Source organism: Manacus vitellinus, unplaced genomic scaffold (genome assembly GCF_001715985.3).
Source record: "Manacus vitellinus isolate BGI_N305 unplaced genomic scaffold, ASM171598v3 scaffold_16_pilon, whole genome shotgun sequence".
In the NCBI taxonomy this organism is placed as follows: Eukaryota; Metazoa; Chordata; class Aves; order Passeriformes; family Pipridae; genus Manacus; species Manacus vitellinus.
This window is the reverse complement of record NW_021939189.1, coordinates 13594709-13665115: the sequence shown is the minus strand read 5'-3', so window position 1 is coordinate 13665115 and position 70407 is coordinate 13594709. Positions and strand designations below refer to the sequence as shown.

General features: G+C 39.2%; 2 protein-coding genes across 4 annotated transcripts in view; both read left to right on the top strand.

The window, feature by feature from the left end:
- Positions 1 to 10044: 10044 nt before the first annotated feature.
- On the top strand, positions 10045 to 52132 carry NEDD4 (NEDD4 E3 ubiquitin protein ligase). 3 transcript variants are annotated; one of them, XM_018069782.2, is made up of 28 exons: positions 10045 to 10114; positions 11727 to 11805; positions 12958 to 12996; positions 13443 to 13496; positions 30701 to 30751; positions 31592 to 31653; positions 33463 to 33565; positions 34262 to 34431; positions 34956 to 35073; positions 35209 to 35376; positions 37187 to 37252; positions 37849 to 37968; positions 38412 to 38618; positions 39563 to 39640; positions 39869 to 39923; positions 40019 to 40077; positions 40965 to 41030; positions 42304 to 42533; positions 43104 to 43225; positions 43325 to 43395; positions 44947 to 45042; positions 46080 to 46153; positions 46272 to 46332; positions 46921 to 46980; positions 47077 to 47184; positions 47773 to 47869; positions 50129 to 50201; positions 50279 to 52132. In XM_018069782.2, the coding sequence occupies exons 6-28, from the start codon at positions 31607 to 31609 to the stop codon at positions 50379 to 50381; spliced, it is 2352 nt and encodes a 783-aa protein (XP_017925271.1). In that variant the 5' UTR covers positions 10045 to 10114; positions 11727 to 11805; positions 12958 to 12996; positions 13443 to 13496; positions 30701 to 30751; positions 31592 to 31606; the 3' UTR covers positions 50382 to 52132. The 3 variants fall into 3 exon arrangements, with proteins under 3 accessions (XP_017925271.1, XP_017925269.1, XP_017925268.1); XM_018069780.2 differs by lacking the exons at positions 10045 to 10114; positions 11727 to 11805 and adding an exon at positions 16683 to 18532 and having other exon boundaries at positions 12974 to 12996; XM_018069779.2 differs by lacking the exons at positions 10045 to 10114; positions 11727 to 11805; positions 12958 to 12996; positions 13443 to 13496 and adding an exon at positions 16586 to 18532.
- An 11541-nt stretch (positions 52133 to 63673) lies between these two features.
- PRTG (protogenin) overlaps positions 63674 to 70407 on the top strand; it is a gene marked incomplete at its 5' end in the record, with an annotated part of 76199 nt that continues 69465 nt past the window's right edge. Inside the window, 2 exons of the mRNA XM_018069501.2 lie at positions 63674 to 63740; positions 64351 to 64653. Coding sequence (XP_017924990.2) covers positions 63674 to 63740; positions 64351 to 64653 — 370 coding nt within the window. The remainder of the gene's footprint in view (positions 63741 to 64350; positions 64654 to 70407) is intronic.

The following is a 70407-nucleotide window of genomic DNA, read 5'->3' as shown; positions in this document are numbered from 1 at the left end:
ATTTCTTGTCCCCCCCGCGCCCTCCCCGGCACCGAAGAATCGAGGCTTTGTTCGAGGTTTTGTGGCAGGGGGTGTCACAGGAGCGGTGCGTGCATTGGAGCGGTACAAAATGTAGCCGGGTGCCCGAGCGATGGGGCTCATCCCGGCATTGCCGCGAGCGGCAGGGGGAAATCCTGGGTGCGGTTCAGAGTTTTTGGCAACAAACCCGTGGGTGACTGGAAGTGACTCCTGCGGCGGCCTCTGTCCTGAGGTCGTAGGTCCTGAGCGTGTGGATCTTTATTAGGTGGCTGAGGCTGAGGTACCTGTTACTGGGTGTACGTTGTAGACAGGTGATGTGGATTTCGCATCCTAACTGTGCATAGGGCAGGATGTTATGGAATGGTTAACTTAATCAAGAAGAAAGAAACCCACTTTTTTAATTGCAGGTGAAGGAAGACTGAAATCTGTATCTGTCTGAAAGGTGTTTGGTGACCTGTGTGAAATGTCAGTAATATTGTCTTTGAGCCAACAGGGTATTTTACCAAGACTGTCTTTGATCAGCTCTTTTTTGTGTTCAGGCAGTGATTATCTCTGTGTCAATGCACACTTGTTGCCTTTACAGGAATTCAGTTTGTTAAAGCTCTGAAATGGTATTCCTGGTCTGTTAGCATGGCTTTTTTTCTCAAATTGTGCTTCACTTCTGGAGAATTAACTAAAAAACTCTTAAATTAATTTTTTCTTCATCCTAATACTTGAGTTACATAGGATTTCTAGTAGAAAATAAGCACTGAATGCTTCAAGGGTTGCATAACACTTCCTATTGCAAGATCCTGTTTTCATTTGCTAGTAACTTTTTGAGACTGTGTAGTTGGACTAAAACATTCCATGCCTTAGGCTCTCTATTTTAACTTTATTAAGCTTTGTTCAGTTTAGCTGCTTCTTAGTCTCTCTTGCTATAGGGAAAATATTCTGAAATCTGCTTAAAATGGAACAATTCTGATATTCCCTCTATCCTTTTGAGCATAAATACGTTCGTTTGGAACAGCTAGGGGAAGGGAGAGGAAGTTTGAGCATGTAATAAATCTATCACATCCAACTTTTTCTGTAATTCAAAAGCTTAGCCAAACCTTTTCAAGTTACAAATGTGAAAAAATGCAGTTTGTTTATGATCAGAGACTTTAATATTCAGTGGTACTTACTGATGAAGAGCTTGCTTAGTTTTCTTCATAGTTTTCATGTGAGATTCTACATGCACAAATGGCAAAACAAATGATCTTAGGGTTATAGGAGAATTGCTCTGCCAACTGCTTTTGCCTTAGGGTACTAGAATTTAAAACAAGAGTTCTCCCTCCCTGGATGGTCTTTTTCTGCCTTCTGAGAGTTTAAATCTGGAAGATCATGTTGGTTGTGATTGTGTGTTTGCACAGTCAGAACCCCAAGTCATACTGAGAGTATCACCAAGGAGTTCTCCGTCCCCCGCCTTGTTTTGCAGACTTGTTATAGTTTATGTCTGCACACTGCTGCTTCCCAGGGCTGCTCCGGGGCTCTTCTCCAAGATGGATTTACTTGGGGTATGAATTAAAATTGTCTGGTTAAACAAGAGCCATGTTATCTGCAGAACCGTTTCACTTGTTGCAGCTTTTGGGTATGATCATGTGGTAAATATAATAATTATAAATAAATGGTTAATAAAATAAGGCGGGTGAGGAGCAGTTGGTGTAATTGTTGGGACAGTCGAATGCAGTATTAGAGTGTGGATTCCCCCACCACCATGAGAGTTAGGCATTTATGACAGATGACTTGGTTAATGGTGTATTAATCACTTGGACTTAATGAAGGATTGCTAATATGATGTTTCTGATACAAAGAAAAAGAAGCTGGCATAAAAAGGAACCCGTAATTGAGGTTCTTCTGTATACAGTGGATCATTGTGTGTGCTGTGTGTAGGTATCTGAGTTGCAGTGCCTGAATCAAGCAGATGCAGTTGTCCTTAATTTCTCTTGTTCAGTTTTTCTTCTGTAAAAGTATCCTTGTGTCACCCATAGGACTTTTTATGGCTTAGGTGAGTATTGAAATCATGAGCACTAGTAAGGTCAATGGGGAAAAAACTGATAGTTCTGTATTCAGAGCAGGGTCTTAGCTATAGAAAAATGAAAATTTCTAATAATATGCAAAACAAGTTACTTTTTATCCTCTTATAAACTTCTATTAGAGTGGAAAGAAGTGCCATAAAGTGTTCTTCCCACCTCCAGGTCAGACTTCTCTCACAGTGCTCTTTGCTGGTGCTTTTAGATGTCCCTGCTGAGATGGAGTGTGTGTACCTACAGGGTTTTGTTGAAGGGCTTCCTCATACAAAACTTTCGGGTTGTTAAGACTTGGATTTCTGTAGATTAAACACTTCAGTCAAGCATTTCCTAATGAAGTATTCACTTCCACTTACTGTGTTTCTCTGACTGTTGACTGCAGTACTAAATGCAGCATTTTCCAACAGTAATTGTGGAATGATCTTTCAAAGACTGAAGGAAGAGTTGTTGATATCTCAGCTAATGCACAATTATTTCCTTGGTTACAGAAGGAATTATGTTTTTTGAGTGGTTTGCCATGTTAAAAATATAATTGCTAAAGAGTTGTTCAGTGTTTATTTCTGTTTTCTATTAGAATACCTGTTTGCACTGTGGAATGGCATTCAGTAAAATGACACTGCTTTACATGTGTATTTGATAATCGGTTTGATTAAAAAATTTCTATATGTCAGAGTTCTTACACTCCCAGCCTGAATTAAGAACTTCTTATTTTGCTTAGCTCTTTTAATGTTGCCTAAATAACATTCCAAATTAGATAGCTTTTCAGACCTGTTGTGTCTGTTATGTTTAATCGGTTTCAGGGATCAAATCAGAAATGGAAACTTCTCACAGGCGAAAGTACACTTCCCACTTGAATACATTTTCCACTTCAGCTTTCTCAGTCACTTGAGAGCTGTCCTGTGTAGAACAAGTGTTTTTGTTTGCAACAGGTCGCATAAGATTTCTCATAAACATATGGTATTTCATTCTGAAAAGCTTTAGGTGTATTTTCATATTCCTTTAGGATCTACTACTGGAGTAGGCTGTTTATGGTTATTTAGCTTTTAGCTGGTTAATTGAATGTCTGGGATATATGGTTTGTCTTCTCTACCTCTGCACACATTACCCCCCAGCCCTTCTCATGATGCTGTCTTGGAGGTGATGCTGACGATCAGAAATCTTTCAAACATTACTTCAGAGACTGGCATGGGCTAGTCTTGCTCTGGTTTGCTTCTGACAAAAACAGTAGTTTTGTTTGCCTTGTTTGTGCCTGACCTTGAGGCAGCCCAGTGCTTCTGTTCTGTTCAAAGCCCAGGGTGTCCCCAGTGCCTCTGCATGAGGTGTCTGTTCCCTGTGACTGTTCTTGTACAGGCACTCAAACTGACAACCACAGACATGCACAACTCTGTGCTTCAGAAATGCTCTCCATTTTTTCTAGGCTGTGAAGGACTTCACCATTGCAAGGCATGTTCTGGAATCCAGCGTGTCTTGATTAGTGAAGACACTTGTAGAAATAGTGGTGCTTGCTGGCTTGAAGTCTTGAGAGGTTTTCTGGGTTTGTTTTGGGTTTGGTTGGTGTGTGGTTGGGTTTTTTTGAACAGCAATATAATTTGTGTAGATCTGGTGGTTTCCAGAAGCTGTTTTATGTACCTAGGTATGCTTTGTGTTGTTTTTTTAAAGCCTTTCTTTCATGCTTAACTAACAAACACTAAGTGGGAGTGTTATGGATATTGGGTTGCACATGTTGAAAAATTGCTTGGTGGTTGGTTGGGGGTTTATTTGTTGTGTTGCTTTTTGTTGTTTGTGTTTTTTTAATTCTGTTGACAAATGGGTAACTGCATTAGTGAACTTTTGTCTTCTTGAATCTTTTCCTTAATTTGCAATCAAATGCAGGTGTTAAATACAACCTGTAGTAACAGCCAGAATTTCTTGAAGGATGAGACTTTCTTATTTATGGACACAAAACTGTAGAGGGAAGAGAGTGCTTACTGGGTTGTGAAGCAGTGGTCAAGACAGCAAAGTCTCCTTCCTGTTTTCCATCTCCTGGTAAACTGAATTGATGATGCTGAAAAAGATTTATTATCATTTAGATGTACCCTAACATATATGTCTGCCTCACTTGCAAGGTCTTACTTGCAGGAATTACTTTTCTCCAGCTAAGGCTTCACATTCTGTGGGAAATACTTTCTTTCAAATGAGAACTATATGCAGACATGATATGAAGCTTAAGAAAGCCTTAAAATATGGTTCCTGATGCTGCCTGAATCTTAAAAGGTGATGCTGCTGTACTGTTTTATCGTTGTAATAAGCTTTGATGCTTTTTTCTTGACTTTAGTGGTACTTGATTCTTGACCTGTCTAACTGGAACAAAAGAATAACAGGATGTTATTGCCTAGAGGAGTTGTTTACAACCGAGTGTTCTCTGTTAGAGTACTCAGTCATTTTTATATTGGCTTCCTCAAAAAAAAGCTCTCTAGTAGTCCAGGAGATACTGCCATTTTGTGTTTTACATTAGATTAACCATCCTGGTCTTTGTGTTTCCTTACATCCTGTGTGAGTCGTTTCAAAAAATGAAATCGAAAAACTGAAGCCAAAACTAGAACCAAATATTAAAATAAGAAAGCCAATAAAATTAATTTTTCAGTACTAATCAAATCTGTACTCTGAATAACCCTTCCACTAAATAAAAGCTTTCTCTTTTATTACTAGCAATTATTTTACTTTATCTGACTTTTGTATGTGTCTTACACATGTTAAGCTGCTTTTTCTGTTTGGTAGTTGTTCATCTGACCCTAATCAGTCGCCTGCTGCTGGCTGAGGTGTGTCAAGAATCATAGTTCAACCTCAGAAATGGATTGCAGCTTGCTGGAAACTCCTGTAAAGGTGTTTGGACTTGAAGTGTCTACAGTAACATCAGAGAGAGCCTTTCTAGCCACCAAGTTAGATCATAGTATGTTATGTGTTTTGCCTTACTGCTTAAAGTGAAGGAGAAGAGCTGGAAGTGCAGTATGTTCCTACTTGAATTATTGGATGTTGCAGATAGGAACTGCTGGCAAAGGTAAATGCCTCCTGCTGATGTAAAATTGTAGCATTGTGATGCACAACATGAAAAACGTCAGGCTTTTCTCACCCTCCCCTGACTCAGGTGTAGGCATCAGCTTAAACATGTTGTAATCTTGTTGTGAATCTTATCACATTTAGTTTGTATAGGAAATATTTTGTCATTTGCATCAGTTCCAGGTTGCACATACAGGTGTCTGTACCTACCTGTACACCCTCACAGACCAGAGCCTGCCTTTGGGAGTGCAGAGGAGGATCACACTTGCTTGTCCAGTGTCTTGTGCTATGGTCATCAACATGTCACCATTTCTTAATTTGTGCCTTCTTTCTCACCCTTTTTTCCTGCTTATGCCTTTTCTTCTGTCTTCTGCTCTGTCTTGGACGTCTATCACTAAAGCAGGAGTTTTTCTCCCAGTTGTCATTAGTGTTATTTTCCTGCCATGTGAGTTTGGAAGGAATGGGGGTGAGAATGGACAGTGTTAATAGTTGTCCTTCCAACAGTAATTATTGACTGCAAATGGTTTAGCCCAGGCAAGATCTAAGTTGTGAGGAAGTTTTAAACTCCTTATAAGCTTGAAATTTCTTTCCAAGTGCTGTTTTCTTGCCCAAAATGAACAGGTCAAGAACTTCTAACCTTAATATATATTCATTGAATATAGGTAGATTCATAGTGACTTTTGTGGAAATGAAACACTATCCACTTCTGGAAGTGCCACTTTATTAGTTTGACGCTTGCTTTGCTGTTCTGAGAACGTTTTAAACTATTTTAATAAGCATACATAAAAAGGATTTCTGTTTTATGATCAGTTCACAGAATCACAAACTGGCAAGCATTGCCTTTACAGCTTTAAGTTATTGATTGTCTACATACTGGTTCAGAAACCTATTTCATCATCTTGTGACATGGTATCTGTTAGTAAATAAATTAGTAGAGATTATGAAAATGGCATGTTTTAGCAGTCCCAGCTATTTTGACCAGTTCATCTTGAATGTGTACTGTTAGAATATACTAATATAATTAACAATAGAATAACGATAAAACCTGGAAGTTGATAATGAGATAACTATCTTGCTGACTCAGCTCTGTAAAGGATGTTTTGTCTGACTTAATTAGACCAAGAAGGTTTAGATAGTTCAGTCTCTGTAACACGTCACAGCCTTATTCCCCCACCCGTTAGCTTTAAAACATTACATAATCCCTACAAACAATTGAAGCTCAAATTTATTGGGAGCAGACTAACTGATATAAACATTGTGTGCAGCCGCTCCCTGGCAGATTCAGCAGTTTTAAGAAATATTTCTTTTTTGCACACAGTTTTTACCTGGTTTATGTTGGGTTGCTTGTATTCTCGGAGGGAGCAGCTTAACAGCTCAGTTGTAACATTATTGTGTTCTTTTGTTTGTTTGTTTTTGCTTCCAGCCTCCGGAGTGGCTGGCAGTCAGAAGTTGTCAAAAGAAGCTGAATGTCTTTGTTCCATCTATAAAAACAATCCCAGAACAATTCTGTGCCCAGAGCTGCTGCCTTTGATGGGCTGTGTGTGCCCGTCTGTGTCACAGGGCAGCTGGGCACCGGGGCACTAAGCCTGGGAGACTCCCCGTGTATGCAGGGCAGCAGGGAAATGCTTCATCTCCTTGCCTGTACAGATGGAATTAATTCAAACTGACCCCTTCAACTTAATGTCAGGACTGCAAAAGCGTGGGTAGACATTTATATCCAGGAAGAGACTCTTGGGGAGATAAACTGGGCTGAGAGAGCAGTTTCTTAGAAAAGCTGCAGTGCTGCTGGACATAGATAGTGTGCTTTTGGTTACTGGCTAGGTGCCTGTCCCCTCCTATGTCACCAGAACCACTGGGAGCACAGCAGTGGTGTAAAGGAGTAGCAAGAGGAGCTGGAGGATGTCTACAGTCAATATGGAAGAGTAGAAGAGGTACAGGCTGCAGCCTGTGTATTTTTTTGACCACAGAACCACTCGTGTTGCAGCTGCCTGTGGATCTACAGGAGTTACTGATCCAGAATTTATTGTATGTGTGGCTACGAAGGAGGCAAATAAGGATCTCCTAAGCAGGGTGATTGAAGAGGAAAAGGTTAAAAATTGCCTTTGAAACAATAAATTTTTCATTTTGAATCTATTCCCTATGGGTACCAGAATCAAGTACCTGATGCTTTATCTCCATGTGGAGTTTGCATCACCTGCTTTGTGTCTGCATGTAAAGAGCTTCAAACAGTCCTGGAGCTCTTTGGCTGTTCGTTTCTTTTCTGAGATCAGTGTGTTTGGGGCAGCTTTGTTGAGCTGTGGCAGCAGTTGCTCAGCAATCCTGCCTGTCATCAGTGAGTGGGGAGGAGAGGTCAGCTGGTCACAGCACAGCCCGGTATCCTGTCGGCAGGACTCTGCCTCTTCAGGATGTGCGAGGTCACAGCACTGTGGGTCCTTCCACTGTCAGGCACTTCTGCGTTTGGATCGAACTGTCTGAATTTATCCTGATGTGCCTTGGACACTGCTGGGACCAGAGAATGGGGAACCTCATCTCTTGGGATTATGTGTTGCCCTTTCACTTAGCGTGGGTTTTTTTTCTGAAGGTTCTGGTCTCCATAGCTTAGAAAAGGAAGAAGTGGATCCCTCAGTATCATCTATCAGTTTGAAAAATACAAAAAGGTGTGAGGTGGCTTTTGACAGTGAGAGCAGTTAGTCAGAAAAGTGAAAGTGAAAACAGGATTGCTGTAGGAACGATTGTTGTGAACAATTCAGGAATTTTTTTTAAACTGTTTTTGTTAATCTAGAAGGGTATTTCTACAAGGCAGCTCATATGTGGATGTTGGCTTGCTTAGTTGTTCTGCTGGGCTAACTAAAATCCTGTAGCTGTCCTAGTTTGGCACTGACCCCAAATAAATAACAGCCTTGCTTTCAGTAAGGCGTGTTTAAATCAACCTTCAGCATGCCAGCACTGGGTTTTTGGCTTCTGGTTTCCTGAGGCAATGTACAGAGCAATTTGTCTTTTTATAAAATAGCTTTCATATCTCTAACGTGATACAAGTAAATAAACCATGTGATTAAGCCAACTTTAAAATCTCAGGAGTGTGGAATTTTGAAAGCTTAGGCCATGTATTAGTGGTCAGTGCTGGGTGAGGTTGGTTGTTAGGTCTTTCTTTTCTGAAACATTACATTTTCTAGTAGGAGACAACGTTCTTCGAGGTGAAGGGAGAAGATAGACTTGTGATTTGGCTGGAATTGTCTTGGACAATTGACTGTTTTGTCAGTAAGTGGACATTGTAGATGTTCATCTCAGTTTCCAGGCAATCACCTCCATCTAAAGAGTGTGGGAGAAACTTGCTTACTTTTTTATTATTTTATTTTAATTTAGTGGTGTGCTTTCAGTTTTATGTTGTTACCCAGTAGTTTTTGCCTCAGGATTAGCATGCAGTTCCCTCCATTAGTTTAAGAACCACTCCACTTGGGATTGGTTAGGGAATCCAGCCTTGTGGTTGAATAGGAGACCAGAGATAAAGCATCCTTAGTGCTTCCTAGGAGTCTACTTTAGAAAGGGCTTTCAGTAGTGTGGGGAATTCAGGAAGGCCCCAGGGGCAACATCTGCTGCTTCAGCCATTGCTCTTGGTATCTGTTTAACTCCTTAACCACCCAGACTGGATCAGCTTTCCTCACAAGTGCCTCTGGCTCTCCATGGCCTACAAACAGCCCTTCATCTGGGAAGCTTTTTGCTTTTCAGAGAAACAGTGCTCATTTGTCTTCTTCCTTTGACATGGTCACAGCTGTTGGGATTCCCTCCCCCTCCCCCCGAATTCAGTATCTTATCAGATGAGCCATGGAGGACTGTACAGCTGTATTAATTAACAGGAGGAGTGCAATCACTTATCTCACTCCTGTGAGGCTAATTTCTATGATGTGTAATTGAAATACTCTTTGGTGCCTTAAAAATCTCATACCCTACTGACAGGTCATATTAGAAATCCTGATATTTTGAGTGTGACCTCTCTGTGGTGTTAAAGAAAAATAGATGCAAGAATTCTTTATTCATGCCTTTTTTTTCTGCCAGAGATCTTTATTTCTTTATTAATCTATTCTGATAAATTCAATACCCTTTTCATTCTGCCCAGGAAATAAATATAGTCAGAATCTATTTCCCACTCTCTGATGGATGCCAAGGTACCATTAGTTGCAAACTTGCCTGGGCCCTGTGCATTTGTGTGAGTGTTCAGTGCCACTGGCGTGACTGGCCGGTGGGGTGTAAATGGCAGCCTGTTCCTTGCAGTCCCATAGGTCATGCCCCAAAAGCTGTTACACTGTTCAGAGTGTGTTCTCACAAAGGTCTTTGCTTGCTCTGTAGGAAGGACAGGTAGGAATTGCCAGCTGAGAAACATGGGAGCTGCTCATTGTTCCCAAGTGATCGCGTTCCTGGTGGCACCTGGAGCAGTGGAAGTTGCTGGGCTCTCTGGCTTTGGCAACAGCAGCTTGTCCTTACCAATGCCCTGGGTGTGCCCTGCAGTGTGTGAATTCTGCAGCCAGTGCAGGGCTCCCTGGGGAAAGGAATGGCTGCCACTGCTGGAGCAATTGGGAGTTTGGGAAAGAAGGCTGGCAGGAACAGCTGTTTGCTAGGTCAGCTGTCCTGTGGGATTTTAACTCAAAACAAAAACCCACTCCTATAGAGTGCCAAGAAGCTAAATTATTTAAAAAACCCAAAACCCTACTGTATTGACATTTTTTTGAATTCTGTGTCTACTATCAGGTGTGGATATGATGGTGATCAGACTAAATTTGCTACTGATAAAGCTGTTTCTATCAGACAAAGTAACTGCATTACTTAGTCTATAGTTTTCAGTGCAAATTCAAAATTATACCAATAATTGCTTTTAGCTTTATAAATTAAAAATAGATCTGAAAAATAAATCTGAATGCAACTTGAATATGTTACTTTGTGTTTAAGGAGAACGCACGAATCGTCAGAGTGAAGGTTATAGCTGGCATTGGCCTGGCCAAGAAGGATCTCTTAGGAGCCAGGTAAGAAAATCTTGTTAATGTATTAAGGGACAGCTGCTTCTTTCTTTTCTTTCTACTGCTTTTTAGTTCTTAGTAAATCCTGCTGTGCCTCTTAAAAAAAAATCAGAACTGTTTTAACTGGTAACTTTATAAAATTATTGGAGATTATATAAACATGAAGATACCAATTTTCTTGTCCAAGAGTCGTTTGGACAGATCTTATGCTTTGGCAAAACAAAGTGTGGGAATGTTTCATTCTCTGCATGGTAAAACAGTTTTGCCATGGAGGATGGATCCATGTATGTATTTTACTTCATGTGGACTACAGCTAAAATAACAGGAGTTTATAGTCAAAATTTTCTCAGCTGTGTTTTAAAGACTTGGAATGAGCACAACACTAAACACTGGCAGCAACAGGACTATTTCAACTCAATTTGTGTGCAGAGGAACAGCATCCACCAATTCTAGAGATGAGGTAGACTCAGGACTGACTGCAGGTTCTGGATATGCACTGATTAAAAAGTTAATCCATGTAAGAAAAGAAATAAAGTGGGTTAACATTTAGCAAAGGAAAGATCAGGCTTCTGAACTGGAAGCTGAAATGCTTGATCTTTTAGAGTTGGCAAGTGGGAAAATGCAGTTTGTACTAAAGCCACTTTTGCTTCTGGCCCCTGTACAGAGGGTCTGGAGAAGTACTGATGGGTTTAGTGCTAGTTCTGTCCCTGCTTTGGCCTATGTGCAGGAATGTTGTTATTTTAGCACTTACAAAATTACTACGTGTGACATCAGTTTAGCATTAGAAAAAAGTCTCTTCTGATATTCATATTTTCCTCAAAGCCAGACAGTCTCTCTCCAATTTTTTTTGTTCATGTGCAATTTCTCTTTTTTTTTTTTCTTTTTTTTTTTTTACTTCAAACAAAAATAGGTCAGGTCTTCTCATCATAACTTCAATCTGTGAAAACCATACAGCTCTTTTGCTGTATGGCAGACAGTTTGGTCACCTTTTGTTACTAGTCTGTTTGAGCAATTATGCCTTAACTCTGTTTATGAAAAGTAGATATTCATATAATCTATTGGTTTTTTTGTACCACAGGAAGGGAAAAGGCAGTACGACATTTAAGCAATCATATTAGGACATCTTCAGTAACAGAAAAGCTCTGTGAAACTGATAGAACATTTAGTAAAAATATTACATGTTCAAGGAAGTACCTCAAATTCCAGGTGTTCTAAAGTGTTAAAAACAAGATATTTAATACTTCAAGCTTTTTCAATCACAACTGATTTTTTTCATGCATGTCTTGTTGAAATGCGAAAAAATTTATTAAATCTGTTCTCCTGAAATAACTGTGAAAGAGGACAGAGAATCAAATTGTAGTGATATATAGAATATGAAATGGCATAGCTGGTATAGTTATAAGCAGTAACAGTGTTTAGATTAGTTTTATCTCTAAAACTGTTTGGGAAATAATTGTAATTACAAATGCATATGGTGTTCATAAAGTAATTGTAGCTTCATAGCTACAGTTTCATAGCTTCTATTAATTTAAGCCTTTTAAAACTTGACTGCTAATAATGCTGACCTAAAAGGACATACAGCACCATGCTTATCTTTTTTCTTTCCCCCCCTTCCCAGTGACCCATATGTGAAGGTGACAGCCTATGAACCAGGGAATGGAGTCCTTACCAGTGTTCAGACAAAAACAATCAGAAAGGTTAGTTATTTTTGTGGGTGTGGTGGGTTTGGGGTTTGTGATATTGTGTTGTTGTTTTTTTTTTTAAATCACTCTCTAAAGGAGAAGTTAACACTACAGGAGATATGAGAATTAATATGTCATTCGAGGGAATGGACATAGGGAAAGAAATGTTCCATGACCTACTCTGTTTCTCTGTTCATGGCATTGTTGTGGTATTTTCTCTTTAATAAATTTGTTGAAAGGTAGAGGAAAAACTAAGGAATATAACGTGAGTAGTGATTCAAAGCTACATGGTTAATGGAAATACTGGATTGTTCTGATTTTCCGAGATTTTAATGATATAAAAATCTCTTTTTCTTGCTGTACAACTTTTATCTTTTTTTTATGTTAAAAGCACAAACACAGTTTGTTTTATTTACGTATCAAATTGCACCATTCACCTGAATCATGATAGTACTTGTTTTCTGCTGGAAAAAGGTCAGTCTTAGTACTACTAATTTATCTTAGATTAACTAAAAATGAAAATCTGTATACATGAGGGGGAAAGCACTCTTCCAAATTGTTGCTTTAGTATAGTGTCTGTGATTTATGTAATGAGATCACTCATGCATTTTTCCCTTCATGTTGACAATGGTTACATTAAACTCTCATCATAGCTAAACTAGCTCTAGTATTTTTAAAAATAATCACAATTGAAAGATGTGTTTAGTTGAGCAGATTCTGATGTTTTTGACCTGCCTGTGCCTGGTCTGTCTAGATTATATTGGGTAGAGATTTGGCATTTGCTAAGAGTTCATAATCTGAGGATTAACGTATGTTTGCATGTAAGTAGTGTGGGTATTGGACTGAGAAGAAGGCAGTGATTATTACTGAAGGGACATACCATAAATTAACTTTTTTTCGACTGTCTCATGCGCCTTCTGTGCATCCATGGCATAGGAAAAATCTGAGAATACTTGCATAAAGTGGCTCCATTCTGCACTGTATTAAACAGCACAAGACTCCTCTGACTTTTACCTGCAATATCAAAGTTAAAGCTTTTGTATTTTCTTCTAAACTGGATTGTTACATGGGATAAAATGTGTAAAATATCAAAACAGGCAGCAATATGGAATTGTCAGTGAAACTAATGCTCTCTTCCTTTTTTCTTTTTTCTTCCTTCCTGCATAGTCCATAAATCCAAAGTGGAATGAAGAACTCTTATTTAGAGTAAGTGATTTTGTTTACAGACTTTTTACCTGTTGGATATTATAATAATACATTGAGAAAAAACTACTAACTACTCTCCCTACTTCAGAACACCTTCCCTAATTCAGAAATAAGTCTGTAATTAATGTTCTAAAAGGCTCACAAACTACTTTTCTTAGGAATAAAGTTGTTAACTCTTGCACTAATAAAAATGTTACATTTTCAGTCCTAATGTTGTGTTCTTCCTGAACATGGAATGTTGAAAGAGTTTGGGATAACACCAGTCATGGTTTATTGGTTCTGATATAGAAATGTGTTGCCCAGTAAAATGGCAGCAAGGTGTAGATTTGCTGTTTAATATTGGTCTTAGGTGTTTCTTTCCTCCTGCATAAACACGGAGATTTTACTGAAGAAAAATGCTGGAATTCAGTGTATATATTGACTGTTACTGTACTTCTGTTTCCTAGGTTAATCCTCAGAAACACAGACTCCTTTTTGAAGTATTTGATGAAAACCGTTTGGTAGGTCTTTTCATGTTAATATTGCCATGTATTAAAGACTTGAATGAAAGTAAGTTCACCAGGCTTTGACATGGATAAAAAACGCACACCAAACAGCCTTTATAGTGAAACCTAATGCTGAAGGCAGACCTGGTTCATTGACTTATCTGATGTTACCACACTTTGTGCAGTTCTGAAGCAGTTACATTATTACTCTAAACTTCTAATGTGTTTTAATTCATGAGAGCATCATTCTTTTATAGTTATGGTGTGTTGTAGTTCACTTGGCATGGCCAAATTCGTTGGTGATATTGAAAGCTCCGCTTTAGATGTTTATTTTTTCCCCACAAACAAAACAGTATTGGTAATGTAGGTATCTCTGCATGGTGTGAGAAGCTTCTTCAGTGTGTGAGGAGTAGCACAAGAGAAAACATGTCTGTATTTTCTTTGGAATACTCAAGAAGTGGATTGTAATCCTGTGAATAGGTGTCTCTGAATGGCAGGATGTTGGTGAGGCAGGAATAGCTTGGGCATTTATCTCAGCAAAATCCAAATTCCTCCTCTGAGCAAGCTCTCATTTTCTCTGTGAAGGTGTCTACTTACCTGTCCTTCTATCTGTGTGTTTTATTGCTAATGACTAAACTTGTAGCAGTACAATCATGACACTTGTATCCATTTCACAGGCATTGCTTCTCACTGGAATATATTCCTTTTCCTTCTGCAGTAGTTTGAAACTTATAGGAGGGATTGAGTGCTCTTGCACTCCTAACACAGTTTCGTTCTGAATAACTGTTATAAAGGGTCTCTTTGTGCTTTGTGCTTGAGTAGTGTGTTGGCCATGAAAAACATTATTTTTTTCCCTAAAGCTTTCTGCATATGTTCAGTAATCCATTGTATCTTTTGTGGAGGTGCTGCTCTGCTAAAATTGGGAAGAGTGAAAATGTATGTAAACATAAGTACAAACTGTCTAGAATTATTAGATTCAAGAAAGAGGAGGCTTGTTTCTCGTTCATAGGCATTACACAGTCCCCGAACTCTTTTGCTTCTTAGCTGGTGGTATTACCTGTCCCACATATTTCAAATATGGTGTCTCTTTGGTTTATTTAAAAGCAATGTTAAAAGGAATCACCAGCATTTGTGGCTTACACAGATGATTAAATATGATTTGTCAGGATGCTCAGATTTTCATCTCGACGTTATGGGGTGCAGTGTGTCCCTCAGGAGGTCCAAGTGCTTTGTCCTTTGGGACACCTCTCTGGAACGTTACTACCACTGCCTGGAAGCCACAAGGCATGATTAGAAAGCCAGATTCCTCATTTTTTTTGGAAGAAGGGCACTATTTACTTTGTGGTTTCCACCAGGAGAACTCCTTTGCATTCTTCCTCTAATCTGGAGTAGATAAGCTGTTTGACTGTTTTCCTTATGGGAGAAGAAGCAACTAAACATTTTTTTGGCATCAGCTAGGAAATGGTGCTTTGTTTCCCATGTATGATTGTATTTAGAGGTCAAAGCATCATGACCTCATCAGTCACTGTATAATTCTACAGTAAAATGCCCTCACATATCTTAGGGTGGCTTCTTGCTGTTTTTTGTGGTTTTTTTTTGTTTGTTTGTTTAAATATATTGCTTGAGGTAAAAATGTAACTTTTTGAAACTGATCAAAAGAATCTTTTATGGATTTTTCCTTTCCTCTTCTCTCCCCATCCCAGTCCGCCACCAAACTATATTAGAAGTAGTCCTGTTGGTTAAGCATAATGAAATAAATGAAGTGTTGTATTTGTTGGCTTTTTATGAATAAGCCAGTATTCATTTATTACTGCATTCTAATAATGGAATTCAGGTAACGGAGGTTAAGTAAGCCCTGGGGTATAATTAGAAAACAAATTTGTTGCTTGCAAACAAGGTACTGTGAATTTGATTCTTGGCTCTTTCTTGAGAAGGAGGTATAAATGTTAATTTTACTGCCTTCTAGCTTAAAATACAGTAAAGGTTAAATAAATATGAAGCAGAAAAAACTCCAAGTAGTATGACCTATAAAAGTATAAATGGCCTACTGTTCTCTTCTGTTTGTACTTTTTCAGCAGCACTAAGTAATTTCATGTCAGTGCAGTCATGTTCAGTGCTGCATCATATGTGGCTTATGGATTCAAAAGTACATTCATAGCCAAATGTTTGTGTTTTTTAAAATAAAACCCACAACAAAAAATCCCACTCAACAATAAGATTCGAGATTTGTCTTTTTTCAAAAGTCCCACTAGGTGCCAGCAAAGGACCTTTTCAGTTATGTGAGCCAGTGAAACATTTTGTAGGAATTCTCAATCCCATTACTTCTGTGAGAGTTGACAGTACATATTAACTTCTTGACATGCTGATCGTTTTATTTAAAAAATAAAAATTAAAAAATACTAATTAGCTATGAATGTTTGAGACAGTTTGTGTATAATTATACAGAATAACTTTCTTCTGTAATAGTGTTTGGTAATGCTATTTATCTCTGTGCATACTTAGCTCAGTGTTCTAAAGTTTGTGTAGCTGGTCATATATCTGCAAACCATACTGAACTCTAATGAATGTCTCCTTATTGTGGGCTTCCAGCAAACAGGATGAGGTAGTTCACTTTGTAGGAGTAACTGGGTTTTTTCTGCCTTTAACAGCTGTAGTTTGAAAAGGTCAAAATAGAAAGAGAAGGTTAACATGGTTGGCTGAAAATAAATGCCAAATTATTAACCAAAATAACTTTTTGTTGCTCCAGTTCAGTTGCACCTCATTGAAAATTATGAGTTAATAGACAGGAGAGGGTTCTGCTATGTGCAAATCTGTAGAAAGTGCGATTGCTTAGCAGCATGTGGATTGTGAGATAATGCCAGATTCCTTTCGAGTTTTATTTAAAGAGTGCAGAAAAACTTTTTCTTAAGGGGAGGAGGAGGAGGCTTATTTTGCTGGTTTATGCATAATTCAGACTTCAGCAGTTTGCTAGCATGGTTACTATTTGGAAATTCAATCCTGGACTTGATACTCAATTATATGGGACTTCATTCCTACCAACTTCCTGTAATTCTAAACCTATGGGTAAAAATATTAGTAGTCATACGCTGCTAGGAAAGTACGGACACATTGACTCAGCTCATGCAGCCGCAGCAGGCGTTGCTGTTTTAAACTTGGAAGTTCTGGAAGCTTATTATTTGTGTTCCTTTATGCAAATTACAGAAGGTATAGTTGAAAGAAGGTCGGTGGTGTTTGTCAGTGTGTCCCAGCTGGGGTCGTTGGAACGTAAGTGCTTTTTAAATGAGTGCTCTCTGACTGCCAGCAATCAACGACAGTCCAGAAACTGCAGTTCAAGGAATGGCTGACATTTCAAGAGGTACTTTTTTTTTTTTTTTTTTTTAAATGCTAGTATCTTGTAGAAATTAGGACAAAGACTGCAACTTTTATGGGCTTTTACTGTTGGGATGTACTAGTTCTGGGTTCCGTGCAGCTGGCTGTAGCCTTTCTGCTGAAGGATCTTTGTGGTTTTCGTTTGCTAACATGCGTGGAAATAAGAACAAATGGCACGGCGGTTAAGATTGCATTTTGCTACCCAAAGAAGCAACACAGATCCATTATCAGAAACCTCTGAAGATGTTTTGGACAGTAATAGTTGTATATACTTCAAAAAATCGCAGAATTCTGCACCTAATGTTACCCAAGTGAAGCTGACTCCCAGGCGAGTTGCTTATGCACCTGTAGTGCAACAAGTCATTAATCAGGAGAAAAAACCAACTGTTTCTTCATTGCAAATAAAAAAGAGCAGTTCACTGCACATTTCCCTGCAGTCTAGAAAGCACAGTGGATGTTCTCAGTTTGGTGATGCCTTAGCTGCTGGAGAAGACACTCCATTCATTGGAATTGATAATGAAGGGAATTGTGCTCGGATCGTGGTCGATCACCGATCTAATGACAGCCTCCTGAGCAGTGCTGCTCTGGGCAAAGGCAGCCTCAGCAGTATTGCAGCAAGTGACAGCGGATCCTTCAGCAGTGCTGGCAGTGACTATGGATCATGTGCAAGTACCACAAGTGATGGAGGTTCCTATAGTAACAGTGTCATCAGTGACAGTGGCAGTGGCACCCTTTGGACAAGTGACAGCACGTTCTGTAGTGGTGTTGTACATGGTGATTCTTCATATAGAAGCACTGCAAACAAATGTAACCCCTACAGGAGTACCTCATCTCAGGAAACTCTGTGTAGAAGTAGCACTACTTTTGACCAAGATGCTTTGTCAGTGAGGAAGAAATCTAAAATTCCATTGCGGCGTTGTTCATCACTGGTTATTTTCCCCAGGAGTCCTTCCAGCACTCCTCCAGCTTCTCCAGTAAGCTCAGGTCAGCTACCACATAGAGGCATGTATCAAACATCTCATAGACTGATTATTTCTCCCAGTGAGCTGGCACAAAAAGAAGATCCAGCCACTTCCAAGGGATTCCTTTCAACAGCAGTCAATGGACTTAAACTGTCTAAAACAGTTTGCTCTTCTGGCGAAGTCAGAGACATCCGACCACTTTATTTGAATCCGTCATTACAGGACAAAAGTCAAACTCTGAGTGGTTCTGAGCAGACAGCTTGTGAGGAGGTGTCTGATGGCTTCTCATGCACTTCAGTTCATCTCAATCAAAGGCCATTTGCATCGAGCAGTGAAATGGTTAATGGCTGTTGCAGTCCAGAGTTAAATCTGAACTCCGGTGCAAAATACCCTCATTTAAAACTGGAACGTAGCACATCTGCATGTCTGCCCTCAAAAATAGATTCAGACTATCAGATTAGTATAAATGAACTAGAAAGACCGAACGTTCAGATGAGCAAAGCTCACCATGTTTTGCAAAGAAGTGTTTCCTTGGAAGGATCACGTCAAAAAGTTTCTTGCTGCTTAACCAGCCTTAAATACAAGTGTCACAGTGCAAGGACGTCTCAGTTGCACATACAGTTCAAACCTGGGAATGAAGGAAAAACAACTGGTGTTAGGAAAAGATATGGAACCTCTAAGAAGGAAATGTCTAGCACTTCTTTGTGGAGGCCCCTTAAGGTGAGTGTTCTGGTTTATAGGAAACTGTGACACAATTTTACAGCTGAAATTTAGCTGGAAAATAATAAAAGTTGGCAATTGAGACTCAAATGCAATGATTTTAGAATTTCCTATCGGTGTCAAATTGTCACCATTATGAAGCTAATTTTCATATTATCTGTAAAAATTGGGGTTTAGATTTGTTTCTTAGAATATGATACATACAGTAGCATAGGTGATTAGGTCTTACAGTGAAATACCTGTATTTAATACATGATAAACAATAATTTCCTGTTTACTTGAACTCAAAGGGATTTCTTTTCTGGTTACCTAGATGTGGGAGTTACTGAAACTTGAAATTAAGTTTTGTAGGTTTAAACACATAACTTCTCAGTAAATGAATAGTAATTACTAAAGTTTGCATATAAAATGAGTGGATTACTGTAGTGTTTTAGATTTATTTCATATAGGCTTTACTTTACAGAACAGTTTGCTGTATGTAGAATTAAAGATAAGTAATATTTCAGCAGAGAAACTGTAAATACCATTTGTTTCTGTATACACCCTGAACCACAGGAATTTTCAGAGTTTCCTCTCTTTTTTTTTTTTTTCCCTCCTTCCAACCACTAGCCCAGCCTGAGCAGTACACTGTAACTTAATACCTCTCCCAACAACATTGCTGTTCAAATTGTAGTACTTGGGTCTAGAAGGCTTGTATTAAATACATATTTTTTTGTAATGAAATTCATATCCAGCTACATGACAGAAGTGTTTGCTCTTATTAACTCTTAAGGCAATTTATTTTGTTAGTAAAGCATAAGCCACATGAAAGGTGGATTTTAAGACTCGTTTAAATAACACTGTGAAGACTTAAATAATCTGAATATTATATTAGTTTTAATTATGAATGCTGATAAAAGTGCAGCAATTGATGGTTACTAAATGTATTTGATGATCTCATTCTCTATGATTTGGCACTACTACTACCATTTAGCTAACCTGCTTGTTTAAGCAAAAGGCTTTATGACAAAGATCTATAGTTATGACAGTCCTCTTCTAAACTAGTAAGACTATTTTTAAAGTATATTGTTGGAAAAAAATATTGAGTCATGCACTTCAAGTACATTTCTCATTAACTTGCACTGCCTCTATGTTTAATGGCAGTTGATATAAAAGATATTCTATATTTTAGTACTGGGTGAATTTTAATAAATTCTGTTCAGATAGAATTCAAGTTCAGGATTAGACACCTTAGCTGACATTTCCAGAAAATCTCCCAGGACACTGAGTTGATAATAGTTTGTTTTGGTTCCCAGGAGTGATGTTTGCAATGGATTGACACAAAATCTTAGACTTGTCTTTTTAAAACACTTGATAGCATGTGGCACTTTTACTGTGTTATTGTGGCAGCGTATTTTAAGCCTCCTGAATTCTTTAAGATTTCATCTTTTGACTAGAAGATGAGAGAGACAATTTTAAAAATAAAAAACAGGAAAAAAAAAAAGAGTCTGAATCCAAAATTGTTGTAGTTATCTTGTACTTCTCATGTATTTGTAAGTATTTAGATTTATGCCATGTCTACATACAAATAAAAAAGATCTCTGACCTCAGGAAACTGGGCACTAAAGGTTTTACGGCAGTAGAGTTGTTTGAGATTCTTTTATGCAACAACAGGTACAGGAGCCTTTCAGTCCTCAAATGGCCTTTTTCAGTTTTTTTAATATCCTATGAAATATGTTATAAAAAATGTAAAAGCTTCCCCCACCAAACTAAGCAAAAACCATAGTTGACCTTATAGCAGTTCAGCAATTCCCTGGAATAAAACAGAGAAATACCATTGTATTTCCTATTAGTCTTTGTGACCAACATAACAGATTCTATGGCAGTCATTTAATTGCATAGTGCAGTTAATTATCATGGTGTATTGTGACTCATTTAAAAATAAACAACTCCCAAAATATTTCCCTTGACTCCAGTTAGTCTGGCCTAGTATATTGATATGCTGAGTCTGGGTTCAAATTTAACAAGCTGATACTGGAGTAGCATTTAGTAATGTCAGCTATCTGTGCAGAGCAGGCATGAAATCAAATCAGTGCTGTGGTCAGGGCCTCCAGAGGCTGAAGCAGCCAAAAGGTCTATGCATTCTTTTCTTACGTGCCTTGCTACCAGCCTTCAGCCACCTCGGGTCACATTTCCTGCTTTCCATAATCAACAGCTTGTTAAAGGCTGACTTAAAAAAAAAATCATAACACCATTTCTATGACAACTGGCCTTGGATTATTTTTAATTAAGTTGAAAAATGGGGAATGGTGATGGCCCATGTACTGCTCCTGGTCTTCATTGGAAACTTGTTGAATAGGTTCTGCAGCAGAGAGTGGAATTTCATTTATGTGAAGCAGGAGGAAGAGGTAGTCCATGGTTGCAGCACTGAAGGTTGTCCTTGACTTTGTATTTCTGTTTTTAATGTGTTTTGTTGGTTTTTTTAAATGCATCTCTCTCTTGCTTAGGGTAGAAATAAATCTGCAACTAAAGCACTTTGACAATCCCAGGAGGGTAGGAGCGGGTAAGAGAACAGGTTACTTGTCATTGTACATCTGTAAATGTACCTCTGTGAGGTCCAGAGAAAGGCAGAAACAGTGACTACAGTTCCAGTTCTTGTAGACCGTAAACAACCTTCTAAAAAATAAAGCTGTGTTAATGTCTGCCACAAGTACAATATCATGCTGACATCTATGGTGACATCAGCTATTCCTTCCTCTACAGTATCACTCCTGATTGGATAATGTGAGTATTGTAAATGCATATGCAAATCTGTTTCAGCAGCTGTGTGGCTTTACAATAATTTCTTATACAATTAAGGGAATCAGTTTTGTTCTTGTCCTTCTGTTGACAAGTAATTTTACTCAAATTTTGTCTCTAGTTATTGAAATACACATTTTGAAGCAACAAAACTTTCAGAGGTGGTATAAAACAACCCAATGCTTTTCTACTGTCAGATCCACAGTAAGGAAACCCTTAGTTGGAACTCTTGAGCTTTTTTCACCAGATTCTGGAACTTTGCCTTTTATATTCATAAAAGGAAGTGCTATTTGAACCTTGCTGTACTAAATTTAAATTTAGTAAAACAGTAATTTGAGGGGGCTTTGTGCAAAGATTTCTCTCTTGACTGACTGACTTCCCAGCTGATGTGAACATGCTGAGGGGACCAGAAGCTGTGTCTGGAAGATTGTGACTCCCTTGATAAATGCTGCACCACAAGCTAGCACTGAGTAGCCTGAGGTTGTCTTCTCTCTTGCACCTTCTGAGAGCTTCCTTCCTAGCAAAACTCCTTCATGGAAAATAGTGATCTGAGCAGGGAGAAGTGCCAAGAGAAGGGAAGGACAGCTGTGGCTTATCTCCATCTTTGCATATTGAGCAAAGGGGCTGCATGTGTATCAGTGTCCCAAATCTGTGCGGGGAAGTGAGGTGGAAAAGGGGCTGGTAAAGCAAAAGATTATGGAGTCAATACAAGGCAAAGCCCAAACTGACACTGCTTTATGCTGCTGTGCTGTAATAACCTCACCATTTATAACTCTCATATTGTTCAGCGTTGCATATCTTAAAGGATCTTGTTACAGGACTGTGTCTCTGGCACATTGCTGTGTCATGCTCTGTCAGTTCACTCAGGGAGACTTGGGGTTGAAAAGAAGGTGGGATCTTCCTGAGGAATCGTGGTGACAACTATGTTAGACTTCAGTCACGTAAGAGTATATATGTTGTGTCTCAGACAAATTTTACAAGTTGCAATATCCATCAAAGCATTTAAGGGAAGACAGTGTTAATCACAATAATAAACAACTTATAGGTAGTTGTAGGTGCTTTCCTACTTTCATCCTTTCTGTAACAATCACCTGTAGTGCTTTAATAGTTTGTAGTAATTTCTTATATTTTTCATCTTGCTTAAATGCAGAGTTTCTGTTACACCTTCCTCTCTAGTTTTTTTCATGCTTTAGCTTTTGATCTTATTCAGGGAATAAAAAGATTGCACACAAAGGATGTGATAAATTCTACAACCTCATCTGTGAATGGTTGGATTAGCAAAGTAAGCAATCAAGTAATATTATTTGGTAATAGTTTCGTCCCTAAAATTTTTCATTGTCAGTTTTAGCAAGTTGTATTTAACAATAGTTAACCATAAGTAACTTTCAGAATATGATCATGCTCTAAGGAACAGTGTCTGGACTGCAGCAGATAATTGAATAAGCCAGCTTATCCAAGCTCTAGCACTTTGCAGTCCCCAGGAAACGCTGCATGTACATAATAAGGAGAAGTTTTGTTTGATTGTGCTCTGTACAAATTATGATGAGCCTCATTCTGTTTATAGTGTGCAGCTGAACTAAGCCTGGGTACGTTTCTCATGCCAGCAAATGGGGAAACTAAAACTGCAAAACCATGCAGAGCAAACCTCCTGAAACAGCTTATGTAAATATGTAATTATCCAGCCTTCAGGCTGATTCATGTCTTTTTAATCTACCACGAGAGAGTGGGAAGCATTGATGCTGTGGCTTCTTTAATGGAGCCACAGGCTATAGTTATTCTGTCTCTTAAGACTTAGTATAGATATAAGAATGTGTTCAAGTAAAACTTTTTCACAAGCCAGGCTAGAGACATTTTTCCTTTACTCCTGACTAGCCAAAGGACTTGCAGGCTTTCAGATATGAGACTATGATGGTTTTTCTTTGTATGGTACATTCTTTTTGCTTCCTGTGAGAAATTAGATCAACACTTTAGGTTAAACAAAACATTTCTTGGAAAATGTTATGGCGATGTAGAAATTGTAGTCTTTGTAGGCATTATAGCATAAAACAGAAGCCCTTAACAAAACTAATTGTACCTGCAGGCATTCTCCCAATAATTGTTGCAAAGCTCAGCTATAAAATGTTTGAAATACTAACTACAAGAAATAATCTTTTAATCTATTAGATTCTCTTACTGAAGGAAGATTGTAAGTGTTATGGCAATATTTCAAAATGACCAAAAGGAGAACTACAGGCTACTGCAACAGGCTGGTATGGAAGAAAGAGTACATGGAATAGATCTAGTAGGTAAATGACAGGGAGGAGACTGAGCACTACTTTTATAAAAGGAAATTTTGTCTTACAAATCAAACTAAGCAATGACATGTGAAGATAGGTGAGCTGATTAATGCAGGACACTTAACTTTTAAAATTATTTTACAAGAACCCTTAGCAGAAGTACTGAAAAACACTCATAAGTGCAGAAAAAGGCTTCCTCATTGGTGGCAACTAAACTATAAGAAACACAAGTGAGGATTAAATTGTCACCTCAAAAGTTGCACAAAATCTCATGCTAGTGAGTGACTAAACAGTAGGAAATTTGAAAATCACTGTTGAAAAATGCCAAGCATTACACACAGGAAAAACAGCTGATGATGCTTGTGTGGTGATGGTCTCTTAAACTGGTCAGGAAATAGTTTGTGTCGTGGGGAGAGACTCGCTGAAAATGTCAGCTCAGATCTTGTTGACAGTTGAAAGGCAAATAAAAGGTTAGGATTTATTAGTGAAGAAATAAACTAAGAAATTTAAAACCACCGTTATGGAATTGTACAAACCCACAGAGGTGCATGGCATGCATATTTCTGGTCATCCTTTTTCAGGAAGCATGTATAACAGAACTCAAAAAATACCAATAAGGGTCACAAGATTGGGATAAGTTTTATGTGAGGAGAGACACTAAGTAGATCAGGTGCTTTTCAGCTTTGAAAAAAAAATGGTGTAAAGGGAGTTTATAAAACTATAGTTCAGGGGAGGTGAATTTGAACAGAGATTTCACTCCACTCTTAAAAAACAAGTATGCTCTTAGGTGTTGCTCAGCTCACTGTCTCAAGATGTGTGTACCAAAAGAAGAAATGGATTTTAAGAAGAGCTTAGATAAGTTGAAGGTCTGTCAAAGAGTATTACATTCTCAGTATATATTTTAACATCAGGATCAAAAGGTCCATGACCACTTATTCATTAGAAACTGGGGGTTATTTCTGTTAAGTGTCTTCTGTTTCAAGTGAACTTTTTTCCTCACTCTCTGTGACAAACAGAACATGCCGATTTGGGAATGCAGCCAGCAAAATATTTGTAGCTCATTTCAGTGTTAGTTTATGGGTGTATAGTCATCTCTGTTTCAAGAGAATGCATAATTCTTTTTTTCTTGTCATGATAGTTTACAACAAATTGAAAAGTCTACAGATAGATGCAATTATTGTTTGAGACCTTGGGCTGCTTTCAGCTGTATCAACTGTAACATAAGCAAACAGAATTTAGAGAAGGACATCGGCAAGTTCCTGGCTGAAATTACATACAAACAGTCATTGAAGTTAGGGCATATTAAAATGCAAATGGCACATTCCAGCTACTCAGTAAGAGGAATGTGGATTCTTTTAGACCTAGATGATTTCCCTGGCAATCAGTGATTTTCTGAGATAAGGGAGAAGGCCCTGTTCAGTAGTGTGAAAGCACAAGGGCTTTTTGAAGGAAAAGGGTTTCCAGAATTTATTATGATTGTTACTTATTTTTTAATAGAGTTTCTACCTTAGGCAGTTATTGTACTAATCATTGTTTTTAGTAAGCTCAATTTGGGACACATATTTAGTTTATAAATGAGAAAACTAAAGTGGCTAACATTTGGCAGATTATAGGCCAGTAAAACCATGTCTAATGTGGGAAGTGTAATGTAAGTTTAGTAATGTCATTGAGCATGTCTGAAATAAATTGTAATACAGTTTTGTTGGAAAAGTAATTGTGGTTGGATGATTTGTGTTGTAGTTGCCTTGTGCCATTAGAGGTTGAGCTTCCAAGGTCAGTTCACGCAGACTGGTTTTGGACAGGTAGGATTTATAACTTGGGCATAGCAGAGCTTAAGACAAACCAAACCACTAAGTTCTGCTCTAGCCAGGTCATGTGTCTACATTTAGGCTTGGCAGCAGCAGGTTTAGGCTTGGAGCTGGGAGAGGTCAATAGGTAGGACTTGAGGCTCCTGTTCCAATCAGTGATGGCTGAGGACTATTGCAGAGTGTGGAAAACTGCAGCGTGGCTGGCAGTGGCCACGGCGTGTGTGATGCTGCAAGGGTACAGGGAAGTCCTGAGTTGGTGTTGATGTTGAATTTGGATCAACAGTAGACTTAAGAATGTTTTTAAAACCAGATGGACTAACTTTGGCCGACTGATTTGAGTTAGGGCTGGAAAGGAGCTTCCAAGCTCAACCTTTGTGCCTTTGGGTGGCAATGTACCGGATCGAACTAACGTCACAGGAATGAGACCATGATGCAGAGATGCTGCAATTGTCTGTCTGCCTTTTGGGGACAAGTAGTTTGTTGGATTTTTTAATTCTGTTTGTTCCCTCTTGCTCTGAAAAGCAAAACACTGACTGACTGTATCAAGTCCTTCAGCTGAGTGTATTAATTAGCCAGTGTGGTTTACCAGTTGTTTTTTCAGGGAAGCAAATTACACATGCAGTTTTAACATTCAATAGGGTTTTACATTTTTTTTTGAGTGTATTAAGCCTTACAGTGTTCAGTGGTGAAGGTAAAAGTGCACCTGGAATTGTTACTTACAAGAATTTGTTTCTCAAACTTTATTTGAAGTCTTAAGATTTGGTACAAAAACTTTCACAAGTAAATGCAACTACTGTGAAGATAACTGACTTGATGTCAGGAATGACTTGTTGAAATAGTACTTAATTAAATATTTGGTACTGTTTTCTGAATTTTTTGTGGTGAGTATTGGCAGATTTAACACAAGACAAGTCTGGGTTGACTCCTGACTTTTCATAAAATTTTATATTTCTGCTTTTTATATGGTAACTTATTTGGCACATCTGTACATAAACCAAAGGAACTCAAATTCCTGATGAATAAAACCAATGCATTATTAACTTTTGACATGTTCTTTGTTAATATGCTGAAGTATGCTTTGGTTATGTTAGACAACTTTTTGCCTTCCTGTGGCCTATGTGAAAATGAATTCTTGTATAAAAAAAAGCTGTCTTAAATTGCTTTGTTAATGAACTTTTATGCACAAGTTCTCAAAGTAGCACACATTGAGCAGACTAATTTATGAATGTTTGAATGTTGTTATAAAACTACTGTAGACTAAATATGAATTTTTAAGAAAGCTGTAAGATTCTTGTTCTGTGTAAAATGTGTAAGCCATAAATGGAGAAACAGGTGACGCTTTTGCTCTGATCTTTAGATAAGCAGTTCTCTGAAAATATCTTTGGAAATGAGGGAGAATTAGTGAAAATAACTTCAGTGTGATTTCTAAATTCTCTCTGTTAAGCAGATGGTAAAAATGCTGAGGCATGTTGTGCTGATACCTTGCTGTTGAAACAGCCAGAAGGGCTGAAGGTCCTGCAGAAACACATGTTGTATAATAACCCTTGATCTAACAGTATGTATTTTCTCTATTTTGAAAATGCTGGGGGTCTTATATCTCGTTGTCATAGATGCCAACTCAGAAGAAATGCCTACGTGTAATATAAAAAAAATAAATCTCCTCACCATGTACTTCTCCCCCTTAAAAATACCAGAGACTAGGACTGTGATGGATTGCATGCAACCAAGTATTTATTGCTTTGCAAGATAGAAAAAACATTACTTTTGGAATCTCCGAATTTGGTACAATCTTAACGTGATAATTGAATTTTGCTTTTTTGAAACTGTTGCTTTCCCATGATGAATAGCATATGCTGGCAGTATTTTCTGGAAGGAAAAAAAGCTCACTTCTCTCGATTTAGAGTTCAAGAGAACCAAATAATATACTCAGAGCAACATGAAAAGAAAAATACTTGAAGTTGCTAGTCTAGCTCAGGCAAGTTTTTTTCATTCTCATCAAGCTTGTAACTAATGTTGATGTTTGGGTGTTTAAGCAAGAAGAATGTTGGTCTTATAAGGGATCTATTGAGCTCTTGTTTTCTTAAGCAGCAATAGTCCAGATCACTGTTTGTTTTTTCAGTTTGAATTGATACTTATATTCCCTCCAATAAAAGCTGTGTGCTTTCACATTTTGCAGTACAGCTGTAGATTTCTGTGCAAAGACCAACATATGCACAACTAGCTGCCTGTTTAGTCAGAAAAAGGCTGGGAATATACTTGAATTCTAATACATGCACTAATACCACATAACGTGTGTCACTAAAGTTGGTAGGGAAAATACCTGTTATTTCAACGCCCTGGTCTTGTGCAGGAACTGTTTCAAAAGGCTGTGTGGTGAATCCAGCAATTAAGAAAGGCATTAAATTCAGTTAACTGTCTTCAAAGCTGATAAATTATGGGTAGTGTTCTCAGTACTGCTCTTAAGCATCTGGCCCAGATAAGTGTGTCTGTTTAAAATCTGCTTCTATCCAATTTCTGGTGGGAATTGCAGGAAAAAAAGTCCAAAATCTTAACTGTTAAAGCTTATTAAGTCTATTTTAATAAAATAAATGAAAATGGGGTTTGGACTTGGTTATTTTCTTTTGGTGCTTTTCTCTGAATGCTCGCTTTGGCATTGCACTGGAGTTCTTTAAATGTATTGTGTCCAGCGGCTGTCTGTCCTCACATGTTTTTAATTACTTTCTATAGGCTAAACCAGTGAATCAGTAAAATACAAGGCCTCTCTGTTAGTGTACTGTATCATTAATTGAGGTTTATGCACTTATGGTTTGGCAAGCAGAAGTTTGAGTTCTGCGGCTGTTAAGAAATCAGAAGTTGACAAGAACAACTGACCCACTTGTCTGTCTTGCCTGCTCTCATGAAACAGAGATCCAAAGAGTTTCAGCTCCACTGGCATTTAGTTGTTCATGTGTGCCATGTCTGTTTTGAAACTTCTTTGGCACTTCTTTGAAGGCAGATTCTCAGCTTGTCATAGTGGGGCACATTGCTGGAGATCGTTCCTGCTCTCTGATTTATCTGTTAGTTGTTCAGAGGTCAGCAGAAATCTCCACTGGAGAATTTTCCTCTCTAGCTGGAGGAGAAAGTAGTGTTAAAGGGTTGGTTATCGAGGCTAGCTCTGCTAAAAATAGCAGGAAAGACAGCAGAATAATAAAGTGAATAACAGGAACCTGTACTCGAATTATGCTGGTAACAAACACAGTGTTCTGAGGTTTTCTAAAATAGAGAAAACTTTTGTCCCACATTCCAATAATTTATTTGGAAGGCATGTTCCACTTGAGGATTGCCAAGAACTTTACAAATACTAAGCCTTTTAGCATGTCTAAGGTATGTGCTGTGCCATTTTAAAAAGAACCTCATAGGCAAAAATGATAGCTATTTTTTTCCAGAAACCCGTGGTCTATAATAGCACAGAAAGCTTTGCTTCAGTAGTGCAGGGAAGTCTCAGACTCTTCAGGTATGAAAACCTGTTGTAACTTTCTATCTCAAAGAAGTTTGTGAAGCAAAAAGTTGGGTGTTTTGTATTTAATTTTGCTTTCCTCCCCTTCAAATCTGAACATAAGACATACCTGCAGCAAATTGAATTTGAAGTTATGTATCTCTAAATTTCTAGCATGATATCACCTATGACAAGTCTGCAGCTCTAGTTGTGCTTTTTGGAGATGTAAAAATTAGAGGCAAATATGAGGCACTGATTCTCCATATACATGTGTCATTTGAAGATGAAATGGTCAAACTTAGGGCAACAGAGCTAAAGAACAAAGGTACCAGAATCATTAAAGGAGAAAGAACTGCTTCAGGAAATACCTATAGCCTTTAATGTCAGGGCTGTTTGAATGGAGAATGCTGTCAATGGGACCAAAAAATGGATAGAATTGGACTGGAGTTGTTAATACCGTAAAACACTGGCATTGAAAATTAAAATATAGTTGTGCTAGAAGGAAGGTGAAACACGGTTTTGTCCTGAGGTGAAGGGAATAGATATTGGCAAAATGCAGAGCCTTGTGGTGGGAAAGTTTTGTGAACGAGCACCATCACCTGGGGTGATGAGTTTGAATAAAAGCTTGTGGTACAGCAACACATTTAGGACAGAATAGGCACCAAATCTTTTGTTAGCTAGAAAAATCAGGAAGCCTAAAATTCCAGAGGCTGCACAGGCCATACTGTGGAAGGCTCTCACAGCTCCTTACTCAGTCAATGCAAAAAAAGTGTAGTCTTGTTACAGGGAGGTTTTTTTAAAACTGTAGGTTTATATATACCTTCAAAAAATTGTGTGCTGTCCTGATTTTAGCACACAGGCAGGGATTTGTCTTCATGTTAAATGACCCATATAATACATTTTCCTGCTTTTGTGGAGGTTTGCAAAGGTTTTCAAATCACGAATGGATTTGAAGCAACTCAGCACATGCTCCAGTAATCCTGCAAGAAGTCAAGTCAAGTACTTTGTTGATGGTGGTTATTGCTGAATACTGAAATTACCTACGTGGATTACTGAAGTCTTAATTTCTTTGGCAAGCAGGAATCAATGATCAGAAGTAAACTGTACAGTGACAAGTGTGTATTGTCAGTCCCTGCCCTGCTCCAGCAGCACAGGCTGGAGGGAATCAAGCTGTGAAGCTGCTGCATTCATACTCTGGTTGGAGTCAGACAGTCCAGATGTCTAAGTCAGGGCAGAATCTTTCAGATAGTACTTGTTAAAACTAAACTCTGCCATGTGTGTAGACAAGAGGTAATTTTTCATAGTTATAACAGATTTTGATGCCAAACTTGAAGCTCCCGTGCTGGGCTTGGGACCACCAGAATTTCTGGAACTTCCAAAGCACTTATCACAGATTAAACTTATTTTTGCTTCTTGTTATCTTTGACAGTAGCTGTATTATTTGGAAAAGAAAAAACATGTTTATACATGCCTGTTTTGAACAGCTGCCTGGGCTAATAGACATTGTCAGGTGCTCTTAGGTGGAGGGTCCTTTAGGATGATCTTTCTGCTGGAGATGCTGAACAACTCTCCTCATTTTTCTTAACATTAGTCTGTCTTATTTAATAAACAATCTAAATCTCCACCCCCAACTCCCTCAAAATTCATTTTGAAGAAGGCAGAACTGTCCAAGGCTTTGAGTGTTGGGTCAATCAGAAGTTGTTCTGTACAGAACAACTTTTATTGCCTAGAATTTCAAGGTGCCTTCAGGTCGGGGTGTTGGGACATGGTTTTTAAAACACTTTGCAGCTTTCAGCTTCCTGTGGTTTTTGTTTGTTTTTATTTTCTGTAGACTCGAGATGACTTTCTTGGACAAGTGGATATTCCTCTTTATCAGCTACCGGTTTGTATTTTTGTTTGCTTGTGTTTTACGACTATGACAGGGAATAAATATTTCTGTATGCACTGTGTTAGTCATCTAAGGAGGTTAACTGTACTGATAATACACGTGATTAGGTTCTCCTGCTCTGTGGGTTCTTAGTTTTATTTTGTGGATTTGTTAGGGGTTTTTCAGTGCTGATATTTATTTTAAAATGGAGGTTACCTTGGGTTTAGATATTGGTTTCTGCTGCTACAAGAGTTAAAAGTGCTTTTAGCTTTCTCATAGATTAACAGTTTTAAAGATAAGAAGAGATTGTAATTATTGTAATTTCTTAAAATATTTTCTTCAAAGTCTGTAAATTTACTTTTAATGTTTCTTATTCATATAACCAGATACAAAAAAAGGTAAGTGGGAAATAGAGCTAGTGTTGCTTTGGATATGTTTTTTTTTTCTGTTTTTTTATATTCCTTTTGCAAAGCACGTGATTAGTTTTTTTAAAAAAAATCACCAAGAACATTGAAACAAATAAGCTTTTTTTCATTATCCTCTGAGGTTTCAAAACATTAGTAGATACTAAGAGGTTTATCAGCAAGTGTTTTAAAGACAGAATAGTAATCATGGCAAAACCTTTCCAAGAGCAGTTGTTGTTTTGTTCTCTAGACACTGAGAAGTAACTTTTTTTCTTAAACCAGAGCGTTAGGCTTATTACTAAGATTAAAACTGGTATTGCTGTTACTGTACCTGAACCTGTAATTTAAATTTTAAAATGTTATAAAGAAATTAATTGTAAGTTTATGATAGTTGTCTTTAACTTCAAGTGCTTGATAAAGATTTGTGTTGAAAAAACTTGTCTTATTCCAGACAGAAAATCCGAGTATGGAGAGACCATATACATTTAAGGATTTTGTTCTTCATCCAAGAAGGTTAGTAAATAGCACATGGAAATTCTAACTTTCATATCTAAACAGTGTTGTTGTGTAATTAGTTGTATATATGTAAATATTGTCTAAATTTGTCTCTTTTCATCAAAGAAATTTGAGTGTCCATTTGTAAGATATTGTGGTTCTACTAAAAAGTCAGAATTTGTTTAAATACTTCTAGATTGTTTGGTAAAAATAAATCATTTTTCTTCAGACCACGATATAATTTGCATTGTAACTTCATCTGCCCAATTTACTGTTTCACTTAACAGTGAAAACGGAGGCCAATATTGTGCATTAACTCATTTATCCCTTTTCAACTTAAAATTGTTTCCTGCCTTCCTGTCTCTTTTGTTTATCTGTTTCATGTGAACAGTTTCATGTGATCTTTATAATAAACCTATAAAAAATTACACTGAAAAGCAACTAAACATTTAGGAAGGCCTATGTTAAAAAAGACAAGGAATTTCTAAATTATGGGTAACATTCGGACACTGATATTAATGTTAAGCATTTCATGTTTGTTTTTAAAAGGCAGCTTCTTAACCTAAATCTGAGCAATTTTTAGCAATTTAGAAATAAAATACATGAAATGCACATCAATATTTTTCAGTTAGTAGGTTCCAATTTAGAAATAACAGCAGAATAGGTGGGATCTATAGATCTTCCTCAGCCAGAGGTATTTTTAAAGTATTTTACACTTTTTGATTTTTAGTAGATCAACGGTTTTAAAAGAGTTATCGAATATCAAGCTTCAATTTGATCTCCTATTTTTCTGAATTTAACATTTCCTATTCTATGAATGAATGAAGAATATTTATTGTCTCTCCATGAATGAACTTCAGTTGTTTTTTTGTCGAGGACCTGACCTCTTCTCGTAGTGGCTGCCACATGAGTTTGGCAGTGCTTTACAGTTAGAGGTTCTGCCACAGGTTCAGGCACTTCTCTGCCTTGAAATCTTATGGTAATTTTTAGATGCTTTAGTGCTGCTAATGCATGTTCTTCAATTCTGCTCATATCTGCATTTACTTAGAGAGGAATATTAATAGTGAGGTTACTACCTTCCCAATACCTGAAAAGCATGACTTTTACTGTTTGAATTGGAAAGTAAGAGAGTTGGTGACTTCCTCTTTCAAATGGATATGGACTTTTCTCAGACCTAGATAAACATTAGACCTTTGTGATCCGTTTTTGGGTTGTTTTCCCATTTTGATAAGATGAGTATCCAGTTGACTGACTGGTGATATTTTCAGGACTCTTACTTTTTTATTTTACACCAACAGTCAAATAAATGAGAAAATTTGGCAGATTTCTTTACCAATTCAAAATACTAAGTAAAATCAACATGGGGAAATGCTTTTTTCAGGCTTCTAATGTTGTATTATGCTAAATACAGAGAGGCAGATGCTGAAGTGTGTGAGCTTGCTGTAACTTAGTGTTAGGAAAAATAGTTCTGCAGGTTGACACAATGCTTGATAGATTATCTGCACACAGTTGAATTCTTATAAATATATGAATTAACTTGTCTTTATGTTCTTGTTCTTTATTGTTATGCCTTGGATACTAGGGAAGTTTTCAGTAGAGTTGCAAAGAAAGTTTTCCAGTTATGGTGCATAATATCAAGATGCATCTGGAAATCTAAAAACTCGATACCATTATAGAACTCAATTAATTAATAGAACTCAATTAATTAATTATAAAAAGGCAAGTTTGGGTGGAGAAACTTAATAATAATCCTCTAGTCAGCTATTTTATTTCCTGGGAACAATTTCACAAGTGCACAATCAGATAATTTTATTTTCTCTTCTGCAGCCATAAATCAAGAGTCAAAGGCCACCTTAGATTAAAAATGACTTACTTACCTAAAAACAATGGGTCGGAAGAAGAAACCACAGAACAGGCTGAAGAATTAGAGGTGGGAGAAAAATGTGTTTATTGCTGAAAAACAAATGTTAGGAATCACTCTAAATATAAATGAGCTATAAATAGTGTTTTAGAAACAAACCAGTTAAAAGTGATTGCTTGTATCTTGCATAAAATTGTAAGTCTAAGTTTCTGTTGTAGGTTTAATGCTGTTTGACCACAAACAGACACAACCTCTTTCTGGTTTTAGAATTTCAACTCTCTCCAATTTGTAGAGATATTTTGATTTTAACTGCTGTATATATGTAACCTTTTGTAAGCACATCCAATGTAAATTAATGGATATCTTTTAAAGGCTTACCTCTATTCAGCATCGCCACCTTTGCTGTAATTAAACTTTGTTACAAAAGGGTATCCTCATCCACCTAGGACATTGGCAGCATATGTATGAAATGACATTTGTTCACTTTTTTAAATGTATTCTGTGAATGCTGTTTATTTTCCTGGAATAACGACTTCTGATACTAATATGTTTAAGGAACTTAACCAAGTTTTCTAAATTTCTTAAATAAGATTTCTGCATGCATAATTTGCCCTGTTCATTTTTGAGAAATGAACAGGCCAAGCCAAACTTACTGGCTTGAGATGTAATGGAACTACACCTTAAAAAGGGGGAGAGTGGCTTAATAAATTGAGATACTTTTTTCAGCTTTGGTAATATTAAAAGCACTTATGTGATATCTCTTAGCCTGGATGGATTATATTGGACCAACCAGATGCTGCTAGCCAGCCACAACAGCAGCAGCAGGAATCTCCTCCACTGCCTGCAGGCTGGGAAGAAAGGCAGGACATCCTCGGCAGGACCTACTACGTCAATCATGAATTCAGAAGGACACAGTGGAAAAGACCAACTGCTCAGTATGTGTTTTGGCCTGAAAATTCAAGTCTTGTAGCTGGTTCGCTCTAATTACATTGAAAGCAAGGGGAATTAGTGGAGGGCTTTCTGTAGCTTAACTTTCAAGCCTATGTGGGTAATGGTCACTGGCTGGAGGTCATTTTGACTGCACCATGCACTTCCTTTGCTCTAAAAGTATGTGTCCAGATAGAAACTGGTTGCAATTAAAGAGATAAGAACTATAGTAATGAAAAGGAAATTTTTCAGTTTCAAGCCTGGTTCTTCCTTCCCGTCAGGGACTTCATTAAATTATTTCCCTTATTTTTTTCCTCTGAAATGCTACCTGTTTCTTTATTTTAACTTACACTTCACGTTGACACAAATGCTTGCTCATTTTAAACAGCTTACATGAAGTTTTATGGTCCAGACTGTTCCTTTTTCCTCTGCCAGAACGACTGTGATGTATGTTTTAGCTGTTAGCCTGGCTTACTGTTGAAAGATAAAATGTGGCTGCTGTGTGCTGAGGTCTCCCCTCCCACCCCACCAGGGACAATGTGGCTGTGGCAGATATGGGCAGTGTGCAGCTGGAGGCCCAGCACGTGTTCACTCACCGGCGACAGATATCAGAGGAGACAGAAAATGTGGACAACAGAGATTCCCCCGAGGTAAAAGAGTAAATCTCTAAGTGTTCCTGAAATGCAAATGGCTTTTCAATCTAGTCTACTCAAAAAGCTTGTCTTAACTCATTGTAACTTGAAACTACTTTCTAAAAGCATTTTTTCTTTATTTTCTTTTTAAAGAGCTGGGAAATCATAACTGAAGACGAGGCAACAATGTATAGCAGTCAGAACCTTCAAATACCTCTCTCGCAGAGTAGCTGTGATATTCAGACTCATCTTGCAGAAGAATTGAGTAACAGACTTACTACCTCTGGAAGTTCAGCTACTGGCCAGTCAGCAGCCTACACTGTAAATTATTTTTCTTGTTGTTCTAATGTAGAAATATCTACAGTATTTTGCACAAAATGTTAGTACTGGTAGATTTAGATCCGTAAATATTTCATTTAGCAATTTTTAAATTTTATCTCGAATGCAGAGATTTTAAGAGTAGTCTTTTTACTATGGAAACCCATCTAAACAAACATTTTATTCTTCCCTTCTTTGCTTACATGAATTTCTGCCCGAGGTTAAAACAGGCTTGTGTGAACTGTTTTTCAGTCTGTAAATCTACTTCTTAGTCCAGTGTCATAGGGCTGCTGAAAACGAGGAATGAAGAAAGCTGTCTATATCCTGACAGTTTATTTCTAAAGGAGTTGTGCTATGTGGGTGATTTTTCCCACTACAACAACTCTTAAGATAGATCATTTTTCGTTGTGAATATTGGGATAAAGTTTTATGATTGGGCTGAGCAGACCTGCTGATTCCATAGCAGTGAAAAAGGGAGCTTGCCATACAATTCCACAGCCCTTGTGCCAGTTGTGAAACTTGTCTGACCTCTGGCTGAGTCTGTTCAGCTTGCTAAACCAGCAGAAAACTATTCTCTCTTTTCCCCAACTCTGTTTTTTTGCAGCTGTAGCAAGCTGAAACAGCATGCTGAGTTGTCTGACAAACACTATGGTGGCAAAGGAAAGCAGCAGGAGTACATAGCCAGAGATGAAACTTGTCTTTTTGGTGGTAGCAAGCAATTAAGCTCAGCTGTCTTGTGAAACCCGAGCTCCACAAACAGCCCTGTAACCTGATACATGACCTGAGAAATCCACTGTCCATTGAGGAAAGCCCATAGAGGTGACCCAGACCAGTCTGTTAGATTTGGGTAGTGAAGTAATCATTAGCTTTTGTGATGTTGAGGATGCCATTCCAAAGGTAAATTTGGGATTGACTGTGTTCATCTGAGTTTGTACAAATGCATCACTGGTGTTGCTGGAAATAGCCAACTGAGAGTAACAAGACTTTACTTGATCTCTGCTATTCAGCATCCAGTGGGTAGCAAGAAAACTTTTATTTCAGCTTGCTTGGGTGGCCTGAGCAAAGATAGAGGCTGATGTTCAAAATATTTGCTGGAGTCAGATAGAATGACATTCCTGCATCTCTTCACCTCCACTGCCCACAAAAAAAAAAAAAATTAAAAACTTAATCGTGGTTTTTCTTTGAAGTATTCTAAAAGGGTACGTAGACAGGGAAAAATCCTTCAAATAATCAGGGAAATCCTGGAGCAAGATGAATTACAGTTGCTTAATTGTAGCAAATTAGGTCTAAGTATGGCACTAGACAGAAAGGTGACCGCTTATGCGAAGTCCAGGGATTGAATTACTCTTCTCAAACTGGCTGTGTTGGACTCTCACATCTTGTCATTATTCACTTAATCTATTCTCTGGAAAGTTGTGTTAACTGTGATGTATCACAGGCTTTACTCTACTGACAAGATAACACAGTAAGTTCTATGCTGTAAATTCAACTGTGATGTAACTAGTTGTAATTAACTCTAATGTTTTACATGCCAAAACATCTATTGCTGTGGTTTTCTGAACTTTCACAAGCTTCTATTATTCTGTTTTAAGATTATAATAGACACTGTGAACTTAATGTTTCTAGCAGTGTTAAAACAGGAGTTTCAAAAATATATTAAATCACTGTTTCAAAACAAATACAACACTTTGTTCCAGATGAAAACTGTAATAGTTTGAAGTGTAATAACCATTGTTGACTGCTTGCTGCCATCCTTAAAGCTGCTAATAATAATAATAATAGCTAATGTGTCATTTCTCTTCACTACTTCAAGAACCATTCCGGCAGAAGAGGTAGTTTGCAAACATACAGACTTGAAGAGCAGCCTGCACATCCAGTGGTATGTCATTTTCCAAAAAACACAGGCTTTTATGTGTATTATGTGCTGACATTTCAAATGAGATTTGGCCTTCCATGTCCAACAGCTGTCCTGACAAAATGACAATTATGACTCTAGTTCAGTTGTAAAGCTTTCAAGTTCCAACTTTGTTTAGCATTAGCTTGATGCATGGATAGAGCCTGCAGAAGGAAGGCTCTCATGAAGATACGAGTTTTGTTTTTCAGATTGTTTGCCTTATAATTGTTTACTTTTAGTTAAAAGCTATACCACATTACATTATGTTTTCATGGTGACACTGCAAACTATGAGCTGCTAGCCAGGAGTACTAGGCTGGATCAGCCATGCCTAAAGCAGGTTTATAAACGAATTATTTTACATGAGGAGCTTGACTTTTAAATAAACAAACAAATAAAAGCCTCTTACTTCAAACTATTCATTAAGGACCTAAATACTTCTTATCTATTTTATCCAGTTTGTAAAAGTCATGAACCTTCTGGATTATAGTTTTGTTGTTTTAATTTGACAGAGGAAAACCTTTTCACAGTAAATTTCATGGTTTTCTTAATTGTTTTTCATCTGTTGTTACTAATATTTAGTTACTGCCTACTTCATCTGGATTACCCCCAGGCTGGGAAGAACGACAAGATGACAAAGGAAGATCATATTATATAGATCACAATTCTAGAACCACTACCTGGATAAAACCAGTTGTACAGGTACTGTCTTGTCTAATATATTGATGTTTTTATTCATTTAACCTTTTAAACATCTCGTGTTATAGAAATGAAGTTGAGAGACCTCTTTGACATAGAGCCTATGAAAGGCATAAACTAGTAAAGTACTACATAAAATATCTGAGAGACTTCAAGGAGAGTTAGGAACAGTAATATTTATGGCAAGTCACTCTACTATGAATGTACCAAGGAGGTTTTCTGGAGTGATAGCTGACTGAGAAGGCTGAAAGTCTTTTTTTAACCTTGATAGCATGATCAGTGATTTTTAGTCAATGTTGTTGATATTAGACTAAACAAATCTGTACTGTCTGGCACTTGCTTTATGAAACTGCTTTCATCAGTCAAAAATATAGGCTAATAGAAAAATTATATTGCTTTACAGGGCTTTGATTTGATATGATTTTTTTTTTGGTCATTTACCATAGATTGCTACAGAAACAAGTCAGGTGTCGGCTGCACAAAGTGTCTCTATAGGAAGACAGCCACAAGCAACATCAAGTGACTCATCACAACAGTCTTCTCAGCAGCAGCCTGAAGTGGAGCAAGGATTCCTCCCTAAAGGCTGGGAAGTCCGACATGCCCCCAATGGGAGACCATTCTTTATTGACCACAATACCAAAACCACAACATGGGTAATGGGAAGCTGCTCTCATGGACTGAAATTCTAGTTCCTCTCAAATCAAAACTGTGCTACTTTCAGCAAGCTTCTGTATAGATCTTTAGTGCCAAGATAGCTGTGTCTGTTAAGGAACATATGTAATGCCAAGTAATGTAAAATACGTGAAATGAGTAGAAGATTATCAGTTTTACTACTTGTATTGGTATTTGAAAGTTTATCTTGGAAGGAGGAAAATACGAATCTGTTTTGCAGATGTAAAGTACCTCCCAGATGACATTGTAAAACTGAGATAGCTTGTATGTGCTGTTAACAGAAATCAGTTTTGTAAACTTACCTTCAGGATGAAATCCATTACCTTGTATTTATCACAGGGAACAATGTGGATATTTAGGAAAGCAGACCAGGTGCAGCTACAATATGGATGAGGGAGTTGTACAGCTGCAGTTCCACAGAGTGGCACTGCACACCACTTGGCAGTGCTATTAGATGGACTTAAACATTTCAGGAGTAGGTCAATATTACTGACAGGTGAAAGGGAAAGAGAGAAATGCGTTGAATGGATTCAAAATGAGGATTCTTTTCTCCAGGTTTATGGAAAGAACTCATTTAACACAACCACCTGACTAAACAACAAAAAACCCCACCAAACCTAAAATGCACAAGGTGTGCCAGAAACTGTATGCAAAGAGTAATTCGACTCAATTACACAAAAATTGAGTTGAATGAGGGAGTTTTAGTTATATATATGTAAACAGAATAAACTGAGAGGACACTAGAAGATGATTGTAAATTACTGGAGTAGTGAGAATCCCCAAGGATTCCCCTGGCTGCAGAATATGCAACAATTACCTAGTTGGTGCTAGGCATATTTACACAATCATTAGTAAAGAGGAAAAAATTAAAAGCAGAACAAAACAGCAAAAGGATTTTAACATGCTGCTTGTTTTCTTTTCAAAGGAAGATCCAAGACTGAAAATTCCTGCTCACCCGAGGAGAAAGACTTCCCTAGATCCAGTAGACCTGGGCCCATTACCAGTAAGTAAACTGTTTTGTATTTGTTTTTCAGATGAAACAGTGTAATCATTTAAATTAGTATTATTGACATTTGCATATGAGAAAATGCAGCCTGCTTTTTCCTACAAAAAATACCCTATTTTTGAATTCCAGTGCTGACAGTAGATTGGGGGTGGGGGAATGCCCACAACTGCAGATCATGTTGAGTTCTGTGCAAACTGTATAATCAGAAATTTATAATTCTTGCAGCCAGGGTGGGAAGAGAGAACTCACACAGATGGAAGAATATTCTTCATAAACCACAGTATGTACAACGTTGTATTCTCCCCCACTCATCATTTTATTTCTGAACATTATCTAAATGGAACTTAATGGAACTAATCAAGAAATGTCTTGCAGATACAAAGAGAACACAATGGGAGGATCCCCGACTGCAGAATGTGGCTATAACTGGACCAGTAAGCATTCCTTATGTAGATTTTCATGTTTTTCAAGAATACTGTTAATAGCATCCAAATAAACTCTTGTCATTTATCAGTTATTCAGTCTAGAAGGTGAAACTTCCAGGGCCTTTGAACAAAGCATTTTTATTTTTTCTTAAAGACTATTTAAAAAGCTTTCTGTGGAAATGATCTTTAAATGCCAGAAAAAAAAAAAAGCAGTTCCCATGGTAGTAAAAGTTTCCCCCTGAGGGGGAGGGATTTAAAGTGGATAAAAAACTGTATTTTTTTTAACCCACACTAGCTCAATTCAAGAATTAAACTCGAGAAAAAAGAAAAAAAAATCTCTTTAAAAGGAATGAAATTAATTTGCAACTGAAAAAATAATTATCTAGCCTTGATACTTAATCTGAAGTGCAAAATCACCAGGACTAATTGCAAAGCTGGTACACATTATAATTATAGATGGGTTTTAGTGTTCAGCTGATATGTGTGTTTATTTATAGCCCACGTATGTAAACAGCCTTCCCTGTTCATGGAAAATAGAGGGGTTTGTAGCCAGGTCTCTCATGATACAGCAGGAAAGACTCCGCGTTCTGTACGTCACCAAAGGCATTTGGGTCACTTTGATCTGGGCCAGGCAGGGATCTCAGCTTGTTACATCAGCTGATGGTGAAGTGCAGCATAAACTCTATGGAACTGCTCTGAGCAGAGAAGTGCTTTTCATTCCAGATGTTTATGAGTTGAAAGTCTCCTCTGCCACTCAGTAAAACATGTATTCCTGTTATCTCAGAACTTAAATGTGTTGTCTGTGTTTCACAAACGTAGACTAGTTTATATGACATTAATTGTTAGATGATCTCAAACTTTTTCTTTTTTTTTTTCTTTTTTTATTCCCCTCCAAGGCCGTGCCTTACTCCAGGGACTATAAGCGGAAGTATGAATTCTTCAGAAAGAAATTAAAGAAACAGGTCAGTTATCATCAGGAGTCCAGCAGAAGGTTAAGAAACTTAGACCCCTGAACAAGGGAAAACTTAGGGTACAGGGAAGGTAAATTTACTGTCTGATCACAGATACATTTGTGAAGCAGCAACTTGGTAGCAACTAGCATTGAATCTAACAGCAGGGTTTGTGACTTGATGCAGTGATGAGACTGCAAGCAATCTAACTGAAAAAGTAGGAGTTCCAAAAGTTTACAAAAGTCATGAACCTGAAAGTAGACCGGCAATAGAAATGGCTGATCAAGCATATAGTAGTTTTTGAAACTCAGGATATGGAAATGGAAGTTCTCCAAATAGATTATAAATTGTCCATGTAGAAATCTGTACTGTCATTTTGATCAGGCTGGATGACTGAAATAACTTGTTACAGCCTTAAAATCTGAAGTTTATGAATCTCATTGGCAAATTGTAGTTTGAAGTGGCAGTGCCAGGTGTATTTATAACACATAGCATAAAAGACTGTAAATAGCATCTGGACAGCCAGATAACAATGAGTCTCTGCACAAGTGCAATCAAATTTTGTGTCCTTGGGAGATATTTTACATATATAATAAATAAAATAGTTTAGATCCACCTTTTACCTACCAGGTCTGCCTATGCATTTTGAGCTCACATGTAAGTTGCATGCAATTATATATGCACCTCATTTTTTGTGTTCTTAGTCAAACAAGCTTGGCATTCATTCAAATGTCATTATGCTAATCTGAGAAATGATATACAACTCAGCCACTCAATATAATTGTGGTAATTTAAGAATTAAATACAGCTGTACATTTTGTCGTACTTAAAAGAATGGGACACTTAGCCTTGTAGTTAGAATATTGAACTGGAAGGAGAAGTAAGGCAGGTAAAATGGTTCAGAATAATTTTATGTGAGTTTTTTTATTGTGAGTAAAACTGTGAGGTTTTTTTAGTCAAGTTTGTAATATGATGAATGTTCACTGTCAAAAAAGACTGCATGCCTTGCTGCATGCAGAACAACTGCCCATATGCTGTTATGGGTAAGAACTTACTTTAACTGTACTTTCTTAGTATGAAATAGGACTTAGAATCTGAAATTCCCCTTGCTAGTTGAATTGTAGGTAGATAGGGTGTTTTCTCAATCATACTGTGTTATGTTTCCAAGTTGTTTAAGAAAAACATTTGTGTGCCCTTCAGTGTCTTTTTACAGAATTTGCATACTCTGCTATAAGATGCTGGGTTTTGTTCTATTATTCTGTTTTCCTATTCTCTTTTTTTGTAGAGTGATATTCCAAATAGATTTGAAATGAAAATTCATCGCACAACAATCCTTGAAGATTCTTATAGAAGAATTATAGCTGTAAAGAGAGCAGATTTCCTTAAAGCAAGACTTTGGATTGAATTTGATGGGGAAAAAGGTTTAGACTATGGAGGAGTGGCCAGAGAATGGTTCTTCCTTCTCTCTAAAGAAATGTTTAATCCTTATTATGGATTGTTCGAATATTCAGCTACGTAAGTAATACAGATCTGCAAGACATGAAGACTCGCCTGTGGAAAGCAGATCAAATGTATTTCTCAGACCTTCTTTAAAAATAGAATTACTGCCCCCTCACCTGCAACTGTACAGGAGGGTTTAGTTGTTAATAAATGCAATAGTCTGCACCTTGTTGCTTGAGGGCAGAATACTGTGGAGGCAGTACCTGCATTTTGTTTTTGCAGTGGTCTAACATAAGCCATGTCCTCCTTGCATGGACAAGGGTGTGCTTGCAGCCATCTCCTGCTTAACAGAAGAGGCAGCACTTAACAAATAATGCAGAGTATGTTATTCTGACTACTTTAAAATTAGTAGCAGTTAATCCCTTCTCTTTAGTATGTTTTTAACTTACAAAGGTGTTTCGGGGTGGTTGTTTCTGATATGCTAATTGTCTTCTGTTGAGTATTGTTAAATATTAGATATTAACATCATGAAAAGCAATAACTGATTTAACTAGTGATGTCTTTCAGATCTTCAGATATGAGACTGTTCCAGTAGTACAACATTTTGTTTTTCTTTCTCTTCCCTGTTCCCTCCCTCAACTTCAGAGATAACTATACTCTGCAGATCAATCCAAACTCTGGACTTTGCAATGAAGATCATCTCTCTTATTTCAAGTTTATAGGTCGTGTGGCTGGCATGGCTGTTTACCATGGCAAACTTTTGGATGGTTAGTATTAATTTTATGTAATATGATATTTAGATTATTATTGTGACTGGTTTGAATCTCAAGTTACATACTGTTGAATTTATTTCTTCTTCTTTAAAGCCTTTTTTATTCGTCCTTTTTACAAGATGATGCTCCAAAAACCAATAACACTACATGACATGGAGTCTGTGGTATGTAATTTGCTTTATCATATATGTTAAGATTTCATGTTCATTTTAATTCTTCTCCCTATATATATGTCTAATACATTGTGAAGGTTGAAAAGGCATGATTCAAAGAAATTTTAGGCTGCATCTCTTATAAGTCTGTAAGTTGTATAGGAATTGAAACTTCCAGAGAGTATCAAAGACCTAGACTCAGGTTTAAGTCAGTTGAGCTGTACTGGAAACTTGACTCTAAACTTTCTATGATGTTTTTTTAAAATATTTCTAGACCCTAGGGTTCTTAAAATTGGATATAAATATCTTTAGGATCCTTGTCTTAACCTGTTTTTTAAATTAGTTTGTGTCTTTGATTATTCAAAATAGTTGTATTCTTATACTTTCAGAGACTGAAAATATTTGAGTGATACAGTGTAACATTTTTAGAGGAAAACATGGCCCTTAGAATTTTCTTGGTGGTTGGTTGCCTGATAATGGTTTTTATCTGGAGTACTCATGGGCAAAGTGATTATTTGATCTCTTTAATCTATTGCTGGTTTCGTTGTCCTTTAAAACTACAGAATGTCTGTTTCTGAGTAATAGATGTGTTCTGATTTTTTGGGGGTGGGGTTTTTTGTGGTTTGATTTTGTTTTTGTTCAGTACTCTGGAATCATGGAATAGTTTGGTTGGGAAGGGGCCCTAAAGCCCATCCAATTCCAACCCCCATGGGCAGGGACATCTTCCACCAGACCAGGTTGCTCAAAACCCCATCCAACCTGGCCTTGAACACTGCCGGGGGGGGCATCCCCAGCTTCTCTGGGCAGCCTGTGCCAGGGCCTCACCACCCTCACAGGGAAGAATGTCTTCTTATTATCTAAGCTAAATATACCCTCTTTCAGGTTAAAACCATTGTCCCTCATCCTGTCACTATACTCCTTGATAAAAAGTCCCTTTGCCATACTTTTTGTAGCCCCTTTATAGGCACTGGAAGGTACTCTAAGGTCTCCCCAGAGCCTTTTCTTCTAATGCTGAACAACCCCAACTCCCTCAACCTGTCACCATAAGCAGAGGTGTTCCAGCCCTGGGAGCATCTTTGTGGTCTCCTCTGCGTTTGCTCCAGCAGGTCCACGTCCTTCATACACTGCAGGCCCCAGAGCTGGATGCAGCACTCCAGGTGGGGTCTCACAAGAGTGAAGATGAGGGGAGAATCACCTCCCTTGAGCTGCTGGTCACACTGCTTTGGATGCAGTTGACTTTATCTTAATTTTCGTTTAATTTCCTAAGGCTCGTTAGGGTAATGCCTAATAATAAAAGGAAGATAAATACAGGATGAGACACAAAATGTATTACTTCAGATAATGCTGTGGCGTCTTATCACCATTTTGCTGTGTGAGACATTTACACAGATTGCTGAGTCTTCAGGTTTCAAATGTCTTTAGAGTCTTGTACAATTCCAGAATCCCTGTGTCCACTAGAGGGTTGCCCTGGATGGCAGCATTCACTGGACTGTAGTGGAACCTCTTGCAGCTTAAAAGGTGGCTACTCTATTTTCTGTTTACTATTTTGTAATTCTTTCTCAGGATAGTGAATATTACAATTCTCTGAGATGGATTCTTGAAAATGATCCAACAGAACTGGACCTCAGATTTATAGTTGATGAAGAACTTTTTGGTCAGGTTAGTATGTTTATTTAAAGTAGAATAGACAAAACATCAAAGAAAACATTTGACCTGTGAAATTAGCTGATTTTACCTGTGTGGTGGTAAGAGAACCCCTTCATTCACTCAACTGCTTTTTGCTCATTCAGTGCTTTTAACCTGTCTGGGATGTGATAAAGGACTTGGAAATAAGCAGAGTTTTAAAAAACTGCTTAGACTTTTTTCTTAAATATTACTTGCATTGAAATGTAGCTATTGCTGTGAAGGCAACCCAAGATTAAGGTATCTATAGACTCATTACTTAATCTGGAGTAGAGGTTGTTTTTATGTGAGTGGATGGAAAGGATGAGCTGTTTTGGAAATGGTTGGAATCACTGGGAGATAAGGTTTTTTTTCTCTAATATGTACTAGAAACCTATAGAATAAACAAGTTTGTTATTTTGTAGAAAGCTATCGAAGGTAAGTCATACAAAACCTGTGGTGTTTCTACATAAAAATTCCAAATGACAGCTGCCAACTAGATGTAAGTAGGATAATAACCTTTGTGGTCTTGTGTAACTGCAGTGATCCTAAGTAGGAGCAATGAGAATGTGCATCCATGACCAACTGAAAATCAGATATTTGTTTACTGAGGTTCTATCAGTATAAATCATTATATAATAGAGATGCATATTGATTCACTTACTTACTGGGACCACTGCTGAAGTGGTTCTGTAATTGTTTTTCCATGAGATTTGGAAAGAAGGCTGTGTCATGGAATATGCAGTTAGCCAAGTCCACATTACTGGAAACTTGTGTGCTGACTTGAGTGGTGTATTGTAGCAGGCCAGAAAAATGGAGGTTTCCCCATTGCAATCTAGCATCTCTGAATAATACATTTTTTCTAAAAAGAATCAACCAAATTCTCTTTATCACGTGACCTGGGAGACTGGATCTGTTTCTCATGGTTTCCAAATTCTGCAGTGTTCCAGAGTTCCCTGAATTACCTGATAGTAACCCAGGAATTCTGTTACACCCCTGTCTCGTTTCACACCCATTCTGTGTGTTCCATTTAGACCCATCAACATGAACTGAAGAGTGGTGGATCAGAAATAGTTGTCACCAACAAGAACAAGAGAGACTACATTCAGTGAGTACTGGTCGCTGTGTGCAATGTATCCACCTCTACAGAGGCTGTGGTTTAGCTTTATTTACAAAAGGAAGTTGTTGCTTTTTGTATATAAATCACTTTTATTTTTTCCCTACAGTCTTGTAATTCAGTGGAGATTTGTGAGCAGAGTACAGAAACAAATGACAGCCTTTAAAGAGGTATAGCTTTAATTACAAAGTAAATTCTTCTAAGAATTTGTTACAACTAATATCAAGCTTTTTTGGACATCCTGAAGACCCACAGATAATTTTGTTATGTATATAACATAAGGTATAAAAAAAGGCAGTGATACTTTTTGTAGTGTCAGCTGTGAAATATTTCAGACTTAAAAATCTTTTTGATATGTTTCTACTGAGGTGTTGAATTCATATTGAAAAACTTGCTGATTTCTCAGTCATGGCTGACAGCTTTAGCTGTAGTGCAAACTACTTAATGACCTTTGCAGAAATGAAACTTAAGTATATTAGTTTGATTTAAACTAGGTTGCTTATCCTTATTTATATAAATTGTATCACATACATGATATTCAGACTTCCATATTCATCACTCAGTATTGCACAATAAAGATGTGAGAAGTCAAGAGTTAAAAGCACTATAACCAAACTGCAGACTAGTGATGTCCAAACATCTGTATTTGATGTATTGCTTTGGCTCTGTTTACTAAAGCTCCTAAATATCATTCTTAATGAATAAAAATGCTTAAAAAATGTTGACTTGATTTTTAAAAACTTCCCTCATCTTTTTAGGGCTTTTTTGAACTAATACCACAGGATCTGATTAAACTTTTTGATGAAAATGAGCTAGAGGTAAGTGTATGATGGAAAAGAAAGCAAATCACAGTGAAACTTAATTTTACTGACTTAAACTTTGGTATTGTTTGTTTGGTTTTTCTATCTTTGTAGTTATTAATGTGTGGATTGGGAGATGTGGACGTGGCTGATTGGAAACTACATACAAAATACAAAAATGGCTACAACATAAACCATCAAGTAATACAGTGGTTCTGGAAGGTATCATGAAGTTCTAATATTTTTTCACTTAAAAATTGTTCAAAAGCTGCTGCCTTTCTGCTCTGCTAGTTTATTGTGTGATTAAACAATAGATTAGGTAAATATTATTTGACCATTAAAATTCCTGAGGAAGTAAGAAAACTAAAGATGAGATGCATGGTAAGAGTGTAAATACAATACTGATGCTTACTTTTTCAAAAAAATCTGTGTCTGTCTGGGGTTAAAAATATTTCCGTGTAGGTTTTTCTGGCATGGTTACACTAAAGAGGTGTTAAACCCTTCTGTTTAATAAATTACAGAAATTTGGCTGCTAGTTCATAACATCAGGAAACTTCAAAGAAAGTAGGGGCCAGATCTTCAAGGGAAGTATTTTAACAGCCTGCTAAGCCAGTAACCATACTCTTGTTACAGTACCATTAAAAAATTGTTGACTTCATAGGCAGAGAGGTATACTGTGGGTATCACTAAAAATATGTATTTATATCTCACAGAAAATGATTTAGAGGTAGGTATTGTGTTGCATGAGTCTACTAGCTTAAACCCCTAATTTAAAAATAAATCTTTAATTGTAATCATTATCATACATAGGCAGTCTTAATGATGGACTCTGAAAAGAGAATAAGATTACTTCAATTTGTCACTGGCACATCCCGTGTTCCCATGAATGGGTTTGCTGAGCTGTATGGTGAGTACTTATGATTATCTTCACAATTGAGTAATAGAGAACCTGAAACCAAAATTGTCCTGATGTTTGACTTCAGACAGAGGCAAATTATTTTTCAAATTTTGCTTTGAAAATTAGTATATATTGGTAGTTAGAAGAATCAAAGTTAGAGAAGAGTCACTTAGATGACACGTGTGTCCCGTGTTCTATAAACACTTTGTTTTGATTCTGGTTTTGGAAGTTTCTAAATGTATAGGACTTCTCAAACAAATGTGGATTTTTCAAGTTCTCAAGAGCTGCAAAAATCCTGTTTAACACATGATTGAGCTTGAAGAAAATTCTGTTATCCAAGATCTGATTACAAAGACGTGCTGGCATCAGCAGTTAACTTCAGTTCCCCGACTGCTTTTATCTGCTCTCAAGCCACGGTTGTACAGATGCAGTTGTTTGTAAGGATATACTCCAGAGGGGACCACTGCAATGACACGAGTTAAACACAATGCCAGAAGAAAAGCTGTGAACCTACAAGGCAGAGACTGAAACAAGCAGATGACAGCAGGGAGTGACTTCAATGGCAAAGCCAGAAAAGCCACTGTGGAACGACCACGGGTGGGCAGAGAGAACAGCCCAGGAGGGTGGGGATGCTCTGCTGATGGGAAGCCTGTTTGCAGCTGCCATCAGCTATTATGTTTTCTGCTAGACTACTTTATTAAGGCTAAAAGTGCTTGAGATCCTGTGCAAATGACTGAATAGCCTGATTTGCCTATTTGATTAAGCATTTTCTTCTTTATAAACAACACATTAATTTGTTTATAAAACAAAAGAATTGTGAACAAATACCACCCACCACGTGTTCCCATTTCTCTGTGTCCTCATTTTTGTTGTAAATACTTGGTTGATTTTTTTGTGTTCCCTCAGTAAATAAGCTGTGAGTTCCAATGGGGAGGGCAGTGCCCTCAGTAAACTTGAGCCTTGCACCTGAACCTTGGCACTGCAGGTGTTACAGCACATGCTCATCACAGGGAAACCCAATCAGAATTCTGCTGCCTCAGGAGTTCTCTTTTGTCTAAAAACACTACTAGAGGTAGAACTAAAGAATGATCCAGAGAAAGAAACTGCTGAAGCTCTTGGCTTCTTTCTGCCTGGGGTTTAGGATATCCTTGGGCAGTGTTCTGACCAAGTCCCAGTTTCAGTAATTCTATTGGCTTACTCATTAATGAAAAATTCAATTAACAGTTGTCTTGCACAGTGCTTTCTTTATTTCTCTTGTGGTTATTTCTGTTTTACCGTCCTCACTAAACCCCAGTGAGGATCAGAATCACTTTTCCTGTACCAGCTTTTATTTGAAGAACTGTAGGTGGTTCTTCAGTGCTCCGAGCAGGTCCGCGGTGCTTTGCTGCTGCCGGGCTGTCCCCGTGGCTGTTCCCTTCCCACCCCTGCTGTGCAGCCCTGCATCTGACTTCCTAGCGGAGATCTCCCTCTCGTGGCACAGAGAGGCATTTCTGCTCCTAAAGCGGCAGTGCTTGGACTCCGGGAGCAAATCCACCCAAGCTGGAGAACTGGGACACTCAACAGACATTCTCTGACAAGATAGTGATTTTTTTTTTTTCTTTTTTAAACTACACAGTCTTCTCCAGACGTACACAAATACAGCTGAAGGAAATGGTTACAAAATGCCCTTTGCATCTACTCGGTGAGGGTTGAGAAGTCCAAGAAACTTACAGATATGACATGCTGAAACTTTCAGATGTGACAGGTGTTGAAGGCAAGAGGTAGCTGGGGCTGCACTTGCTAGCCAAAAATGTTCTCTCAGGTGCATAAGAAGGTCCTTGATGCACACATATGATCACTGGGTTTCAAAAGGTTCTCAGTTACTCAGCTTTGTTGCTGTGTAGGTAAAGGTGGACACTGAATACTTTCTACGAGGTTAAATAACTTGGCACATGGTGATAAACATGTCTAATTTTTTACATGCAAAATTTATACAGCATAAAATTGTCTTCTCCATAAAATTTTCAATGCCAACTACTATGCATATGCATAGACTTCTGAGCTTAAGCTGTAAAAGTCTCTTGAAATTAAGGTATAGCAAGCAATAATTAAAATACAAGTGATTTTGGATTATTGACAGTTACTGAGTATAGATTGATTCCATTCGTATAGATAGCTCCTACTAATCTCAGAATTAGATTAGAAAGAACCAAAATACTTATTAATTTGAATTTCTGATTATAAAAGGATCTCATAACAGAGTGAAAATTGATGTATTCTTTCCTGCAGGTTCAAATGGACCACAGTTGTTCACAGTTGAACAGTGGGGTACCCCTGAAAAGCTGCCAAGAGCTCATACCTGGTGAGTATTTAATTTAAATAAATCATGACCTTTAGTAAGAGTGATAAAACACTTAAGAGTTCTCATCTGTTTTTCAGCTTTAATCGCTTGGATTTGCCTCCATACGACTCATTTGAAGATTTATGGGATAAACTTCTTCTGGCGATTGAAAACACTCAGGGTTTTGATGGGGTCGATTAAGACACAGAAATTATATAGGTCCAGTGCTGCAATTTCATTTTAAGGGTTTACAAACAAAGTTGACTTTTCCAGGGACTACCATTGTATTTAGTCACATGGCTATTGAATCTTCATAGTATCACATGTAAAATAAGTAAGTATTAAAAATTCACTAACTTTTGAAAATGTATTTTGTCATTTCCACAGTTTTCCGTACTTTGCTGATAAATACAATATACACATTGGATAGGCCAGTGCCAAGTTAAGTCAAAAACTAAAATGTTTTTAAGCAGTTGCCTCTTGTACAATGTTTGAGACTGTCCTGCAGTAAACTACTGAAGTAAAGCTGTGAAGAAATCTTTGCAGAGGGTTTAAATTTGAATTGCTGCTTTAAGAGGAACAGCTGAAATTGTTAAACTGTTTTAAAAAACAAACAAACAAACAAACAAAAAAACCCCACCAAACCCATCAAACTTCATATAATGCAATATCATAGTCTGTGCTGCTTCAGGCTGTTTGCAACAGATCTGCTCTAAGCACTTTACAATTCAGCATATTAGGTAAAACATTGGGAAGCATTTGTTTGCATTATCAGCCATCAGTTTGCAGAACGCTGACTTGCTGACCATTTGTTAGGTTTCTGTTTCTAACTTGCTTTTGTTAAAACAGTGTAACAAACCCAAGATTTTTATACAAAACAGATAAGCAGCATAATTCTGAGTTTTAATGAGAAATTATATCCAATTTTTGTTTGAATTTGTATACTGATGCTGGTTTATTGAGTGTTCATCACTTTTTTTGATAAATTTGTAGTTCAACGATGGATAATATTTTCAATTCAGCCTTTTGCAACAAATCAATCTTAAAGTGGAATTTGTATGGATATCACTCAGTATTAGTTACTGATAGTTAGAGGCCTTTATTATCCATTCTTGCAGTATTGCACTACATAACAATAAAGAACATGTTTACAGGGTTTTCTGGGCCAAATTCAGCAGTCTGTTGTGTGCAGACTTCTCTGAACTGCATGGAGGTCATGCACACGTGATCAGGTGCAGAATTTGGTTCTGTGATATGTTTACAGGTTGCTAGTTTCTACAGCTGCATTTTTATATTTTTTTCTCCACTGTTAGTCTAGAAACCAAATTTGTTAATACAGTATAACCAAAGTCATAACCAACAATGTGCAATTTATTGTAGATCAACTTGTCGTATAAATATGAGTTTGATTTCTTTTGTAAATGTGGGTATTTTTTGTATTAATGTTAACACTTTCTTTGAGCAAGTGCTGGTTAAAATGATTAGCAAAGTTGGTTCTAAAAGAAAAAAATTGGTTTATATACCTGGCTTGCTCAAATTTTAACATTTTATTATGATGCCAATTAACATTTTATTATGATCTGAGGAAATGACAGTACCTAGCTTTGGCCAGCAAATTTCTGTTAGTCACAGTCTTTATAAATATGCAAGAAGAAAGTGTAGCACATCTCTCTCTGAAGATATGTAAATTATGTAACAAATGTTAATGGGTCTTAAGGGATATTTAAAATCCCACTTTTGTTTTATTCTTTGACTAGGTCATTAGGACTGAGAATATTACATGTAAATAAAGGTAACTTATACAAATTTCCCAAATCTATATGCAGTTTTGTAAAACGTGAATGATATATATCAGTAAATCTGTATAGATTTGAATGTAGCAGGTTTTGTTGCATACTTTAAAGTATAAAATAAGGATCCTGAGAGCAGTAAATAAAAGTTTATTCTAATAAGTTGTGATTCAGTTCTTTGACTACTGTGGGTGAGGCTTTCTTAGGTTTTTAGTCTATATCACTAATTTGGTTTGGTTTTATAAGGGTTTTGGTAAGAAATCGCCTTTCTCTAAAATTTCTCCTTTACTCCAAAGGTTATCATGTATGTGGAAGTGCTGTCCCATCTGGTGTTAGGGAAATGAGACTTCAGGCACGAACAAGACACATTCAACACTGATTTGGAGGTTTGAGGCACTGGGGGATGTGGTTTTTTCATTCAAAGTTCATTTCTCTCAAGAGACAGGTTTTTAGGTTGGGTGTTAATTTGTATCAAGTCTCTCAAGGTGATGCAGGTGATTTGATTCTTCAACATTTTTGCTGCATCATGAGGCAGAGCTGTGGGTTAAGAGGAAGTTAAAACCAATAATTTCTTTAAAGTGCAACTGAGTCTTCACTTACGCTTCTTGAAGGACACATGACTTAAATTCTTTTTAATTACTATTAATAAGTCACATCTGTAGCATATTAAACAGATTTTTTTTTTACTAGAGACTGGGTTGAGTACTTCTGCATCAAACCCAAGCAAAATATATGAGTGTAAACTGCTCGTTTTCCTTTTCTATTCTATTGTTTCATACATAAACTTACTTTCTAAGCTGCCTGGTGCCTTGACATTTGATTTGTTCTGTAAATCTATAGCACAGTTTGGTGCTATTTCACTAATTGGTGTCGTCTTTACAGAAATCTGCACTTGTCTCCTTGAAATCCACAGCTGCCTTTGGCACACTGTCAATGTGAAATGTGTCTTGGATCAGCACAGATTTCCTTTTCTTTTTTCTTGTGTACTTTTTTTGGTGCAACTTTGGCATTACTTAGCAAATATATGATACTCATCAATTCTCTAGGGTAGGAATTACATCATTGCAATGGTAACATGCTAAAACACACATGAAGCACCTAAAACTGAATATGTGTAGTTTTTTCATTTTACTAATTTCTTCTGGTCAAAAATAATGTCACTTGTTAGAAGAACAGACTCTTCTGTCTGTTGTTTCTCTTGTTTTTCATGGTCTGTTCCTGTGTGTTTTCCTTTCTGTTTCTCATTAGTTTGTTGTGGGGGTTCTTCACATAGGGCCTTATCTTTTTTTTTTTTTGTATGAGATTCTTTTTTTCCAGGCAGTTTGTTTATTTTAATATGTCCCCCCTTTTAATCAGCTATTTCTTTAAAGGAATCAATGTGCAGTTCTTGTGATGTGAACCGAGTGGAGCTCACTTATTCATCTGCAGTTCAACCATATGCACCACCAACCCATACTTGTAGTGTCACAGAAGCATGTTATTGAAACATCTATATATTTAAAAGGCAAACAACACCTACTGTCTTCCATGGTTTGAAACAGGAATTCAGCATTTAATAGCTGCCAGGTTGCTCTGCAGCATCACAAAATCAGTAGGAGATGCAAGCACAAGCTTTGGTACTCTTACACTAAATCATTTTTCTTTGAAGTGGAGACTTAATTGCTTTTTCTCTGTGGAACATATATCATTAGCACGCTAATCAGAATACAAACAGCTCACAAAGGGAATAATGAGGGAGAACTTCCATGTAATGCTTGGTTTATGTCCACGTGATTCTCTAGAAAAATGTTTTGTTTGCTGAGCTGTCCTTAATTTGAGGTTTCTTGCTTAATGAGACTTCAAACAAATTTTGCATTGTAGGTTTCAGGTTTTCATCCCAGAGAGAGGCTTGGGATTTCGGGCAGGGGGGGAGGCCAGTCTGCTTGGAAAACCTGAACAGACACTGAGTAAGTGAGCCTGCCTCTTGAGGAAAGACAGATAAGGCAGCCTTCCCAAATGGGACAGAAAACTTTCTGTTGAAATACACCAGTCTAAAAACATACATCACAATTTGTTTTTCTATACCCTTTTGAGTTTAATTTAACGGAAAATGTTTTCATAATTGTCTGATATTTTCTACAAGCCGAAATATTTCTGATTGGGGTTTTGTTTTGAGGGCTGGGAAGCCTGACCTTTCAGAGGCTGTGAACACACATGTCCTCCTATGCACTGCTGCTTAGGAGTATGCAAAATGCTAAAGGTTTAAATCAAATTGCCCTGAGGACTGCTTACTGACCTTTTGAATGCAAAGCTGTCAAAATCTTCAACTAGACATCAGCTAGAGAAGAACACTTTAGGCAGATCAATGCAAATAGAAAACAATGTGGGTTTGACTTTTTGTAATTCCTAGTTAGTGAGAAACAGTTCCTGTGCTGCAAGAGCTGCTGGAAACAAACCTGCACTGCCAAGGAGTCGCTGTGAGTAACATGTAATAGTTTGCTTTTCAGGGAAAACCCTTTATAATCTACTTAAGAAATTAAAAGTTTTCATTAATTGCCAAATCCTGATATAGTTATCTGAGCAGGATGCTTCATTGACTTCAAAGGGATTTTTGTCCACATAAGGAATGCAGGGTCAGGCCCTTAACTAGTGATAACTTTCTTCAGTGGGTTGTCAGATATGACAAACTATGCCACTTTAATAGAAGTTACCCTGGCCAGACCATGTCATCCCTTTGTCTGGAAAATCTGCTTTCTTCCTTTGCCCAAGTAATGGAGTTTCTATATAGAAGAGATTAGAAATTACTCTCTAGCTGAAGCCATGGTTTCTGTGAATATCTTCTTTACTTTGAATAGCTGCAACACATTATTTTCTAGTTATGATACATTCTGTAATAAATTCAGTTTCAGAAAATTTTGATGGAGTTATGAGCCCCCTATTATATGTATTCCTGCCCAGCAATTAGTTGTCCATCCTTAACAGATTTATTCCTAGTTAGTTGTTCATGCACTATTGCTTGCTGTAATGCAGAGTTTTAAATAAATGCCTCTCTTTCCATGTAGACAACAGAAAAGGACCAAAAACCAGGGGGCTGAGAGGCTGTTCATCCCTTTGTTGGGTCTTAATCCTATGGTTACAGGTATCCTGTGCAAGAAGTATTAATCAATCATGTATATCCTATATCCTGTGCTGAAGACTGGCAGAATAATTACTTCTCAGGTTAGTAAAAAGTAATTATCTGTGCTTTATCAGGATATTACAAGTGTTCTTCATAGTATAATTAGAAGTTAGCTATCAAAACGTGAGGTGCTGCTTCATCCAAGGCAAAAATAATAAAATTGAGCTCTATTAACATGTAGCTAAAAATTCCTATTTTACAAAATAATTAATTTTGCTATTCTTCACACTGAGAATTCAAAGTCTGACTGTAAACCGTTCTAAGGTGAAACTTTCATTTCTATAAACGTACTTGTGTGAAGGTAAGAGGCGAAGTTGAAATTTTGCACACTTAGATAAACCTGAATTAGAAAAGTGAAAACCATTTCAGTCATGTAAAAATGCATTTTTTTACTGGAAAAAGTCTAATGGACTCTTAAGGTGCAAACAGGCTGGATCAGTTGATCTCTCACTGTAGAAAAAAATTAATCCTGATCAGGCTGTATCTAACTGAAGACTGAGCAGCAAAATCTGTTGCTCTGGGGCTGCAGCTGCAGCAGGGCTGGGCTGTGGGGAGCTGAGCTGCAGGATGTGACTCGGGATGTCCTGCTCCAGAGGTGTTAACGGGGGGTGGGGGGCCTGCAGCTCACTTGGGATGCCTTGGAAAGGGCATTTGTCCATCTCTGCCCTTCCTGAAGCCAACAGGAATTTTAATACTCAGGTCTGCTGTCTGCATGGTGAAGGTTTTCTCCAGGCCAAAACATCTCTCAGTGCTGCAGCACCTTGCTGAGGCTGAATGGGATGCTACCCCAGCCAATCCAGGTGGGATTTCCACTCAGTGACATGCACTGGTTGGGTCCTCAGCTGAGCACATTGGGACAATTTAACTCACTGACTTGTCATGCACCCCCCAGCCCCCCCACATACTTTAGTTACTTAGGATGAACATTCTGGTATGTATTCCATATGGGTACTATTTAAACAATACATGTTCTGCCATGTGCTGCCGTTTGCCACTGTGATCTTATAGAGGTATCTGAGCATAAATGACAGCAACATGTTATTCAGCATTTAGCAAATGTAATCCCAGGCTAATGAACAGCAGCATAGATGGCTGGATAACAGCACAGCTGAAACTAAGTTATACTATGAGCAGCTTTAACTGCTAGTTGGTCTCCTGATGTATTATGCAGGCACATCTGTGTATGCCATATACTAAATTGAACCAGGGAACTCATTCCAGGGGAAAAAAAAAATTGTTTTTTACCCCCCAAGTTATTTCCATCAGGATTTATTCTCTGATTCCTTGCATGGCCACACAAGCTCTTTGCATCTTCCAGTGCCTATGCTGGGTTGGCATTAAATGCTGAACTGCATCAAACTGAGGGTGCCTGTGGATGTGCTTCCAGCAGAGCCTGTGATCTCCTCCTCCTGCTCTGGTACACCTGGGCAGGGGCCAGGTAGAGATGGGAGCCAGGTTAGTGACAATGCAGGGCAGGGGGGAGTTTGTGTGGGCTGTTCTGATTCCCCACAGTCCCCTGGGCTGCACAGGACACTATGATCCAGCCATGTCTCCTTCAGATCCTGCCCAGCACTGGGCAGACAGCTTTTCCAGAGCCTTTAAAAGAGGGGAAACCCCCACGGGCTCCCAAGTGACTCCCGAAGCCCAGCTGAGATAAAACCCCAGCGACTGCAGCTGATGGAGGGACTCATTTGGGCATCAAAAGAAATCCCCCCTGCACTGCCCAGCTTTTGGCTCCCCTCGGTTCACCCCCCCTCGGCTCTCTCCTTGCACTGGGGTGTTGCCTTTAGCGGGTCAGCCCGAATTCTTGGTAAAGTTTTGGTGCAAGTCACAGCTTCGTGTGGCCCTTCAAACATCCCGGTCTCATCCCCAAAGCCATGTTGTGCACGGGGGCGTTTGCAGGCCGAGCCTGTGTGCATGTGAGGGGGAGGAGGTGCTGGGAACATGCCTTGAAGGCTTCAAATCTGTTTATCTTCACACTCCTGAGAGGCGATCGCTCTCCCGTGACAGGGCAGTGCGCTGGAGGGAGCTGCGCTGGCAGCGCCGAGATAAACCGATGGGGCACAGGCTGCTTTGGCCAAGTGGCCTCTCCCTGACCAGCAATTCCTTATGTCTCTGTGAGATGAAATGGGGCAGGAGCAGCAGGAAGCCTCCTCCAATCCTTCTTTTTAATAGTTCCTTGGGATAAATTGTAGATAAGAGGAGAGACCACACTGTTAACAAGCTGAGAATGCAAATACAAAGGAAAGGGCTGCAATTTTTCACAGCAAAAATAAATAGGTATCTGTAGCATGGCGTATTCAGAGTATGTCCAAATGCTAGCTAGCCTCTGACTTGCATTGTTTTTCATTTATTTTATTTCCAATATTTGTTTCCTCATTGCAAACATAGAGAGGAAAAGAGGAAGAAATTATTTGCCTGTTTCCTGTTGTAACAGCAGAATGAAGGTAACTTATACAGGGATGAAAGGAGACCATATTTCATGCCTGTTGCTAAACAAATAGCTGCAGAACAGTGGGTTTGTCATGATAAGCATGACAGACTCTAACAAAAAGCTGCCTCTGAGAGATTCCTTTGTAGATTCAAACATAGAGAGTGGTAACCTAGGAGACATTTTCTTTCTGTTCAGTTATTCTTGGTCCGATACTTATTGTATCGACCCAGAGTATAAACACTTTGATTAATGGAAGATAACATCAGACTACAGTACTGCAGCATTTCCAGGATTTTGTTTGTTTCTGTATTGGGGAAAAGGTTGAGAGAGGGGACTGCACTGAGCCAATTAAAAAATATATACATTGCAAATGCAGTTTATGGGCAGCTCTTCTCCACCTGCTGGCTGTCCCTGTGCCTCACTGCAGTTTCTACATATGCATAAACCCTTAATGAAGTTATTCTGTGTGTCTCAGTGTGCAGGTTCCAGCTGCTGCTGCCAGTCTGCTATCACCTCAGTCCCAAGCCAGCTGAGTGCTGAGTACTTTCCTCCCAGGAGTGCTGAGCACCCCTGAGCTCAGAGGAAGTAAACAATGCTCAGGTCCTTGTTTGAGAGCCCAAGGTGGCGTGGCAGAAGTGTGCAGGCTTCTTGGCCTGGGAAACATTCCCAGTAGTTTGGCTGATCCGAGCCACTGTCCCATGCTATTGCCATACCTTCAGCTGCATGTTGCAACCCTGTTGTTTCTGCACCTAAGAGCCAGGCTAGGGAGATAAACCAGGAGAAAACAAGCTCTACTGAAAAACAGAAAGGATTGTTGGCAGATTGTGTCCAGAGAAGCTCACTGCAGGCAGAGGAGCATCAGCTGTGGCACGAAGGCCAGAAGAGAGAGCTTGAAGCTGTGGTAAATCCAAACTCCACACCAAAAGATCTTTACACTGTATGTAAGGGCAAGAGTGCCTCTGGAATCAGGTATGGCCCTTTCTCTGTAGCTGTAGCTGGGTGGTTTGTTAAAAGTACCAACAAGACCTGATGGCTTGCATCTGGGAAACAGCAGACTGACTGACTGACCAAAAATACTTAGGTATTTTTCACAGCTTTATGCTGTGCAGGAAGTGGGCATGGAAGAATGAGGGAATGTACTTTGCCAGATCCCTGTGAAGTTGCTCTCCCACACTGCCTGTGGTTACCTCCAGCAGAAGGGAAGGATGTTGGGGTGTTGTCTTTCTCCTGCTGAAATCCATGACAGGGTTCTTCTTCATTCTGGTGTGATGAGCCTTCAGGGGTGGGGGTAAACATCTGGAGGCTGCCTCTGGGGCACTCTAGAACAACCCAGCCAAGGTGCACCCTGTGATTTGGGCCAGTGGAGCACTATTGTGGAAGGTGGCCGGAAGGAGGAAAAAACGCTAGTGTAGCAAATTATTGTACTTCTTCCACTTTGGTGTTTGTTGGTTTATAACCAGATGAGATCTGTGTTAAAATCCCTTTGTCAAGGTGTGCTTTTCCTGTACAGGAAGGCTCCCTGGAGAGAAAGTTCATTAGCATCCCAAGGGCTCAGACCAAAGTATGTTTGCCCATCTGCTCGTGGAAGGAGTGAATCTCCTTTGAGAAGGCAATGGAGATGGTAACTGTACACAGGTTCAAAATGAAGCAAGAATCTACTAAGTGACCAAATGTGCCGAAAGTCAACATTTGTATGGTGGGTCTTAATAGACTTAGTGTAACACACTGAAAATCTGTGAATACAGTTGTAATTGGGCTGGGAGTTTGGCATGAGAAACAAGAAAGTGTCTAAACATGCTTATAGTGACACCAGATCAAAAACACTCAGAGCAAGAACTGTAAAGACAAAAGAGGCTTCCCTGAGAAGAAGAGTTAATGACACCCTGCCAGGAGAGCAGCGTCGTGGCAGCCCCTCAGCTTGGCTTTGAGGACTGTCTGAAGGCAGAGCTGCCTGGTGCAAATTGCTGTAATTCCCCTGCAGTTAATGGGTTTCTGGCAATTACCACTGCTCTCAGCCTGCCCTGGAAAAGCCCTGCAGCTCCAATACCGCTGCAGCCACGCTGAGCTTCCCCGGTGATGGTACCTCTCCTCCACCCTGGGTGTCTGTAGCTACAGCTTTCTTCACAGCAGCAGTGACACCTGGCAGCCCCTGACAGCAGGGCGAGGTGGCACTGGTAGCAGGGAAGGGCTGAGCCTGTGGGGGGAGACCAGGATGATGATTATATGTCGGTTTGCAAATGGATTTGGGCTCCAGGACCCTATCACCACCTCTTGTAGGCTACAGATAATTGAGTATAGTGTTGTGATTGCACATATGCCAATGGGGACACTCATACTGCTATAAACAGCTCTGTTCCCAGCTCTCCTGTTTCCCACCCAGGGGTGTTTGTCCCTATCCTTTTCTGTGCCACGACACTATGGTGTTAGAGCAGGGCAATGTGAAGCCAAACCAGGAGAATGGATCTTGGGGGCAAAGCAACCTTCTCATCTCTGAGCTTGTTAGATCAGGTGGGACATGGCAGCACATGGCCATGCCAAACACCATCCCTGCTGCTGTGACAGCTTCTCCCAGACCACAGGGACAAGAGAGCTAACATGGTGCTATTCTTTTTCTCAGATAGGGATGAAATGCTGAAAGGTATATAAATTGTCTAAGAAATACTTTATTCTAACCTGGGAAGAAACCGCATTCTCCACCCTGGGCTTGTGGCTGCAGCGATCTCATAAATACAGAGTTCACTTTGTGAAGCTTGAGTTACAAGTGAATTTTCAGCTTCTTTCCTTTTCCTGAGGCTGCTGTGTTCTATCCCAGGGAAGACTCCTGCCTACCAGTTCACTTTCTAGAGATGATGGTAACATCTTAGATGAAATGACACCATGGTCATGAGATTACATTCATTTGGAAAATCCCTCTCTGGTTCATAATGGTACCAAAATTCTGGATTTTATAGCCCCAGCCCAGTTTATTAGTCCTGGATGGATTACCAGTTGCCTTTACACACAGGCAGAAGAGCATGGAGAAAAGCCCAGAGTTAGATCTGTTCATGTCAATCAGATTTTTTAAATCTTTCTTTTCAGGAAACATATAAACTGGTCTGGCCAGGGCTGAGGCTGAAATGCAGCACAAGGTAAATCAGGTTATTTACAGACAGCAACCTGGACAGCATGCTGTTATTCGAGCTGTTGGTAGCACTTCAAAGAGAGCTCTTACTACTGATTTGGGTTTTAAGACATTGAGGAGCTGACTGCTCAAGTATTACAAGTCATTATTTCTTTAAAAGATGTGTGCAGCTTGTTTGCAGACCCAAAAATCTAAGAGAAAGCATAGAGAAGGGTTTACATGGGTCTGAAAAGAACCATAGAAACTGGGGGAGTTTGCACAGCCCAAAATACAGATTGAATCAAGCAAAAAAAGTCTGTGTTGGTGACAGAAGAAAAATTGCTGCCCTGCAGCAAAGTAGGCATAGCTTTGTTTATATTGGCTGGCAACATCTTGTATTCCTGGACTGCCTTTCTGGCTTTCTCAAGATAATGCTTCTGAGATGGTTGGCCAAGTAGATAGCTGTGTTCATTGGCTGCATATTTACTAACAAGATGTATTTGACAAAGTTGCAACTGGCAGTGCCTTTGAACTGTGGTTCAATGACTTTATCAGCTCAGTATGAATTTAGATATGTTATCACAAGTCTGCACTATCTTTAACCCAATTAATTACTGGAAAATGTGTTAAAATAATGAATTCTGACAAATTAAATGGGGAGAGTTTATGCTTATCTAGTTACTGAACTGCTTCATTCTAATAGGGATTTTATGACTTGTTTTGTTAAACAGAAATGTGCAAATGAAAATACTGGTATTTGTAGCTGCCCAGACTCAGGTACAGGGAGTGCTCCACTGGGAGGCAGTTCCTTTGTTAAACCACTGAAGACAAATATTGCATTTGATCTCATGAGGCAAAAACTCCTACTGGGACCGTGTAGTCCAAGGAGACAGTAAAGAGGTTTCCCCATCACTCCAGAATAGACATGAGCACAGAGGACACAGCTAATGCAAACCAGTCCACAAGTAGGACAGGACTACAACTTGCTCTGTCTCTGTTGGCTTTTTTTGTCCCCTCTTCCACTGAGACCAACTCTTTTTGAAAAAGGGCTGGTTAATTGAGCAAGGAGGGGTAGTGTCCAGTGCTGGGCAGTACAGCTCAGCCACCCACTCATGCCTGCAGGAAGCAGTAAAAAGATCTGCAGGGAAATTACATCTACCCAGGGACAGTCCCAGCCACTCCACTAAATGACCAAAGCACACAGCTTAGAAATGTTACCAGGTACTGCATTCCCTGTGGTTATGTTTGTCTTCTAGATGTGCTGAGGTCATGTAGGAAATCTCAAACTCAGGTCACACTGGTGAAACAGAATTTAGCAGGAGAGAGTACAGTACTAGCAAGAGCTGCAGATGGAAGTTGTGAATTTGCCACAAGGAAGAATGAACATTTAATCATTAATGCTCAAAAATAATATAAACAAAATTGCTTGTAGGCGATAATTTTTTTTCATAGCTCACACTTTTCTGACTAAACAAATTAAAAAACCGAGGAAAATTGAAAAGTACTGGGTCAGGTGGATCCTGTTGCTGTATTTGGTTCTATGTGCAGTCCTGCTCTGCAAAGTGACTGTGAAACTGCCTGGATGCCTTTTGGGTAAGTGCTTTGCATGTACATCAAATATTTCCTAATTACCTTTCCTGAAAACTCCAGCTAAGATCAGAACAAGATGAATTCTTCTGCTCAGGTGCATTTGACAAGTGAGGAAGGTGATGTAGGTCAGACTGTGGCTTACGTCACATTTTGGTAGTTCTGATTTTCTCCCAAAGACCCTCAGAGGAGTCACTGACTAAGGCTGTAGCCAGTCCCGGTGATGATGCAGCAGAAGGGACCGGTTTGGCTGCCAGCTCCCGACTCAGTGAGCTTTGCAGTGCTGGCAGGAACAAAAAGCAGTAAAAACTTGCCTGTCACTGAAGTCAGCAGCTCTCACAATGAATGCAAACAGGGGGCAAATCTGCTGAGTAAGAAGATGCCTTCCTACGTGGTATCTTTAGAAACTAGAACTCTAAACAGACAAAAGAGCTTAGAAATCACTGGCTGCAAACATGGAGTAAAATCGGGGGGAAACTGAAAGCTTAAATGATAGCGGCAGCATTTGATGGTATCTCCCCATACACATTACCCAGAGCGTGGTGAAGCATGATTCTCAAGCCATACGTTTGCAGTTTAGGTTGCATTTTGGCAAGCTAGTTTGGACTTGGGGCAGAGGTAAACTTCAGGCTGTTTTTTGAGGAGGCAAGTAAAGAACAGCTCATCCTCGGCAGCGCAGCGCTGTCCTGCGTGGCCATCTGGAGCTGCTTTTATCGGGGCTGTAGGAAGGGGTTAGTGAGAACCACTGACATAATCGGCTTCTCATTTCTTACGAAGCCCATCCTCACGTTCGACTATTTGCCCGCGTGTGTGGGGAAAGCCAGTTTCACCTGGGCGTGAGGGTGCTCTGGCACTCCTGGACATCGCTGCATCCGCACCGGGCATTGCGGGGGCCGGTGCGCGGGGAGGCACCGGTTCGGTGCTCGGGATGGGCAGCCCTGGTTTTGGCACGGCCGGGTCTGGCCAAGCGCACATGTTGCCGATGCTCGGGGAAGGCAGGGCCAGCAAAGAGCTCCTGCCCGGCTGGAGGGGCTCGGCGCCGGGGAGCTGCCGTCGGTCCCGGTGCTGTCCGGGAGAAGCCACATCTCCGGACCCGCGCTCGGTCCAGATGGCGCCGGCTCCACAGCCCTCCGTGCGTCGTGGTCGGCCGGTCCCGCCGCCCCCCGCTCCGGGGCATTGTCCGCCGCGACCCCCCGCCCCGCGGGCCCGCCCCGTCCACCGCCATCCCTCCCTCCCCTCCCTCCCTCCTCCGCCCGGCCCTGCCCCTCGCCCCTCCTCATCCCCAAAGGCCAATGGAGACGGGATGCGGAGAGTAGGGCCGGGACGGGCGCCGCCGGGCCCGCTCGTCCGTGCGCAGTCTCCTCCCCTCGGGCGCTGACCGGTGTGTGTGGGGCGGCCGGCGGGCATGTCGCCGCGTCCCGCTGATGGCGCCGCTCCGCCGCCGCGCTGCTGCCGCTGCTGCTGCTGCCGCTGCCACTGCTGCCGCTGCCAGGTGAGGCCGACCGAGCCATTGTCCGACGAGCACCGGGGCCGCCGCACGTGGCTTTATTTACCCGCGTTTGCCCGGCGGGACCGGCCGGGGAGGGAGCGGGAACCGGCACCGGCCCCGCGCTTTGTTCGCGCCGCGCAGACGGGGCGGGAGGAGCGCCGGGGGGACCCTCCGCGCTCCGGCGAGGGGCTTTGGCTGGCGATTCCTTGTAAGATCGGCCTTTTTACGACGCGCCCCGCTCCGGCTCCTTTGGCAGCCTTGTAAAATCAGCGAGCGGCCGCACCTGCCTGGCCGCCCCTCCGCTGCGGGTCCCCGCAGGGGCATCGCCCGGGCCGCGGCGGTGCTGAGGGCGCTGGTTCTCCGGGGCACAGCGCGTTTGAAATCGAGCGGGCAAGCGCCGGGGCGTTTTACAGCCCGATAGCTCCGCGCTGCTTGGAGTCAGCACCAAGTTTGCCGGGAGTTGTCCGAGTCCGGAGCGTGTGTTGGCGATAGCTGTGCCTCGTGCCGCCGGGATGACTCGCAGCTCGCAGTGCGCTTGGTAACTTGCACGTCTCTGCTTACACGTCTATCCTTACAGGCAAAATGTTTTTTTCTTCCTCTCTCTCTCTCTCAGGAGTGTGGTGCTTTAGTGAACTGTTTTTTGCGAAAGAGCCTCAGGACGTTACTGTCTCAAGGAAGGATCCGGTGGTTTTAGACTGCCAAGCCCGTGGTGAAGCTCCTATAACTATTACATGGCTGAAAAATGGAGGCAAAGTATCTGAAAATGAACGGATCTACACTTTATCCAATGGTTCGTTGTATATCAGTGAGGTGGAAGGAAAAAAAGGAGAGCTGTCTGATGAAGGATTTTACCAGTGTTTAGCTCTGAACAAATATGGGGCCATTCTCAGCCAAAAAAGCCACCTCACTCTAGCAAGTAAGTCCCAGCTCTTGTTTATTAACCTGCTCATGAGTTTGTGATGGCAATTCCCTGAACAGCACTCAACAACCTATGATATTGATTGTGTACCTGAAAAGTTAAAGTATAAAAGTACAGAGCAATTCTGTAGAAACTTTGTTTCTTTTTCAATGTTTAAAGAGTATGAGAAAAACTTGCGGTGGTCCCTGATGTGGCAGGAGAGGCTCTGCCACCTGTGAGGCCTCTTGAGCAGTGGTGCCTCGTGTGGGTGGCTCGTGGGTGTCACCAATCCCGGGAGCAGGTGGTGATGCAGAATTATGCTGACAATGGGCTACAGAAGTCATGGGTCTTGTTTCCCAAGTGCTGTTCTGGCAGCCTTACAAGGGTTATCTACAAATCTGATTAAAAAAAAAATCTAAAAAATTCCTTGTTCAGTAGCTTGATGTGTTGTTCCATCTCGGGGCAGGGCAGAATGATTAATATAGATGTCTATCTTTGGGAGAGAAAAGAGGGGAAAGGTTTTCTGGGCAATTGTGAGGCTTATATTACTGAGGCCTTGCTTTTCTGGCACGTGTGTTCAGCCAAGCAGACGTGGGTGCTGTCCCTTTTGGACCTGCTATGTGGTTCCACTAGGAAGTGAGAGTCACGTTTCTAGGGTGACTCCCTACTGGTGGATCAATGGTGAAGGAAATAGTTGTGTCTGAGTGCCTTTATGGCTTTAACAGTCTGACCCCGGGTGTTTGTTGCCCTCTGTTTTCTTACCATCTTTAAACGTATTGAGCAAGAGATGTGTGTCAGGAACTGAATCCTGTGCCTCCTTCCCTGGCAGCACAGAGCTTTGCCACTAGACTGCTACAGCACTATCACCTTTTGCTTCCCAAAAGTACATGGGAATGTACCTTTCAAAGAAAAGTAAATTTTCTCAAAGTAAAGAAAACTTCCATTTCAAAGGAAGTATAACACAGAGAGTACACAGTTTATGTAGTCTTCTCATGTTCCCTCTATAATAGGACTTAACTGATGAACTTAATCTAATAGGAAAAGACTTCCTTTGACCTCTTCGACCCTGTTCTTAGTAGCAAGTTGCACAAAACTGTGGTGCTGGTACCTTCGTGGAAACTTCACATTAGTTGTAAGTTGTAGCTTTTCCTAAATTCAACCTGTAACTAGTTAATACAATTGGTACATTAGCTTACATTAAAAAATGTGTGATTGTTGACATCTCTTAGTTTTTTCTGTGTGCTTCTGAACTGATTGTAAAAACTGTCCATAAGATACCCCAGGAAAGTGTGAAAAACCTTGTTCAGTGAGCCAGAACATTGGGCCATTCAAAACCAGCCTGGAAGCAGGTGGCTCCAAGCAAGTGATGAGTTTTCATGTGCTATAAGAATGTGAAACTCTGAACTCTCGATTTCAAAAACCTGCCTACTTATTTCATTGTGTCATGGCATGTCACTCACATACAGGATTGACAGACCAAGCAGTACTTGGGTACTTTCGGTGAAATGGTGAAACATGTATTAATGTTTTTGACACTTAAATTCTCATATCACTCTGTTTCAAAGTGTCAGTACCATTAATAATTAGACTGAAGAAAACTCTTCTTAAGAGGAAAGGGGTTTTTTTTGTTGTTGTTAACCAACATAAAGCTAAGCAGTGACTGATGGATTTTGTGTGTAGCACTGGAAAATTCAGGGCCACTTTAAATCAGAGACATTGCAGGATGAGCTCTGTGCTCCCTATCAGAGAACTTCTGGAATAGTACAGAGTGCTATGTAGCACACATAATAATGCAGTGGTAATATCTGGTTTTATTCAGATAGTACTGCACTTCTGTAAATATTTGTTTCTTGGATGTGCATTATTTCACCAGAAAGATAGTTTGATTTTTGTTTTGTTAATTTTCTCTTGTGAACCAATAGATTACTTGCTGTGGAGTGAGACTCTTGTTTTGCAGCCCTTTTTCCCCCCTTCCTCTGCTCCTCTGTAGGACTGTGACAAAAGGCTTCTTTTTCTTCTTTGAATACTTGAAAGGTTTTCTATGGCTGTTGGAGAAAACTGGAAGAGATAGCGGATCCATAATGATCACAGTAGGTGTTGTTGACTTAGTGATTAAGTGGTTAACTAGTGGTCAAACATGAAGTTATCCTATGGAGCAGTCTCTTCTCTTTAGTCAAGCAGCGATCTGACCGGTTTCAGAATGTCATCTTTACTGTAAAGCTGTGAAATTAGGCAGTATTTTGTATGGTTATAATTTGGAGCCCATAACACATATGCAAAATTAGTTTTCTCTCTCATTTTCACAGTGTTTCTGCCTATTATGAGTTGATTGAACTTTGCTGACATTTTAAGTGAAATAAATGAAAGCCTTGTAGGGCATTTTGTAGCCTTATAATTTTGTTTAGAAGCAGTTGCTGCAAAGGCAAATTACTTTGTGGTCAGAGTACAGAAGGAACTATACATATTAAACAGGTAGAGAATAGGCATTAAATGGGCATTCTTTCTTTGGAGGAAAAAAGCAAATGCTCTCTTCAGTTACTGGTAGCAGCAGGGTGCGAGGATGTTCTTTTACTTTGCCTGGTCAGAGGTTTTGCCAATAAGCTTATCTTTTGCTTCAGAATTGTAATGTTTAGTGTTGCATTTGGAAATCAAAAAGTTTAATCTGTCCAAGAGTTTAAGATCTGAACACACAAGGAGATCAGGTCTTGGTTTCTAAAGTTAGAAACTGGAAGCTGAAGGTTGCACTCTTGGCAAGAATCCCATTATTCATGTGCAAATTAAGAATTCACAGGGTTAAAAGGTTAGAAACTGGCCAGGATGAGGTTTACCCTTGTGATAAAGAGCAGATGACCCTCATTCATTGGCCAAAGCTTTCATGTAGCTCCTCTGCAAAGTTAGTGATTGCCATGAATTGTTCTTGAGGAATGCAGAAATTCAAATGTGAGCAGGCCTTTCCTTAAGTGTCACTATGGAGCCTTATCTCCTGAGCACATCAGAGTAGGTCTGCAGGGACAGGGTTCCTCCCCAGAGGCCCCAAGGCTTTGCTTTCCTGTTGTTCATCCATGCACAAAAGAATTTGACTAATTTAGGGCTTTTTTTTTTGTGAGATCCCCCTACTTTTTAAAAGGAAACTGTGGTGCTGAGGTAGTGCTTAGGTAAAACTAAATATTAGTTTGAGTACATGCTTGTAGTTGCTTCCAAAGCAGGCTGATTGATGTGGGGGGAAAGGAGGAGGTCCTGTGTGCTTCTTTGTGAGGCTACACGTGGGGGTAAAGTGATAATAGTTAAGAATATGACTTACTCAAAATTCAACTTACTGCTGCCACTGCTACTGAGAGGTCTCTTTCAATGGAATATAAGAGGAATGTAGACTGTGGAGAAAGTTCTTTTGGTATGACTTTGAATCAGCCAAAAGAAAACAAGCTGAGATTTTTGTATTCCTACATTTTTAAATTGTGACAATTTAACCACAGTTAACTAAGATTCTGTCTAAAAATAAAACTTAAACTTCCAATAAGATAGTATTAAGGAAGAATGGAGAAAGTGGATCATGTTCTGAAGGCAGTAATTCAGTGTAGTGATTGGACAGGATGCTCGTTGTTTATTTCCTTTTCACAAAAAAGTGGAAATGGAAGTCTTTAGACGGTTGGATGGTATATAAACAACATTCCTAGATAACCCTTTCTCCTCCCCTAACTTGGCTGAATTGACTTTAACGTTTGTGAATTACAAGAAATGTACAGGTTTCTACATTTCACAAGAGTGAAAGGTTATGCAAGCAGAAGGTTTTTGGGAACATGCTCCTGGAGGAAACTGTGTGTGCTCACTGCACTGCAGTTTGTGAAACACTGGGCCCTTTACACATCGCAGGCTATATATAAACTATTTTGTTTACCTGCTGTAGCAGTGATGTGACTGCTGGTCCCACTCTCCTGCCAATAATTGACTATATTTATGTTTCCATAGCCTAATAACATCTTTTGCTCTGCTTTTAAATATTTCCACTAAAGAGTGCATCCAACTGAGCCTTGTTCTGTGCTGTGACAATCATGTTTTCTTAGCAGTTCCAGCTGTTTGTTCCCACTTTTGCATTGTGCTGTTCCTTGTGTGGGCACAGCTGCACGTGTGGCTAACTGAACAGGGAACTGAGCTGGGTTAAAATAATAGAGTTAACCCAAAAGATGGTGTTTAACCCAAACGAGTTCCCTGATATGGTTTGTCTTGGAGCCACTCGCAGTGATTGCACTGATGTAACTGAGAGGACTGATGTGGAGGTGGGAAGGCTTGGTGGGGACAGCAGAAGGCTGCTGAAGTGTCAGTACGTTTGAATTCCAGTATTTAAGGCAGGACGATGAGGCTCAGTGTCTTAGTTAGCAATGTCACTTGATAATAGTGAAGAACAGTAAGATTTTTGTTCTTTAGCTGAAATATCCTGAAGAAATAAGAAAACTGGGAAATATTTTCCTTCTTAACTCTTCTCATCGTGGGATTTTCCTCTAGAACTCCCCCAGGCATCTTTTGACCCCTTGAAGCCCTACAGCACTTTTACAGAAGACACTGTCAGCATCCTTTTAAGATATAACCACTAGTTCCTTTTTTTCTCTTTTTTTTTTTTGGTACTTTCAGCAGTGACTGCTCTGCACTTGTAAGAGCGCTTCCACAGACTAAAGGATGGACTTTTCTATTGTTATCAGGATAAAAAGAAATATAAAAAATATATATATATAACTTTGTTTAGTGCACACAAACAGTGTTTGTTTCCACTGCCACCTTACTTGAGAAGTGAGCTTTTTATGGGTTTCCTCAACACCCCATTTTCAAATTTGTGTCAAGCATAATGCCAAACTGAGGTGTTCCCTGCCTTTGCTTTTCTTCCTAGCTAGTAAGACCAAAGCTGTTGGGATTTTTACGAGTTTTTATCACCATAACTTTATAATGTATAAAGTTTTTACCAGCTTTTTTTTTGAAAGAATGCTCAATCTTTTTGGCAATGTACTCTGTAGCTAATAAAACCTTCACCTACATGAGAAACGTTGATGGGAAACATGGTACCGTGCTAGATGTTGTTCACAGCTGTGACTATAAGCACTCAGTTCTTACCTGCTGCAAGTTCTGCGTGTGATGTGTCCACTAACCTGTGGAGATTTCTTTTCTACTTGTGAAGCAATGTATGGCAGCAAAAGATGCTGCTCTGTTCCTGCGGTGTGGTGCTCCCCCCCACTGCTCCCTTTCTTCCCCCTCCCTCTTTCTCTGCATTTCTTGGTGTAGAAATTGTTGAAAGGGCATTCAATAAGGCCCCCTTTTGTCAGCCAGCTCTGATTATCCTAAAGAAAAGGATCTCACTCTGAGCAGTTGTTTGCCTAGAGACTTGTTGTCACGTCTTCACAATTTAACAGCTGTGGCTATTGATGGTGTGCAGAACAATTTAAGACAATGACAAAAGAGAATCTTGGAGGAAGAATTTAAAAGTTACTAAGCTTTTTCCTACAGAAATATGGTCATGCCCATTGTTGGACAATTTGTGCTTAGTTTTTGTTTGTTTTTCTCAGGATTTTTTCCACATTTTATCTCCAAAATTGTGGACATAATCTTTTGTTTAGTTTTGCATTGTTTTGGGTTTTTTTGATTTTTTTTTTTTTCATCAATAGGCCCAGCTGTTAAATTGGGATTGATTACTTCCAGTCTTTATAACTGGTAATCACCACCTAAGTGAAAAAGTAATCAACAGTGTCAGGGCTCCACATTTTGTTGAGTAAGTGTGGTTTGTATGGT

Coding starts and splice junctions, on each gene's coding strand:
- NEDD4 (XM_018069780.2), top strand. CDS start 17,021: ATGGCACGGCGGTTAAGATTGCATTTTGCTACCCAAAGAAGCAACACA. Junction 35,074..35,208: donor ACAACAGAGATTCCCCCGAG/GTAAAAGAGTAA, acceptor TTCTTTTTAAAG/AGCTGGGAAATCATAACTGA. Junction 42,534..43,103: donor TTGTTCGAATATTCAGCTAC/GTAAGTAATACA, acceptor CCTCAACTTCAG/AGATAACTATACTCTGCAGA.